At 35.8% G+C, this 72,089-nt stretch overlaps 1 protein-coding gene across 1 annotated transcript; it reads left to right on the forward strand.

The window, feature by feature from the left end:
* The first annotated feature begins 14,537 nt into the window (after nt 1–14,537).
* Nucleotides 14,538–18,942, forward strand: LOC131145816 (uncharacterized mitochondrial protein AtMg00300-like). Its single transcript, XM_058095001.1, has 2 exons — nt 14,538–14,889; nt 18,830–18,942. Exons 1-2 carry the CDS (start codon nt 14,538–14,540, stop codon nt 18,940–18,942), a joined length of 465 nt encoding a protein of 154 aa, XP_057950984.1.
* Nucleotides 18,943–72,089: the final 53,147 nt, after the last annotated feature.

Consider the following 72,089-nt stretch of genomic DNA (forward strand, 5'->3'; position numbering starts at 1 on the left):
AACTACAAACTAAGTACATATACAATTTAAAAAGAAATAATTTCTTTAATCTTCTTTTGCTTTTCTTGTTCTTTATGGAATCCGCCAGGTGAATGTGTTCTTTGTATTCTTCAGGATCCATTTCTTCTGTACGTCATGTGTGTGCTGTATTGTAAACCTGTTCACAAACTAGATGCACACATAAGATCCTTGTGTTTCGTCAGCATCAAAAACAGAGATTAGACTCAAAAAGTCAACAAAATCGTCAACTGTTTCCCTACTGCTCCTCAGCACATGTGATTTTTTACTATGTCTTCTTCCTTGTTTATGAAATCCATCAAGTATATGAGCCACAAAAGCACAATAGTATATGGATAACATGATCATGAAATCTAAGAGCGATGAAGAACACCTAAAAATATTATAAAAATCTATTCGAAAGGCTTTAGAAACACAAGTTAAGGCTAAATCTAGCTAAACGTACCTTCGGTGCCAAGTATAGGAAGTTGCTAGGATTCTATGTAAGCCAAAAAGGTATAGAAGTTGACCTAGAGAAACTTTCGACAATCAAATAGTTGGAACACCCTTCTACACAAAAGTAAGTATAGGGTTTTCTAGGGAGGTTGAACCATATAGCTTGATTTATATCTTAATCTATAGCTAGCTATGAATTGATCTTTAGGTTAAAGAAAAACAATCCCAAAGAATGGAATGATGAGTGTCAAACTATCTGAATTGGAAATAACTATTGAGAGGGGTATTTTAACACTATGCATAATTCAAGTGATATATAAACACCCAAAGTAGGTGAAAAACATGGACAAATGGAAGTATTATATGTGGCCACCTCGTCTGGAAGAGGCAATTCAATATTCGCCTCAACCCACTAGGAAGTGCATCATTTTCCAAAGAGAACACAACATTTAGAGATTGTGGCAAGATAAGCATCTTTTGCCTTAAGTGTGCAATATAATTCATTACTTAAAGACCTTCTGAGGAATTAACTGCCTTGCATGAAAGAAGGAAGTAAGTGAAAGTCAATTTCAAAAAAGAACCAATAATAAGAGAAATTCTATTTATGCTAGGAATATTTTTTAGCAAGTTGGCACATTAAAGATGGCACCATTTTAGGGCATACTTTTGGGGATATTTTGTTACTCCAAGTTTGATTTGGAGAAAGGGGAGTATAAATATATGTTTGATCCATATGGTAGAGAACGTTCAATCATTTTCACACATAATACAATTAGCACAATGTAAAGCGTGCCACAATGCCTTTTCTTAATCTCTCTCTCTCTCTCTCTCTCTCTCTCTCTCTCTATCTCTATCTCTCTATCTCTATCTCTCTTTCTCTCTCTCCCCTCCCCCTATATACCCTTTGGTTTTACATTGTTCTGTTCTATCCTCTAAATACCTCCTTTAATTTGAGTCTAATCACCTCCCTCTATTCTCTCTCTCTCTCTCCTCTCTCTCTCTCTCTCTCTCTCTCTCTCTCTCTCTCTCTCTCTCTCTCTTATAGAATGATTTTCTATGAATTCTACAATTCTTTCATACCTTTATGCCTAGTGTGATGGGCATTATCCCAAAAATATTTGGGGTGGGATGCTATAACGATCCTATTTCGTCCACATTCTATCACACATCCATAACTAATCAGAAACCTACACATCATCAAAAGTTGTTTGGACACCCATTTGAATTCCATTGGTGAACTCTTTGATGTTTAAGTTGATCAAAAGTGAAAAGTAAGGTGTAGTCCCAAGAGAGAGGGAAAGGTAAATTGGGTTTTAAAAGTTTCTTTTAACTCCTTTTATAGATTATCAACTTATTGTAAGTTTAGTACTCAAACAAGGATAATTTGAATTACAATATCAGCTAGAAATCAATATTCTCTTTGAAAACTTTAAGAATGAGTAAATCAACTTGATCTTGCAGTAATGTCAATTAACACCCAACCAATAAATTGATTCAATCAACACAAACCAATGATTCACAATGTAATGCTTTCAGCTTTTGAATAATTCAATCCTCTCAACAAGATAACCAAAACAAGATTCACACTAAAGAATGAATTCAACAAAACTTCCAAGATTCAGCGATTGAGTAACTCAAAGTAGAGTTTGATAAAAGCCCTGTTTTAATAAAACACAAGTGAAAATTCCAACACCTTTCCAAAACTCAGATTTCAAATAAAATTTTAATTAATGAGTCTTAGATGTTAATTAATCAATGTACTCCCTTATGGTTTCCGCAAAAATTATTGATTAACCAATGTACTCCCGTTTGGTGTTCGCAATCCCAAAGTCAAATTAATTTTTGGTTTATTTAATATCCAATCCACACAATTTATAGATTTGAAATTAACAACCACGCAGTTATATATGTGCAGAAAATTAAAGAGAGTTTAGGGAAAGAGAGTGAGACCGAGTTTTTTACGAGATTTGATTTATACCCAGCCTATGTCCTCACCTTATGCAAGACCACCTAAGCATTCCACTATAGCGTTCCTTTACGGGCGAAACAAACCGTTACAATCCCTGCTTTAGGGTGGAGCCCCCTCTCCAAGCGATACCCCACTCTAGGTACAACGATCCAACAATCCTGAACTGTAAAGAAATCTCCCTAGCAAGAATCCCCTCTTGCTAGTCCAATGATTCAATAACCTGAACCGTAAAAAACAACAAGAAACAACAAGAGCCTTGTGTACAAATAACACTCTCAAAAGAGCTGATTAGTACAATTTAAAAACAATATACTTCAATCAAATAACAATATGGAAATATGAAGCTCATGTATATATATCACCAGGGTTCTTTCTTAGGTTGAATAACTCAGTAAAAATGCAAAGACCAGTGAGCTTTTCTCTGCAAAATCGTAGCAAGTAATTCAACAAGAGTATAGGCAAGGTAGCTTTGAAGAGTAGAAAGAATTTGATTGATTTGCTGCTTGTAGGTTGTTGGTGTGTTTGATCCTTGGGTTTAATGATGTATTTATAGAGTTTAAAGAGTATCTTTCATGTTGCTCAAGTTGCTTGGAGTATTCCCTAAGTTTTCTCAAAGTTTGGAGCCAAGAAATCACTTTCGAAAACTTTTATTAGTTATTAAAAAATAGCCATTATGAAGTTTAGGTGCCTGAACTCACAGGTTAGTCACCCGAACTTGAAATTTAGTGTTTTTTTGAAGTCAGTATAGGGTCAGGTGCCTGAATATACAAGGGTCAGTCGCCTGAAGTGGTTCTGTCTGTTGTTTAGGCGCTTGATCAGTCACCTGAAGTGTTGTCAACTTCGACGACCCTTCAGTATTTTGGTCACAACGTTTTCTAAAAAACTCCAAATTAGAAGTTTTTAGTATCAACAAAAAGATAAGAGAAAATAACAAAACTTTCATGTTGAACACTTTTTAAGATAAGGAGTGGTTGATAGATAAAAATGCTCATCAATGCGGATATAGAAAAAATAACAGAATTTGGAAAATCCTGTTTTGATGCTTTTCATTTCAAAAATAATTTTAACCATTTTGAAATAACTTTTGACCTTATAAAAATATTTTCCAAGTATTTTAAAAAGTATCTAGATCTAAGTAATTAACCTAAGAGTTTCATGAATCTATATTGAAATTGCTTGAACTACTTACATGAAAACTTCTTAAGACTTTGACATTCTAAGCATTTAAGTCTTCATGCTTTTCCATCTCTTGAGTCTATCTTGACTTCCAACTTCAATTCCCTTTAAGTTTCATCAAATCATATTTGAATCCATGCTTTAATAGTATAAGTTTTATGAGATCTTCTTTCTTTTGGAGTATAAGCTTTTAATGGCACTTGTGATCGTGAACTCATAATTCTTTGAACTCTTGAACTTTATAGACTTGGTTTCCTAAAACATCATCACTAAAACCACATATGTTAAGTTTCTTTAGTTTGTTATCATCAAAATAAGATTTTAAGCCTTGTGAGACCAACAAAAAGGTCCCAAAAGAAAAGGTAGTGAGGTAAGGTTAGATATATGTGGAGATTTGTTTGCTTTGGAAGCCTTATTAAAGAGAAGCTAAACAATGCAAGGCATTTTTTCATAAGTCAACGAGTTGACAAAGGAGTTAGACATCTCAGGCCAATAAAATATATATGGTATTAGGTTGTAATTTGGATTTTAGATACTATCATTTAAGTTATTATTTTCTATTTTTATTGTTGAAGTACATTAAACAATAGATGATAATGATGCATTTGTTCTTTCATTTATTGTTGGTTTTAAGTTGTTTTGGCAATCTATTTGCTCCATACTTAATATCCAATAATTTTGTAAATTAAATAATCATTTGTTTATTTTTTAATGAAAAGTTTAAATAGAACGTCCTTTCTATTCTAAACAATTTAAAATGAAATATACCTAAAATTTTGAAAAAAATAATTTCACTAATTTTTAACTTGGAAAGTCATCAAGCTAACCAAATCTAATACTTGTGTAAGCCCTTTGGGGCACATAGTGCTCCTTTAGGGTAGTTCTAAGCTATTTAAGTAGATGAGGCTTTTAGCTTAGAATGTGTAGACTCTACTAGCTTAGAGCAACTTTTAGCACAAATGGAGCACAGTTATACAATGACTTAAGGTCCCCAGGTTTGAGAAAAGCTTTTAAGATGCCATGATGGCTTTGATTCATTGAAGCACCTTCCCAAATGCTAACTTGAAATGACGCCCTTGGTTTATGAATAGTATAAAGAGGAACTTTTGAGATTGGAGAAAGTAACTAGAAGAATTTACCAAAGCTAATGTGTGCCCCTCAGCTAGATCAAATGTTATTCACTTGCAAAGTCAAATCTTTCCCTAGGGATATTTACAACCTTAATAGAACTTTGTGGAGCATCAAATGTAAGAACGTGAAAGATTTTGTGACAATTGATGTGTTCCTAAAGTATACTACTTTAGGCCCCCATTTACCTATGCTATGTTCTTATTTATGCTGTAATTATCCCTTTGTATCATTGTTCGGAGTTACACATGGTGTACTACATGTTTCAGGGATTTGGAGCTTAAATCAAGGAGTTAAACAGTGCAAGGAGTCAAGGAAGCAACTTGGAAGCACAAGGCTCGACCAAGTGCATGACCAGGTCTCTAAGGCCTTGATTCAGCTAAAGCAGCATGACCCTGTTTGACCATATGGTGCCACCAGGTAATCACAAGGGGTGACTAGGTCCAGTTAGAAGACTCTAAAGTGCTGACTGACAAGAAAATTCACAGAATGCTTTGACCATGGCGAGGCCAAGAGACCTTGGACGTGCTACCAGGTCGATAAAACCATCAGTTGAATAAAGAAGAAATTGAAGATTTCCTAGAATGGCTCGACTAAGGTGCGATCAAGAGAACCTGGGTGCGACTAGGTCGACTGTTATCGATTTCAACGAGATTTTGGGCGAAACTTTCCTAATTTGAATTCGATCATGTGTAAACCTTGATGTGTATAAAATCTAACTTCGAATAGATGATTAGGGGCTCCCCTTTGGTTCTTCTTGGTCTAGTGACAAACCTTGAGTTCCGTTGGTTTGCCGTTAGATTAGATTTCAATTCAATTGTCAATTTACTTGTTTTCTTTAATTTCAAGTTGCAACTTCAATTGTATTTCAATTCTTGCTTTGTTTCAATTCTGAATTTCAATAAAAGTCATGCTTTCAATTATGTCTTTCAATACCTTTTCTTTGCTTTCAATTTCACACACCATGAGTAGCTAATTAGTTTGATTCTCTAGTTGTGATGAAACCCTAGGCAAGAACAACATAGCTAGGATTCAGTCAACTGTGCATAATAGGGTACGGTTGTGAAAAGGAGTTCGTGTTCGCTGGATAGGGTATACCCCGTTCTCCCTATCATGCTCCAGACGATTGGTGCGAACCTGGCTACCCTATGCCACTCGAGCGGATTACGCTAAAAAGGAATTCATGTTTTATGGATAGGGTATACCTCGTTCTCCCGATCATGCTCTGGACGATTGGTGTGAACTCGGCTACCTTATGCCACTCGAGTGAATTACTTATCTTTGAAACCCTAGTATGGAAAATTGACCGAACCTAGTTATTCCTCATTAAAGGCCTAGGGTGGATTCATAACTAGGGAATGACCTTTCCATAATTATTTCAATTCACTTTTAATTGTTTGCATATTTTAATAGAACAACCAAATCCAATATCTTCTTTTTGTTCAAGCATAGTAAACTAGATTAATTTGGTAAGTCACTATGCTATAGTCCCTGAGGATCGACATCTGACTTACTCATTGTTCTACTAAACTTGGGGTTAGTTAGGTTATAAATTTTATCTTTGGTAGTCAAGAACCCAAGCCTTGGCGAGCCTACCAAATTTTGGCATCGTTGCCAGGAACTTAGTTACGGTAGTGAGCCAAATCTTAGTGTAGTTTACTACATGATTTTTTTTCTTTTTCTGCTTATTTTTATTTTTTTGTTTGCTATTTGAAGGCTTGATTTTGTGCTAAATTATTATATGCTGGGTTTGCGATCCCTGGATCCCGAATTAGTGCCTATAGTTCCTGAGGTTGAGACATCCCGTAGGTCGGTTAGGAAATCTACTTCTAGTCCAGAGTTAGCTAGTCCTCTTGAAAAGTAAGGTGAACTCCCAAGATTGGGGGGGGGGGGGTGAATTGGGTTTTTAAAATTACTTTGTTTGATTTAAATTCCTTAGTTGAATTTTACTTTTAGCAGTGTTTACTTTTAGCAAGTAATCAACCTTTATTACGTATTTTATATACTATTAATCAAGTTAAATCAATATTTAATCTCAAGTTCAAATCTTTGATATTAAACTCAGCTGATTAAATTTCAAAAATCATATTAGGATAGTTTAAAAATAAAACTCAGATTTGAAATTCAAAACTCAGATTTTACTCCTTTACTCCAATTGATGGAATATAATTTTCAGATATTTGATTTTTTAAAACTTCTAAATTAAAATACCTTGCAGCTGTTTTAATATTCAAAATCAAAACTTTGATGGATTTATCAAACCAACCAACTAGCTAATGTATGTTGAATTTAAATATGCTTTAGAATCAAGACTCCAGTGCGTTGAATAGTATACCTATTCACAAGCTAAGTACACACATAAGAAACTTGTGCTTTGTCAGCATCAAAACAGGGATTGAACTCAAAAAGTCAACAAAGTATCATAACAAATAGAAGACCATGTAGGCTAGGTTCCAAGACAATTTGGGAAAGGAAATAAAAAGGAAAAAAGAGAATGAAAAGGGAATCTTATAACACCAGAGAGAGAGAGAGAGAGAGAGAGAGAGAGAGAGAGAGTCAAAGAGGTGGTTTGAGCATTTAACGCCTTTAGACACCTTTAAGTTAGATATTAATGTAGACAGAGAAGAGCTACAATTTGAACAGATAGAGCCCATGCCACTAGGTATTTAACAATGATCGATGCTGAATTTTGTCTAGGGTGTCAACGTGGGAAATCTTCCCCAAAATACATGGCGATTCTCAAATGAGACGAGGAAAAAGAAAGGTTGAGGATGTTAAAAAAGAAGGGAAATGATAACATGCTCACAAAATAGAAGAAAAATACAAAAAAAAAAAAAACGGAGTCAATATATTATTATTTGAAAGGGAAAATAAAGAAAAACCCTTAGTTCACAAAAATAAAAAATTGGGTCCGAGAGTAAATTTGTGCATCAAGAATGTGATTGGCTAACCATCTCAGCAATAGTTAACCAACTTGCACCACTAATTGACACTCGTTCATAGAACGGTCCTTCTAATTACTTGTGTGTGTGCCTTTTGAAAAGAAAGGTAGATGAGAAAAAATCATAATGAAAATATCCATTTAGGTCATCTAGTAATGTTGTTATTGTCTATGAGCACTCCAAAATGACTTAGGAAGTCCAAATTATTGCTTTAAATTAAATGGTTGGCCTCATAACCCTTAGTTTTGAAAATGATGATGGTGATGATGGAAGAAGTTGATTTGAAAACATTAGTGTTGTGAAAATTCGCAAGTGCACGAAATCGTAACAAGTAATATAGTGATAAAGAAGGATGTCGAACTCGCGAGGACTATTTACCTATGAACTATTGAAATTGTTCTAATTCCAAATTATTTGAAAATCAAGAAAAAGTGGTGGATTTTGAATCTTAAAAATAAAATAAAAACAAATAAAATTAAATCAAAAAAATTCTTAAAAAGAAGAAGATTTCACCCAATAAGAAAACACTAAGGAATCCGACTCACCTAACCAATCCAATCCTAAATCCTAATCAAGCAAACAATCAATTATGATCTTTTTTGATGGCAAAATATTCTAACTTATCTAAAAGCCTCTCTCGAGTAGAATTAAAATTAACCAACATACGATAACCCGTGATATGTATATGCGAATTTAAAAGCATTTGAGTACATTAAGATTAATAATATTTCACATAAAATCCGCACAAATCACGTTGGAACATTCCTATCTTTCGTTCAATTCATGGCGTACATCATACGAAACTAAACTATATGCATCATCTCTTGAATTAACATCCACAACAAATCACTCAACTATTTGCTAGATAATTGAAAGCATTAAACTCAATGATGTATACTCAAAAGGAATGATAAAATTATGATCACATAGAAATAAAATTCATAATTTTCATGGAGAGGTTAAATCGTAACTTTTTAGCAATAGTAATTAGCTTATAATAGAATCAAAACAAGCTGTTGTGATGTGTGGCTTATATATTGAATAGGATGCATGTACAAAGAGAGAACATGATGGAAAATCAAAGTGCTAGGGGTAGTAGGGGAAACCATCGAAGAATTCACTATAATCATCAATGGTTTGGCACCTAATTTAAGACAATTTACATTCTGTCTGAAATCGTCGGTATGGCACAAATCATCGACTATTTGGCTCGGGAACCCAGTGCAGATTTTTGAATTTTGAAAGAGGGATGTTAAGTTGGTTGGGGTTTGAAGGGAAAGCCTCCAGGAACTTTATTTATATGTCATTTTTGATGTATTTGTAACAATGTTAGTGTCTTTGACACTAGATAGTTAGAAAGTTTTTTCGATTGCTCTGTGGATCTAAGCATTGCAGAACCACGTAATCCTTTGCTTGTTATTGCTTTCATACATACTGTGTGGTTGTGTTGTTCTATAATTTTATCATTAATTGATGCATCTGCTTGATTCAATATTCTAGTGTGTAATTCAATTTATACAACAAATTGGTGTCAAAGCATTGTTGTATGACTTTGAGTAGTTCATCTGTGAAATTTGATGTTGTCAAGTTTGATGGAACCGAGAATTTCAGTCTGTGGTAGAGAAGGGTGAAGGATTTGCTAGTGCAACAAGGGATGGTGAAGGACTTATACAGAGTTCAACCGAAAGACATGGATGAGGCAAATTGGAAGGAATTGGAAGCAAAGGTAGTGGCAACTATCATATTGTGTTTGGCCAATGACGTGCTATATCACATCATGTATGAGGATTCTCCTGGGGCTATTTGGAAAAATCTTGAAAGCCGATACATATGTAAGTCTCTTACGAATAAAATTTTTCTTATGCAAAAGTTATATTGGCTTAAGATGGTGGAAGGTTTGGGTTTGAACCAACACATCTGATGTAATTGGTGTGATCCCAAAAAAGGGTGAATTGTAGATTTTAAAATTTTAGATCCACTATTAGAATAACTCAACCTGCGGTCTTGACTAAACAGTTCCAATTCAACAAATAAAATTTAGATAATCTAAATAGATAAAACAATTCCAGTATATTTCAGGCGATCATAAATAAGTATCTAGTCAATGCAATGAATCTGGCAGATAAAGATAAGCAACTTAGTACAATAAGTAATGATCAAGGTAAGAGTGACACGAGATATGTTATCGAGGTTCGTCAATAGTGCCTGTGTCCCTGCCTCAAGCTCACAAGCAAGAGGATTCCACTAATGCTCACTTAACGGGTGGGGTGACACCGATTACAATCTCCTCTCCTTACTGGGCGAGGAATACCCCAGCTGAGATTACAGGGTTGAGCCTAACCTATACAACTGATCCTTATAGGCTAGATCACCACCTCCTCAAGCCACGCTTGGAATACAACAGGAAGTATAAATTTTGTTTACAATACAAGTGCTTCTATACTAAGCAGATATGTACCACAGTATAACCAATGCACTCTTGTAGGACAAATATTTATGCTCAATAGAGTCTATGTAAATATATCTCTCAAAGGAAATATGTAAGAGATAATGATCTTCGAGTTACAAGAAATTTTATATTAAGAACTCTTCAAAGATCTAATGCTTGAAATAATATCTCCAAAAATTAATTTCAAAATGAAGTATGGGAGATGTTGGATATAGCTCACAAAAGTATTTTTTTACCACAAGCACAGGTTGAGCTCTTGAGTCTTGCAATGAAAATGCAAAAAGACTCACAAGCAAAGAGGAGATTTTCCCAACAATATTTATCAATAAGAAATAATATGGGAAAAATTCCAAAGCTAACTCTCAAGAAAGATTTTCAAAAGTAAAAGGATATTTGAGAGCATGATCTTTTAACAATATATGAGTAAGCCCACAACTATGAAAATCAAGCACACTCCAAGTTGCAATTGGTTTGTAAATGAAGAGTATGAAGATGATGCTTTCTTTTTAAAATAATTTTAACAAGAAAGAATGAAAGAGAGAGTATATAATATGCTTGAAAATTAAAGTATGTAAGCAATGAGAGCACAAAAGATTTCAGAGAGAATTTTTGCTAATCAAGTTGCTAATCTAGAATAATGATGGGGTATATATAGGATTCCCAAGAATTATGACCATCAGGGACATGAAGGGAATTTTAAAAAATGTTTAATTAAAAATTAACCCTGATTAGCACAGTAAAAACTTGGAAACTCGAGAGGGTCTGTCGACTGACATAAGGGTTAGTCGGCTGACCAAGAAGAAATTCAATACCAACCTGAGAAGGTCAGTTGGCTGAGTATAAAGGTCGGTCCTCTAATATTTTCAAAATAATGCATGGTCGGTTGGCAGAGCACCAAGCTAGTTGGCTGTGCCAATAGGCGATTTTCTGAACCTTCATAGGTTCAGTCGGCCAAGGTATGTTTAGGTTGTTAAGACCTTTCGACCGAGTACGCTAAAAGGGGTTGTGTTTAAGGGTTAGGCGACCATGGAAGATAAGTTCAAATTTTGGTCGGTCGGCCAAGGTTCTTTAAAAATAATGCCAGATAATAAAGCCGGTCAGCCGAGGCATTTCAAATATGCATGGGTCGGTCGACTGGGGCTCTTTAAAGTTGAAGATTTTGCCCTATTTAGTTCCTTAAACTTTTTTCAACCCTATGTGAATAAGATATACCATTTTAATTTGAAGGGTTTTGGAACCTAATGGTAAATCTATGACCTTTGAGCATTAAATCCTATCATGTATGCAATGCATTATTACAGACCCAAAAATGTAATGTAGTTATAATTGACAAATTCGGTCTTCATTCCTTTTGCTTTTCAAATGCCATCCTGTGGTGTGAGCATCAAGTTCCTTATGGCTTCCATTGTATCCTTATCATCTGCGCGTGCTAAGAGTAATCCTGTTCAAATGCTCAGTGCACAGGTAAGATACAAAGTGATTTGTCATTATCAAAATGGGATCGGACTCATAGAGTCAACAACATCAACACATTCAAGCAAATCATAAGTGATTTAATGTGAGTTGACGTGAAATTCGAGTGTTGGTCTTACAAGGCTTAATATCCTGTTTCGATGCTAACAAACAAGTAGAACTTAATATGCTCTGTTTAGTGATGTCTTTTCAGACTCAATGATGAATGCAAGGTAAAAGAATTCATGAAAGCTTATACTTCAAAGAAGGATGATTATATCAAGCTTAAGACATGGATTAAAACTTGAAGATCATGAGAGCATTGATATTAAAGAAAAAGCTTTAAGAATGAAAGCTCAAGTGATCAACATGGAAAGCTCAAAGATCAATGAAGCTCAAAATCTAAAGCAATGTTGAAAGATCAAGAGAGATAAATCTTGAAAGCTGACATCAAATTCAAGATCATTGAAGCTCAGCAATAAAGAGAACTCAAAGCAAAGAAGAGTCAAATAAGAAGAGAACTCAAAGTAAAGAAGAGTCAAATGAGTCTTTAGGACAAGTTTTGTAAGTACTTCAAGTATGAATTTTCATTTTGAAACTCATTAGGCAAATGAGACTTAGAGACCTTAGTTTTAGATCTTGGAACATATTTTTAAAAGAAAACAAATAGATATTCTAAGAAATAAGTAGGCAAAGAGAGAGAGAGAACAAAACTAAGTTTGAAGCCAAATTTTTTACTTGCCATACGATTGACTCCAGATGGACAGTCTACTGTCATATTAAAGATTTTAAAATGTACATACAAAAACATGTCAGTCAACTGTCTAGGATGATTGACTGAGTTTTGTTAGTCAACTGTCGCCCTTTTGTTTGTTTTTAAAAACTGAGTTATTTAGTGACAGACGCCCGACCCCATGTTGATAGGTGACTGCCATCCTATTGCTTGTGTATTTTATATAAGTAATGCATTGGCAGGCGACTGACAGAAACCTCACAGTCAACTGCCACGCAGCAAAATTTAAAATACATAACAGACATATTTTGAAAAATTCAATTACTTGAGGCTCAAACTTATTTAAAACTTGGACCCTACTCCAAGTTAACTTGGGGAACTAGCTAGATACTTTTCCACTTCTATATATACACCTAGGTTCAATTGATTTAACCACCAAGAATTAAATTCAGCATTCAATCTCTCTCAATTGTTTTCAAAATTCTCAAAGGCCCTTTCACTCTCAACTTGCATGAATTCTACTGAGGATTTGCTGATTCCAAATCATCAATCTTGTGCTACAAGTTTTAATTCCTTCATCCATTGAAAGAATCATTCAGTGATATACTTTTAAAGCTTCAATCTAAAATTTTGAATTACATTGAAGTATATAGTTTTTGAAATTGTACTAATCTGCTCTTTGTGAGAGTATACTTGTACGCAACTTGTATCTTGTGTTTCTTTTGGTTCTTTGACATTCCAAGGTGTTTGGATCATTGGCTAAGCGTGGGTTATCACTTAGAGAGGTTCTACTCTAGCCTATTGAAAGAGTGACCGAGTGAGGGGATATCACTTGGAGAGGCGGGCATTAGCCTACTGAAGGAGTGTGTAAATGGTGTTGTTCCGCCTGACAATGGAACTGGTTTAGTGAATCCTTTGGTGATTTGCCAAAGGCAAGGATGTAGGCTGGGGATAAGCCGAACCTCGTAAAAACTCAGTCTCATTCTCTCTTTCCCTTACTCTCTTTACATTCAGCATATATAAACTATGTGGATGATTTAATTTTCTTAATTATACAAACTAAGTAATTTGAAAATTAAATAAACTTAAAATTTAATTTTGATTTGGGATTGTGGAAACTGAAAGGGAGTACATTGGTTAATCAAAATGTTGCGGAAACCTCCAAAGGAAGTACGTTGTTTGGTTAACACCCAAAGACAAATTAACTAAAGAGTTTATTTAAATTCGGAGTTGTTTGGGAATTGAGTTGTGGTTTACATTGAGGGAACGATTTCATATATACAGAGTTTGGTTCAAATTCATATTCACTACAAGGCTTGAATATAAATCATATACACAGGGCTACATATAACAAAATTGAATCTATCAAAGTGCTACACCTTGATTGATTGAATATATTTTTGCTTGATTGAGTTTTGTGTGATTGTTAAATCAACAAGAGGTTAAGAATTCTTAAAAAATTTGAAATAAAAATTTTAAAATTTTAGGACTACACCTTTGTTTTCATCGAGGAAGATTACAAGGCGCTGATGCTACTGAATTCCTTCTAGCCTCTCACATGTATGAGAACTTGGTTATAACTGTGACATGGGGTAAAGAGACCCTAAATTTGGAAGAGGTAACAAGCGCATTGTTGGGGTTTCATCAAAGAAATAAAGGCAGCGATGAAATTTCTCATGTTGAAGGGCTTGAGGTGAAAAGTAACCATGAATGTGGGAGAGAAAAATTCAAAAATGGATCAATTCAAAATAAGTCCCGATCTCAGTCCAATGAGAAAAACGATATCCAATATTTTAAGTGTGATAAAAAAGGGCATATAAAACCAGAGTGTTCGGAATGGAAGAAAGGAAATGTTGAAAAGCAAGAAGGCGCTTCAAAATTAGCAAATGTAGTTGAAGAAAGAAATTCAGAATGTAGTTATGATGATATACTTCAATTTCGTCGGAGTCGAATCGCGTCACAGACTCTTGGATCCTAGGCTCGACGTGTGCTTACCACATGATTCCAAATAAGGAGTGGTTCAACACTTACAAGTTGATTAATTCTAGTTCCATCCTTATGGGTAATGATATTTCATGTAAAATCATTGGAATAGGAAATGTAAGAATTAAGATGTTTGATGGTGCTATAAGAACCTTATGTGATGTAAGGCATATACCGGACGTATGAAAAAGTCTAATTTCATTAGACACTTTGGACTGTAATGGATTTAGTTACAAGTCCAAAAGTGGAGTTATGAAGGTGTGTAAAGGTGCTCTAATGATGATGAATGGGCATAAATTAGATGGAAACATTTATGCATTGTTTGGCACTACAATTGTAGGTGGAGCTACAGCCATAGATTTTGAATTTGATGACACCATTTTGCGGCATATGCGGTTAGGGCATATTAATGAGCATGACATGAAAGAACTTCACAAAAGGAAACTTCTGAAGGGTATGAAAACATGCAAGCTAAACTTCTGCAAGTTTTGTGTTCTTGGGAAGCGGAACATGGTGCAGTTCAAAGAAGTTATGCACAAGATGGAAGATATTCTTGATTACATTCATTTTAATGTTTGGGGGCTGATGAGAGCAGCATCATGGGGTGGACATGTGTATTTTGTGAGTTTTATTGACGACTACTCATGGAAGGTTTGGGTGTACTTCATGCAGCACAAGTCAAATACGTTTGTCAGGTTTAAATTGTGGAAAACTGAGGGGGAAAACTAGACTAGGAGGAGAATTAAATGCCTCAGGTCAGAAAATGGGACCGAGTATGTTGATTCGAGGTTCATGGAGTTTTGTGAGCAACAGGGCATAAGGAGACAATTAACTGTTCGCCGGACACCACAAAAAAATGGTGTGGTTAAAAGGATGAAATGAACTCTTGTTAAGAAAGCTCAGTGACTCAGGTTGAATGCAGGGCTAGTAAAGAACTTCCAGGTTGAGACAGTTAGTATGATATGTTTCTTGGTAAATCGATTGCTAAGGGCATCACTAGAGGGGAAAGTGGCAGAGGAGGTATGGACGGGTAATGTGGTAGACTACTCCGGTTTGAGGGTATTCAGTTGTCTAGCCTATGTGCACATATCTAGTGAGAAGAGATCGAAGTTTGACGCAAATTCTAGACATTATGTTTTTTTTTTTTTGGGTATCAGAAAGGTGTGAAGGGGTTCAAATTATGGGATCCAATGGCAAACAAGGTGGTGATCAGTAGAGATGTAATTTTCAATGAGAAAGTTATAGTGAAGCATACTCAAGAAGATGAGGAAAAGAAATAGAAGCCAGAAAACTAGAGCAAAGATGAGCATGCTATGTAGGTAGAGTTAGAAACTTAGGGTAATGATCTTGGTCCCCCCATTGCAAAGAGTTCTAGCTTGGGAAACCAACGAGTTTATAGTATTTTTATATAGAGATCTAGACGCACTATCAGACCACCGCCCAGGTATGGATTTGATGATATGGTATCTTATGCTTTCATTACTAGTTGCAAGGATCCAACTACTTTTCAAAAGGCAGTGCACAACTAGGAGAAAAGTAGGTGGATGGGTGATATAATGGAGGAAATGGAGTCATTGCATAAGACTCAAACTTGGGATTTGGTGGAGCTTCTAGATGGGAAGAGGGCGATAGACTGAAAATGGGTATATAGGAAGAAGGAAACAATTTCGGAAAAGGAAGGAGAGAAGTGCAAGGCATGGTTAGTGGCAAAGGGGTACTCATAGAAGAAAGGAGTAGATTATGATGAAATATTCTCACCTATGGTCCGACACACTTCCATTAGGGTAGTGTTGAGATTAGTGACACATTATGATTTGCTTTTGGAATAAATGGACGTGAAGACAATATTTCTCCATGGTGACTTGGAGGAGCAGTTTTATATGGTACTACTAGATGGATTCAATCAACTCGGGCAGGAGCATTTAGTTTGCAAACTGAAGAAGTCTCTTTATGGGCTGAAACAGTCTCTGAGGCAATGGTACAAATGGTTTCATTCCTATATGATCTGGATAGGCTACAGGAGGTGTGAGTATGATTGCTGCGTGTATGTAAAATATCTTGATGATGATTCTCTCATTTTCTTATTGTTGTATGTTGATGACATGCTATTTGCTTTAAAGGACTTAACTGAGGTAAATTAGTTGAAGAATATGTTGAATAAAGAGTTTGACATGAAAGATCTTGGTGCAGCCAAGAAGATACTTGGGATAGAGATTTTCTAGGACAGAACTCCAGGGAGGTTGTGATTATCTCAGGGCGGTTATGTGGAGAAGGTGTTGGAGTGGTTTAGCATGGCTAATGCAAAACCGATATGTAAACCATTAGCGAATTACTTTAAATTGTCTACTATTTGATGTAATTGGTGTGATCCTAAGAAGGGGAGGGGGTGAATTTGAGATTTAAAAACTTCCTAGGTCAATTTAAGATCTCAGATAGTATTTCGCAACCTAGGGTCTTTCTAAGCAGTATCAATTCCCCAAATGATCATGTATGATAATATTTAAAATCAATAAGGCATTCATAACAAATTAAATATTAGCATACATATACCTCATCATATCCCATTTAAATATTAAAGCGTGTATATGAAATGATTTACCAATTAATGTGAACATACACTAGTGCAACATATCTCATTTAAATTAAATGTGTACATACAAATAATTGACAGTAAATAAACAAGCATATACATGTGGAAATTAAAGTGTAGAAAGTAAATGAGATTAGGAGAGAGAGACACCAAATTTGCTATCGAGGTTCGGCCAAACCAGCTTACGTCCCCGCCTTGGTATACCCCCCAAGGATTCCGCTATTTCAGCTCACTTAACCGGGCGGAGTAGAAGCTGTTTAAAACCTTTCCTTACGGGGCAAGGTAAACCCCAGCTACACTCGCTCGGCGGAGCTATAACCCAACAACTCTTTACGGGCGGTGCCAAGACCCAACTCAATTACCAGACTGAGCCCAACTGGTCTTCCTTACGGGGCGGAGACTTCCCAGTTCAATTTTTGAGCTGAACCGAACCAGAATTTCTTATGGGGCAGAGACTCCCCAGTTCAAATTACGGGCAACCGTTACATATAAAACATTTTTGTACATTAAAATGCTTCTAAATACAAAAAGAGATGTACATAGTAAAGCTTAAGAAAATGCACTCATTAATGATATGAAACATGCTCACAAAGTAAGGGTGTTATTTTCAAAATAATAAATAATGTATATAATAAGTGCTTCAAACATTTTACCCTAATAAGAAATATTCTCCAAAAATATTTTTCAATACGAAGTAGGAGAACCTAGGGTTTTGGTTTTTCAAATGATTTTTGCAACATAAAAATTTATCTATGAAAGCATGGATGCAAAAATAAATGCCCTAAAATAAAAATGTTCTCTTTCAAAAAGTTTTTCAAATGAACAAAAGGAAAGAGAGTAGGAGAGTAAAAATTTTGCCCCAAATAAGATTTTGCAATAAAAGTGTTTTTGGGGGAACTTTGAATAAGAAAAGTTTTGAGAGAATTTTAAAGCTAATCAAAGTTGCTAATTGAGCTAATGAAAGGCTTATTTGTAGATTTTCAAAGAATTATGACCGTTAGGGACACGCTCGATATTTTAGAATTTGTTTAATGAAGAATTAATTACGTTTTACCGCTGGTAATTATCAAAACCTGAGAGGTTCGGTTGACCGGACCAAGGCTTTGGTTCGCTGTCCTCTCATAGAGATATTTGAATTTCTAAAGGGTTCGATTGGCCGAGTAAGGTGTTGGTCAACCGGTCGAAGGCATTTCTAAACCCTTCGTAGGTTCGGTCTACCTAGGCTTAAGGCCGGTCTGCCAAGCTGCTCTTCAAGGCACTTTTTGCCAAGCTGTTTTTGCCGAGCAGCTCTTCGTGGGCATTTTCTGGCGAGCTACTCGTCGTGACATTTCTTGTCGAGTTGTTCATCATATCATTTCTTGCCGAGCTGATCTTCACGACACTTTTCGCTGAGTTGCTCTTTGTGGGCAACTTTTGTTGAGGTGCTCTTCAAGGAAATTCTCGCTTAGCTATTTTCGCCAAGCAGCTCTTCGTGGGCATTTTCTGTTGAGCTGCCCTTCAAGGTAAATCTTGCCGAGCTGTTTATGTCGAGCTGCTCATCGTTGGGTCTTTTTTGTTTAGTGAGTCGTGCTAACTTGTTGGTGGTTATATGGCCTGATGAGTTGTGCTCGTCAGTTGGGTATTCTTTGCCTAATAAGCTGTGCTCATTTGTTGGGAATTCTTTTGGCCTCATGGGCTTTGCTCGTCAGTTGGGCGGATTTTGCTTAATGAGCTATGCTAATTTTTTGGGTAGTCTTCTGGCCTCATGAGCTTTGCTCATCATTTGGGCTGATCTCGCCTAATGAGCTATGCTCATTTTTTGGGTAGTCTTCTGGCCTCACGAGCTTTGCTTGTCAATTGGGCCGATCTCGCCTAATGAGCTATGCTCATTTGTTGGGTAGTCTTCTAGCCTCACGAGCTTTGCTCGTCAGTTGGGCCGATCTTGCCTGATGAGTTATGCTCATTTGTTGGGCAGTCTTCTGGCCTCACAAGCTTTGCTTTTCAGTTGGGCCGATCTCGCCTAATGAGCTATGCTCATTTGATGGGCAGTTTTCTGGCCTCACGTTCTTTGCTCGTCAGTTAGGCTGATTTTTTTTTGCCTAATGAGCTATGCGCTCATTTTTTGGGCTGAAATCAAATAGTGTAAGAGAGAATTCAGTTATAGGTATGTATGTAAAATTTGATAATTTAATAAAGGCACACAAAATGTTCGAGTACATAACTGACAGAGATGCAATTTTATGGAACAATTTTCTTGGGCATGCTAGATTAGGTCAGAACCCCCTAGGGCATTGGTATGCGAGACATCTAGGGGAGTGTAGGACCAGAACTTACTTGTATGTCCTAACCCCCTAAGGCTTCTATGCAACTTGTTACTCTCTTGCCTTTTCCCTATTTTAGAGGCCTTCCCCGTATCCTTCGAACTCTTTCTCTTCAGATAGGTTCGCTCTTTTCTTGTGTCCATTACCTTTTCCAGATTAATATACTTGTGCGCTTTTGCCATCAGATCCCCCATGTCAGCTGGGGTTCTCTTTCCTAGAGAAGACATGAAGTTTCCTGACTGAAGGGTTGTGGTCACGGTTGGCAACACCACTCCAATGTCTATGTTACGAATTTCCACGGTCGCGGTGATGGAGCGGTGCATGAACTTTTTAAGTGTCTCCCTTTCTCCCTGAACCATGCTCATCAGATGAGCCGACGTTTTGAAGATTCTTTAGTTACTGAGGAAATGGCCGGTGAAACGCTGCTCCATCTCTGAGAAAGAACCGATTGATCGAGGACGTAGGGTTCGATACCAATCTCTGGCACTACCTTTAAGGGTTGCAACAAATGCCTGACACATAATGGTATCAGGTGCGCCCTGTAATTGCATCAACATCTTGAAGGTGTCCAGATGATCGACCGGGTCAGACAAACCCCTGTACCTTTCAAAGGTTATCATTGTGAATTTGCTGGGCAGCGGGACCTCCATCACTTCTTTAGTGAATGGCAGCTCCGAGGATCTCAAAGAGGCTTCCTTGTAGAAGGGGTTGGTTCGGCCTTCTTTCATCATCTTCTCAATTTGGTCTATCTTTTTAATCCTTTCCTCCAACTTGGTCGATCTTTACTCGTTGACTCCTATTGTAACGACCTACCTAATTTACCAATTTAAATTTTTTTATAATAATATTCAATATAATAATCCTATACAACTGAATAACATAATCAACCTGGACCTATGAGTACCAGGGATATACCCAAAATACTACTCAGATACCTAAGCAGCTGGAAATATAAATTACAACATACCATGCAATCAACCACAATACCAGAGTCCCACTAAAACTATTATATATATATATATATATATATATATATATATATATATATATATACAATCATCCACAAAATACCACAAGTAGCCTAGGGTCGCTTCCCAAAAATAAATCTAACCCTAACTCATCAACTCGCCCTTTGACAGGGTAGCTTAGTCGAACTCTATTGTCGCAGAGCTCTATCTACTCCTCTACCTAGATTTCCTAAAATGTTTATATAGTTGGGGTGAGACACCTCTCAATAAGGGAAATAAACTTATATCAGTGTGTGGTAACATGAGTATTTTCGTGTTATACGTATAACAGTACATAAATTGTTTTTGATAAAACTACCTGTATCATATCTAGGAAAAACATAATTTATCATATCATGGTATAACATACTGAATTTCTATACATGAAAATCATCTTATATAACTGTACATGAAATAACCCCCTGGATGGATAGTTGGCTAGTGTCATGTCTTACCCCAACATTACTAGGTTGTGTGGCTCGAAGGTGGGACCTAGCAATGGTTGGCCGACCATGCTAGATCAATATAAGTCTGTAAGTACGATGGGTCTGCCTCTTCTAGTCCAGATGCCTGAGGGACACCTGCACTACCATAAACCACATCGAATACTAATCTCCCACTGTCCGTTACGACATGTGATAGCACTAACATATACATGATCGTGATCATACTACTGTGGTATCGTGCTTCCTGAAAGCCTAAACCAAGCCATCGGGTTTTGATAACATATAGTAAATCTCAAATAACGATACATAGCTGTTTCACAATAACATTTGTCAAAATAATATTTTCATGTATTTTTACATATCATAATATATAAACCACGACCCTTACGCCGACATAATAAAATATGGAAAATATGGCTCTTACGCTAGCATATCATATCATGTAAAATCACGGCCCTTATGCTGGCATATATTTAACATACATAGTTTAAAATATCCGTACTGTTTCAATACCATACTTTAAACATAGTTTCCGTATCGTTTTTTATATTTTCCTGAAAATAGTAATAACGTGCTAATTTTGAAAACATAATATTCCGATAATTCATAAAATCATATAATTTCCTACTCATGCGACACAAAAGAGAATATTATTCTATTCATAAAATCTGCACAAAATCATATTCCCTGTTGAATAGTATTAAAATCATTTTCCTGAAAATAGCAGTATTTCCAAACTTCGTTCTATAACAGACATAATTTCCTTGAAAATAAAAGTTGAATATTAATAAATAATTTCATGGAAATACTGACTTAGTTTATCCCCTTACCTAACTTACTAAGAAGCCCACAAAAACACCCAATCCTACACCCGTAGTGTTCCCAGCACAACACCCTGAAATTAATATTTTTCCCCCAACAAAACTTAAATATTATCCTACCTAACATATCCTCCTCAGTCCAAAAACACCAAATACCTAATAAAACTGAAATTAACCAACTTACCCAAATTTTAGGATGGTTTCCAAGTTAGCCTAACCAACGATCCAATTCGGCAGAAATGAAGAGAAACTTCCCAGGAGTAACGTGGCGGCTTCGGATCATCAATTCAACAAAAATTGGAGCTAGAAATCTAGAGAGAAGGGGTGGAGGACGAAGTAGAGAGAGAAATGAGGAGTTGCATGCAAGATTTCATGTTGGAAATCCGAGTTTGAACTATTTATACACTTGCCTTTATCGACGAGACACGTCACTTTGTCGATGAGGCCAACTAGAGAGTTCGTCGACGAACACTTATTCATCGTCAATAAACTTCAGATCCTACAAAGCAGCCTCCCGGTAATTTTTCATCGACGAGACATGTGTCCCCATCAACGATCCCAATAAGCTGATTCGTCGACGAACGCTTTGCATTTGTCAAAGAGATCCTGTTGTGATCCCCTTTAAAATTTCCTTTTCTCCCTCTTTTATTATTTAAATATTATAATTCTTCAAGTCTCGACATTCGCCCTCCCTTATAAAATTTTGTCCTCAAAATTTACTATTTGTATTGACACCATCCTTTAAAGAAAATGGGCTACTTATTTTATTACTTACCCTTACTTATGGCGGAGGAATGCCATGGTTACATTCAGGGTTCTGGGAGATTACAATACACATAAAATAAAATTCTCCACAACCAAAATACTATCTACTACCGAAAATTATTACATCTAACTAACCTGTACAAAGGAAACTTTACATATTTACCAATAACTTTTCCTGATTACTACTGATTCCCACAAAAGAGGTACGGGTACTTCTGTCGTATCTGCTCCTCGAGTTCCCATAAAGCTTCCTCTATTTCGTGATTTCTTCATAAGACTTTTACTAAAGGAATCTTCTTATTGCACAATTCTTGTTCTTTCCTATCCAAAATCTGCACTGGTACCTCTTCATTCGCCAGAGTATCCCCGAGCTCTATTTCACCATAACTGATCACATGGGAGGGGTCTAAGACGTATTTCCTCAATATGGAAACATGGAATACGTCGTGTATTCTAGAAAAAATGGGTGGTAAGGCTAGCCTGTAGGCAACTGACCTCACTCTCTCAAGGATCTCAAATGAGCCAATAGACCTAGGGTTAAGCTTACCCTTCCTTCCAAATCTCATAAGTCCTTTTAATGACGCTATCTTCAGAAACACGTGATCTCCCATATCAAATTCCAATTTCCTATGATGAGTATCAGTGTAACTCTTCTACCAGCCTTGAGCTGCACTGATTCTATATCTGATGAGTCAAACTTTATCATATGCCTACTGCGCTAGCTCTAGCCCCATAACTCGCCGCTCACCTAACTCATCCCAGAATAGAGGAGAATGACATATCCTACCATAGAGCACCTCATAAGGTGTCAATCCAATGTTGGTCTGATAGCTATTATTGTATGCGAACTCTACCAGCGGCATATAGTAAGTCCAACTACCCCTAAAATCTAGCACGCACACCCACAACATATCTTCTAATATCTGAATCACCTTCTCAATTTGGTCGTTTGTCTGAGGATGAACGTCATGCTGAAAGATAACTGAGACCCCAGACCCTCCTGAAAGCTCCTCCAAAATCGTGACGTGAAACGTGGGTCTCGGTCTGATACTATAGATATTGGCACACCATGTGAACGTACTATCTCCTGGATGTATAATTCTGTCAGTCTGTCCATGGAGTAGTTGACTTTAATAGGAATAAAATGAGTGTTCTTCGTCAATCTATCAACTACCACCCAAATAGCATTTTGACCATGCGGTGCTAGTGGCAAACCCTTCACAAAGTCCATAGATACATGACCCCACTTCCACTCTGAGATGTAAAGCGGCTGCAACTGGCCCGTCGGCCTCTAGTACTCAGCCTTTACCTGCTGGCACGTCAGACACTGCTGTACGAGCTCGGTAATTTACCTCTTCATGCCACTCTACCTGTAAGACTCTCGTAGATTTCTATACATTTTAGTACTACCTGGATCAACTTTGTACAAGGATCTGTGAGCCTTCTCTAAGATCATCCTCCTGATGTCCGTATCTGCCAGCACGCACAACTTGGAATGAAACCTCAAGGCCCCATCATCAGAAATATTGAATTCATCTCCCTATCTGTCCCGCACCTTAGCTATCAGCTCTGGTAATTCTGCGTCATTTCTTTGATCTGTTTTAATCCTTTCCTATAGAGTAGGTTGCACTACCAGGCTGGCAATAAATGCTTGAGGATCACTCTCTACCAACTCTACATCGAGTCTCGCCAGATCCATCTAGATTGGATGCTGAACCTCTATAGCTGTTAGTGCTGGTCCCACTGATACTTGCTCAGAGCATCAGCTACCCCGTTTGCTTTCCCTAGGTGGTAACTAATGGTGTAGTCATAATCTTTAATAAGTTCCAACCACCTTCTCTGTCTCATGTTTTGCTCTTTTTGAGTGAATAAATACTTCAAACTTTTGTGATTAGAGAATGTCTCACATCTCTCACTATACAAGTAATGCCTCCAAATTTTTAACACGTGCACCACTGCAGCTAATTTCATATCATGGGTAGGGTAGTTCTTTTCATACTCTTTCAATTGTCGGGAGGCATAAGTTACAACCCTACTATTCTACATCAATACATAGCCGAGCCCTTTCAAAGATGCGTCACTGTAAATGACATAACTATCACCCCCTAATGGAATAATTAGCACTGGTGCAGTGATAAGCCTCTGTTTCAGTTCCTGGAAACTCTGCTCACAATCATCATCCCATTCAAACCTGACATTCTTCATAGTCAGACGCGTGAAAGGTCCTTATAAAGTTGAAAACCCCTCTACAAATCGACGGTAATAACCTGCTAATCTCAAGAAACTCCTAATTTCCTAAACATTCTTCGGCCTTTCCCAATTCAACACTGTCTCAATCTTTCTCTGATCCACTAAAAAACCATCCCCTAAAATAACATGCCCTAGAAATGACACTTTCTCTAGCCAAAATTCATATTTACTTAACTTGGCATACAATTTCTTTTCCCTGAGCATCTGAAGTACCAGCCGTAAATGCATCCTATGATCCTCAAAACTCCTCGAGTAAACCAGTATATCATTAATGAAAACTACAATGGATTGGTCCAAATACTAGTGAAAGAATCTATTTATCAAGTCCATGAACATAGCAGGAGCATTCGTCAGACTGAATGACATAACTAGAAATTCATAATGTCCATACCTGGTCTTGAAAACTATTTTTGAGACATCTTCTTCTTTTACTTTTACCTCATGGTAGCTTGATCTGAGGTCAATCTTGGAATAGACCCGCGTACCCTGAAACTGGTCTATGAGGATGTGTATTGACAAAAATGATGTGCTTGATCACCTAAGGATAATAACAAGAGGAATGCATCCATGATTTTTAGTTAAATCATTTTGAAATTGAATAACATAAGAATGTCTTTCAGTCTCATCTCATCCTATCCTCCTTGGATCATCACCCTATGCCAAATTTTGCCTATTTTTGTTTGCATTTTGTGTAAAGTGATATAGGAAATAGTTTTTCCAGTACAAAGGACTTGGAGCCATTAGTTGGTTTTGGAAGTTTATTCAATGGGGCAAAAAAAAAAAAAAAAAAAAAATGATGATGAAGGAAAAGCCTCTGCACTAGAAGACCCCCACTTCAAGATGTTGTCAAGAGCCTGGTTGGGATGTGGATTTCAAAATGATGAAGAATTATACAGAAATGGCTTATCAAGCTTTGTCATACATTCGTTTGATAAAATCGATGAAAAAGTCTCATCTTTGTTATCAAAGTTATGATTGGTGTCTTAAAGGTATAATGATTATATTCTGATCAAATGAGGAGTGACCATCTTTGATCGACCAGTATTCTTAAAAAGAACCAAGTATTGATTTATCATTTGCTAACCCATTTTGAGTCTGAATGTCAAACCAGTTTTTTTTTCTTAAAAGTAAGTACACTAGAAACTTAACTTGGGTTTTGGTCTCCTAGTGTTTGACAAGTCATTTGAGGCAATGGTCACTACCAAAATGATGGCAGACCATTTTTCTGCTACCTAAAAGAATGTCAAGGAAGAAATCCCTAACAATCCCTTTTTGAGCCTAAAAAATTTATTTCTTAATGAACCCGTCAAAGGATCACACCCCATACTGGGACATTTATAAAAAGATTAGTCACAAATGGAATTCAAATGAAAATGAAGTTAAGATTCCTTCATAAAAATGAAAAGCAAAAGTTGTGATAAAAGAAGAAGAAGAAGATGAAAAAAATGAAAAAAAAAAGAAAGAGAAAGAAGAAGAAAAGGAAGGAAAAAATAAAAATATGGGACATACTACATATGTGATCTTTGACCTAACTACCCTTGATAAAATCGATGATTTTGAGCCTTATTTAACTATTTTCTTCTTTAACCCATACCTTTAGCCTACATTATGGTCCAAATGAAAGTCCTGACTAGATTGGTATACAATGTTGTCTCAAATGATTTGTCAAACTCCATGTTGAGTATGAATTACGTAACGACCTGATTCTGAAAAGGTACGTAGGCAACTTGTTCAAATAACAAATTCGGTCAATACTTTGCGAATACGACATCACAAACTAGGGCATAAATTTTTATTATGGGAAGGGATTTTTGAACCTTAGTTTCCTTGTTCTTGGTGAAACCTAAATCCTAAGCCTACATTTTGTCTCGTGTCTTAAAGTCCACCTTGAGATTGAAATTTTGATCAGACTACTTAATGAGACACTAGTTATAATTTAAGACAAAGAGTTTGAAATAAGCTTGAAATGAGTAAGAAAGAATCTCTAAGTGGTGATACAGTGGACGAGTTATGGTTATGAGGTTAAAAAAAAAAATGGGGAGGAAAAGGTTTGCCCATTGATATGATTCTCTAAGCTAGCAAAGTTACGTTAGTGTCAAAGTACTGGTAAAATTTGTCTTATATTTAACAATCACAGAAAATCAAGCAAAGACAAGCAAGTTTGTGCATTCCATCCATATTCCCATTGAGATTGAGTTATTTGATTGCACGCTTATTTATTTAAATTTAGAAGAGATTTTACAACATTAAGGATGCAATCCAAAGAAGATCCCTATGGAGAAAGAGCAGTCTAACTGGGGCAAATGTCATGTCAGGTTTCAAAGATCTGCTTATTAAAGAATAATCTAACAAGAGGGTCAAGATTAGTGGCAGATACATTCAACTGGGGCAATTTCGAGTCGAGTTTCAATGGGACCCATTCAAGCCCCTTCTTGTCAGATTGGAATATGAAAACAAGGTCAAGAGCAGCTATAGGTCCATTCAACTGGGCCAGATTTTGTGATTTTCATTTGAGCCAAGTCAATCACCTCCATGATCGGATGAATCAAGAATATTGAGCCAAGATCAGTTACAGATCCATTCAAATGCGGCAAGTTTCATGTAGAAATTCAAAAACATGGCCAAGATAAAAATGAGGTTATTGATCACAAGCGCGTTGGGAGAAAAGATTCATGCATTGCCATGCATTTCATATATTACCCTACATTTCATGCATTGCCCTACATTTCACACATTACCCTACATTTCATGCATTATCATGCATTTCATGTGTTACCCTACATATCACGCATTACCATACATTTCACACATTACCTTACATTTCACACATTACCATACATTTCATGCATCATCATGCATTTCATGTATTGCACAAAAAATAAAAAAATAAAAAATGAAAAAAAATGCATACATATAATCACAAGTTAGCAACGTGCATACAAATAGCAACATATTACTGCATTCTAGCATCACAAGTTAGCAATATGCATACAAATAGTAGCATATCACTGCATTCTAGCATCACAAGTTAGCAACATGCATACATGTAGCAGCATATCACTGCATTCTAGCATTATGAGTTAGTAACATGCATACATATAGCAGCATATCATTGCATCCTAGCATCACAAGCAGCAATAGAGCACTCTTCACACTTCTTTTATTGAATAAGCTTTCAAATGATCAATTGACATCCTTGACTGAGAGATTCCCGCTGTGCTAATATTTGAACTGGGGTAGTTGACCCCAAGTGCACATTGATTTACCTAGAAACTGGGGCAGCTAACCCTAGAAACACATTGATTTATTTTAAAACTGGGGCAACAGATCCCAAAGACTAGGGGATTCATTCAGTGACATCAGGACCTAACACCAAGTGCATTTTCCAAATACAGTAACCATTTTCCAAACTTTGATTTCATACCTTATTACTACTTGAGGTGGCTCGGAACATCGTATTCACTATGGCTTGGATTCTGACATTCGAAGTAAGGCATCATTGTGTCTAATGGCTTGGATCATCGTATCCGTTACGGCTCAGATTCTTACATTCCCAGGAAGCCATCATTGTGTCCTATGGCTTGGATCATCGTATCCGCTACGGCTCGGATTCTTACATTAGAAGCAAGCCATCATTGTGTCTAATGGCTCAGATCATCGTATCTGCTATGGCACAAATTCTTACATTTGCAGTAAGCCATCATTGTATCCCATGGCTCAGATCATCGTATCCTCTACGGCTCGTATTCTTACATTCGCAGCAAGCCATCATTGCGTCTCATGGTGCGGATCATCGTATCCGCTATGGCTCGAATTCTTACATTCGAAGCAAGCATTCATTGTGTCTAATGGCTCAGATCATCATATCCGCTATGGCTTGGATTCTTACATTCGCAGCAAGCTATCATTGTGTTCCATGGCTTAGATCATTGTATCCGCTACGTTTCAAATTCTTATATTCGAAGCAAGCCATCATTGTGTCCCATGGTTCGGATCATCGTATCCGCTATGGCTCGGATTCTTACATTCGAAGCAAATCATCATTGTGTCTAATGGCTCGGATCATCGTTTCCTCTACGGCTTGGATTCTTACATTCACAGAAAGCCATCATTGTGTCCCATGACTCGGATCATCATATCCGCTATGGCTCGGATTCTTACATTCGAAGCAAGCCATTATTGTGTCCTATAGCTTGGATCATCGTATCCGCCACAGCTCAGATTCTTACATTCGAAGTAAGCCATCATTGTGTCCCATGGCTCGAATCATCGTATCCGCTACGACTCAGATTCTTACATTCGCAGCAAGCCATCATTGTGTACCATGGCTCGGATCATTGTATCCACTACGGCTCGGATTCTTACATTCGAAGCAAGCCATCATTGTGTCTAATGGCTCGGATCATCGCATCCGCTACGACTCAGATTCTTATATTCGCAGCAAGCCATCATTGTGTACCTTAACCTAGATTCTTACATTCAGTACAATTCAATGCCGCATACTTCCGCTTGGATTCTTACATTCAGTGCAAATCATCTTGGGTTGGCAGAAACAAACAACACTTGATTAATTTGAAAGCCATAGGGAGTTGTATGGTCTCGCTAAAATAGGTGTCTTTTATCTTTGCAGACTTATTGCTACAAAAATGTAGGAGAGTTCCTGCCGTTACATTGAAATAACAAAGCCTACAAAGAGGGACAGTTGTAGACACCTTATTTTTGCCCAAGCCAAATATAACAAAGGCGCCGTTTTACTAATATTATTAGCATTATTTGGATATTTTTACTATATTTATTATCATTATTATTATCATTTTATTATTACTATTATTTTAAGCATTTTTATTATCATTATTATTATTATTATTTTTATTATTATTGTCATTTTATTATTATTATTATTATTATTATTATTATTATTATTGTTTTACTATGTTATTACTATTATTATTATTATTATTATTATTATTATTATTATTATTATTATTATTTCATTATTTTTATTATTAGTATTTATTATTATTATTATTATTATTAGTATTACTATTATTATTATTATTATTATTATTTTTTTTTTACTATTATTATTATTATTATTATTATTATTATTATTATTATTATTATTATTATTATTATTATTCTTTTACTATTACTATTGTTATAATTATTATAAAAAGATAAAAACAAAAAACAAAAAAGGATGGATTTTTAGGGTTTTGAAATTTTTTTTTATATAAGAGTGATAGGCACAAGCAAGGGGGGTGGGGGGGGGGGGGGGGTGTGGGGTGGTGGTGCGGGCTGCCGAGCCAAACCAAGAGAAAAAAAAACCTAACTTTCTACTGCCTCCCTTATCTCTCCCTCAGCTCTTCTCTTCTCTCCGGCAAAGTTTCCTTCTCCTCTCTCTCTCGTTCCGCAACCCAGCTCGCTCTCTCTCCCAGTTACTCTCCCCTCTCTCCCTCGGACTCCCTATGCTTCAGCCGCCCATCCGACCATCTCCACCGTCGCCAACACCCCTCAGTCCGGCTGCCACCCCAGCCATCATCTCCCTGAGCCTCACACAACCCATCTCCCTCTCTCCCGTCTCACCTCATCTCTTCCCTTTTGCTGCACATTCGACCACCACCTGACACCCTTGTCTTCTTCTCAGCAGGCCTCCCCGAGCAGCCACAACATCCTCCCACTCCGGCGGTGCCTCGTCCGTTCTTTGGCAACGCAGCCATTACCACAGCAGCCCCCAACCATTGCCACGACCGCCCCCAGCCATAGCCGGTGTACCAACATCATAACCCAGCCTAGATAGCCACTAGCAACCCAGTTTCTGCAGAACTAGACGAAGCATCCTGCAATATCCGTCAAGTCCTCCAGGCACTGCTGCGTCTTTAGTCACCGTGAACCAGTCTGCCACCCGAGATGTTGCTTCACGCTGCTGCCTGCTCTCCTACTTCAAAGCCCCAGCAATCATCCCTGTAAACACCTTATTTTTTCCCAAGCCAAATATAACAAAGGGATTACTATATTATTATTATTTTTTTAGTATTTATTATTATTATTATTATTATTATTATTATTATTATTTTTAGTATTTTTATTATCGTTATTATTATTACTATTATTATTATTATTATTATTTTTTTATTATTATTAGTAGTAGTAGTATTTTTATTATCATTATTACTATTATTTTTATGGTTATTATAGTATCATTCTTTTTATTATTTTTATCATTCTTATTATTTCTATTTTACTATTACTTTACTATAATTTCTATTTATTATTATTATTAGTATTTTCATTATTTTTTAAGTATTATTATTATTATTATTATTATTATTATTATTATTATTATTATCTATTTTATTAGGGTTTTTTTTTTTGGGGGGGAGGGGGGGCGGGGCACAAAGCCAAAAAGAAGACAAAAAAAGAAAACTTTTCCTTGCTCACTGTCTCAGCCTCTCCTACTTGGGGGGTTCGCCTCTCTCTCGTCTCCCCCAGCCTTCACCCTTTTCTCCCATCTCTCTCTCAGGCCCCCTCTCGCTTACTTCCTCATCTCTTCATCAACCGATCACCTTCCTGCAACACAGCAACCTCCAGTTGCTGCAAGCCGCCGCCATCCTCCAGCCGAGAACCACCAGGCCGAGCCCCTGCAGCGGCCATTCTCCTCCAGCTCTAGAACACCAGCCGTCCTCTACTCCTCTGCAACAACCAAAGACCACCACGCCCGACACCTAACTCCGCCGCCGCTACCAGTCACCACTGCCCACTTGCCGACGCTCTTCACGGCCAACCTGCAGCCAACCGAGGACCTCCTCCTCGATGCAGAACCGAGACCCTCTGCAACACCAGAATACCCAGACACCCACCGCTGGCTAGAACCCAGGCAACCTCCATGGCCAGCCATAGCAGCCAGCCTCCCTACTACTCCATACTAGCAAACACGCACACACCCGCTGTAACACCCACTCGCACACACACTTTTACACACATTAAAACACACACCTAAACACACACATTAAACACACACTTTTACACACATTAAAGCACACACCTTTACAAGCACTTTTAACACACACTAAACAACACACAAATCAGGTATATACACATGCGCACACATTTTTTGTAAAGTTTAAATTTTGTTTGTTATTAACATTTACTTATATTTATTGTTTCAAGATTTTTAATAATTAATGTCCATATTTATAAATATTAATTTTTTTGTTCTCATTTTTGTAGGAATTTTCTTTTTATTGCAGAAGTAAGATTTCTATTGTAATATTTTCATTTTTATTGTCGTATTTTTTTTAGTGTGTAATATTCAAGTCATACGTGTAGTATTCAAGGTTTAGGCTTATCATTACGTAGGTTTCTCATTATTAATATGGTAAGTTATTATTAAAGTATTATCATTATTTATTATGGTAAGTTACTATTAGGGTATTATTGTTATGTACGAAGGAAGTTTATTATTATGGTATAATTCTTATTATGGTAAAATATATGATATTAAGGCATATATATATATATATATTTTTTTTCTTGTGTATATTTTCTAATTAGACTCATGATTCGAATTGTTTCCATAACTTCATTTTTTATTGTTTCCATACTAGGATATATTATTAAGTTTGGATTGATTGCTAATGCTTAGATTGTATAATTGAGGTTTGAATATATGATATTTATGTATTATGATATTAAGTATTAGTATTATATTGTTTCCTTAATTAGCCACTTGAAATTTCAGCAAAATACAGAAAAATCAAAAAAATTGAAAATTAGGAGAAAATTCTAGAAATATTTTTGATTTGACTTTGACTAATTGTCTTTTTGTTATTTCAAAATTCAGTGCAAATGTGGAAAAAATATAAAAATCAGAAAAATAGAAAAAGTTAAGAAAAATATTTTGAAACTTGTAAATCATTTTTTTGACACCATTTGAATTCCAAAAAACCACCCAAACTAGTATTTTAATACTTAGAAAAACCCGAGAAGATTTTCAAAATTTGGGAGTGTATTTTATAAATTATTTTCGATTTTATCCCTATGATTTCAAAAAGGGGTATGAGCTTTCGGGCTTCACGTACCTTTAGTTCCGAGGGAATATATATATATATAACGTGTATTTATTTATTTATTTATTTTGTATGTGTATTTGTAAATTCACAAAAAGGAGTAACCTAAAAGACTTTTTAAATTGATTTAGGGACAATTTCATAATTAATTAGGTACCGTTCGTAAGAACGGGCGCGTAGGGGGTGTTCATACATTCCCTTTGCATAACCGAACTCCCGATCTTAGTTTTGGTAATACAGACCCATTCTACCTTTAACTGGGTAGTAATTAAGTGTTCTAACTACACTAAAAGGTTAGTGGTGACTCCAATATTCCTATTTTTCCTGAAAGTATGAAATGAATTTTATTTCGACGACTCCAGGGCACACGCGCCGGGGACGTCGCGACAGCTTGGTGACTCCGCTGAGGACTCTGAAAGTCGAGTCAGTAATTAATTAGAAATTATCCCAAATTCAAATTTAATAAATCTTTTAGTTGCTCCTCATTTTGTGAATATTAATGGTAAATATTTTCTTTCCACATTTTTAATATTAATTGTAAATATTTTCTTTCCAAATTTTTAGATAAGAGTATTAATTGCACATATTTTCTTTCCAAATTTTTAGATAATAATATTAATTGTAAATATTTTCTTTCAAAATGGTCAGATAAGAATATTAATGGTAAATATTTTCTTTCCAAATTTTTAATATTGATTGTAAATATCTTCTTTCCAAATTTTTTTTTGTTTCCAAATTTTTTTGAATAAACATATTAATTGTAGATATTGTGTTTCCATATATTTTGAATAAATATATTAATTGTGGATGTCTTGTTTCCATATTTTTAATAGCATGTGAATAAATGTGGGGGTAGAGGGATTATGCTAAGCTTATAAATTCACACACTTTCATGCTCTATACCCGGGCTTTACCTGCTAAGATTAGAATGGAGTGTAATACCATTAGTCCCCACGTGGCAGGGCTTGTGGGGACTCGCGAACCACTCCACTCAGTTTAAACTTTGCCTAAACCCCTTTTGGGTAAGGATAAAGATTAGATTGAGAACCTTTTTATCAATAGGGATTAGAGCCTACCCACATGTACTTGTCTATATTTTTCACCTAACTAGGATAGAGCCATGAAGAAACCCTATAAAATAGATGTATCTACCTTGGGTTGGGATTAGATCCTTATCCTTCTCCATGTGACTTAATCCGTGTCTTTTGTATATATGTTTTGTGTTGTGTTATGCATATTGCATCCATTTTAGACATACATACTACTTAACCATTATTCTAGAAAAACCCAATAATGAGACCATGACCCATCCTTTCAAAAAATAAAGTACTTGGCCTAAGCATTTAAAAATATGGGTCGGCCCAACCCTTTTTCAAATAACTCACGCCCAATTTTTTTAAAACAAACCTAGGCCCGACCTTTTTCTAACCAAAAACTCGGCCTAGGCTTGATTTCCAAAAAGGACCGAATATAGATTTCAAAAGTGGGCCTCGGCCCTATTACCTAAAAATCCAAGCCAACATTTTTCAGGCAATCCAAGCCCAACTCCTTTTAAACTAGAGCTCGATCCTATCATAAAATAGCTCAAAACCCATATTTTAAAATACTTAAGGTCCAAGTGCACATTAAAGTCCATAAGCCTGCATTGAACAAATCCAATGGGTTGACTCGCCTAGGTCAACCCCAAACCCAGATAGTGACCTAATCCTTTGCAGAATCTAGGGTACATGGACCATTACCAGGGAAATGAATTGAATTGAAATGGTGGTCGATCAATGGTCGTCTTAATCTTGAAATCTTTCATTAGTGGATTTTTTTCCATAATTCTGGCAAAGCAGTTATTTAGGTTGCAGTGCACTCATGCATTCATGCATAATTTCACGCATAGCCATCCACGATAGGCTGCATGCATGTTCATATTCCTGTTTATATAAATGTTTGCACTAGTTACACTCATACATAAACACCGATTGCACAACATAATCATGCATCACATGCTCAATTTCATAAACCATGCACGCATAGTCATCTCCAATAAGTCGGTAAGCACATCCTAACTTTCTATAAAACTGGTGTACCAAGGTGGCAAAGTTAAAGATTCGGGGTTCCATCATTGAGTAGAACAAAAACGATCTCTCTATTCTAGGCGAAAGGTTAAAGTCATGGGAACTCGTTATCAGATCACGGTTGAAATGTCACAAATGCCATCAGGTTGGAAGATTGATTGATATTTAACTTCAGAAGTGAGCTCACATGATAGAGAAATGATGTGCTTGATCACCTAAGGATAATAACAAGAGGAATGCATCCATGTTTTTTATTTAAATCATTTTGAAATTGAATGAAATAAGAATGTCTTTCAGTCTTATCTCATCTCACCCTTCTCGAATCATTACCCTGTATATACCAAATCTTGTCTATTTTTGCTTGCATTTTGTGTAAGTGACGTAGGAAATAATTTTGCCAGTACAAAGGACTTGGAGCTAGTAGTTAATTGTGAGAATCTATTCAACAAGGCAAAAAAAAAAAAAAAAAAAAAAGCCTCCAAGATGGAAGACCCCCCACTTTAAGACGTTGTCAAGGAGTTTCGTTGGGATGCAGTTTCAAAATGATGAAGAGTTGTAGGAGAAATATATAGAAATGACTTATCAAGTTTTGTCCTACATTCGTTTGATAAAATCGATCAAAAAGTCTCTTGTCTTTGTTATCTAAGTTATGCTTGGTGTCTTAAAGGTATAATGATTATATTCTGATCAAATGAGGGGTGGCCATCTTTGGTCGACTAGTATTCCTAAAAAGAACCAAATATTGATTTATCATTTGCTAACGCATTTCGAGCCTGAATGCCAAACCAGTTTTTTTCAAAAGAAAGTTAAAGAAGAAATCCCTAGCAACCTATTATTTGTGGCCTGAAAAATTCAATTCTTAATGAACCTGTCAAAGGATCACACCCCACACTGGGGTAGTTGTGAAAAAGGTCAGTCCCAAATGGAATTCAAATAAAAATGAAGTTAAGATTCCTCCATAAAAGGAAAAGAAAAAGTTGCCGTAAAAGAAGAAGAAGAAGATGAAAAAATGAAAAAAAAAAAAAAAAGAAAAGAAAGAAAGAGAAAGAAGAAGAAAAGGAAGAAAAAAAGAAAATATGGGACATACTACTTATGTGATCTTTGACCAAATTACCCTTGATAAAATCGACGAATTTGAGCCTTATTTAACTCTTTTCTTCTTTAACCCATACCCTTAGCCTACATTACATTCCAAATGAAAGTCCTGACCAGATTGGTATACATTGTTGTCTCAAATGATTTGTCAGACGTAATGTTGAGTCTGAACTACGTAATGACCTAATCCTGTAAAGGTACATAGCCAACTTGTTCAAATGACAAGTTCAGTCAATACTTTGCGAATGCTGCACCACAAACTGAGGCATAAATTTTTATTATAGGATGAGATTCTTGAGCCTTAGTTTCCTTGTTCTTGGTGAAACCTAAATCCTAAGCCTACATTTCGACCCGTGTCTTAAAGTCCACCCTGAGATTGGAATATTGATCAGATTACTTAATGAGATGCTAGTTATAATTCAAGACAAGGAGTTTGAAATAAGCTTGAAATAAGTAAGAAAGAATCTCTAAGTGACAATACTGTGGAGGAGTTATGGTTATGAGGCTAAAAAAAAATCATAAAAAAAGGGGTTTGCCCATTGATATGATTCTCTAAGCTAGCAAAGGTGCATTTGTGTCAAAGTACTGGTAAAATTTGTCCCCTATATAACAAGCACAGAAAGTCAAGCAAAGGTAAGTAAGTTTGTGCATTCCATCCATATGTTGAGTTATCTGATTGCATGCTTATTTATTTAAATTTCAAAGAGATTTTAAAACATTAATGATGCAATCCAAAGAATGTCCTTGTGGAGAAAATGTAATATGGACATGATCAGCTACAAATGCATCGACTAGGGCAAATTCCGAGTCGAATTTCAATGGGAACCCTTCAAGCACCTTCTTATTAGATTGAAATATGACAACGGGGTCAAGATCAGCTATAAATCCATTCAATTGGGACATATTTTGTGATTTTCATTTGAGCCAAGTCAATCACCCCCATGATCGGACGAATCAAGAAAATTGAGCCAAGATCAGTTATAAATCCATTCAAATGTGGCAAATTTCATGTAGAAATTCAAAAACATGGCCAAGATCAATTATAGATCCATTCAATTGGGGCAAATTTTGTGGTTGAGTTTTATTTGAGTCAAGTTGGCCACCTCCATTAAGAAAATCGGGCCAAGATCAGTCATAGATCCATTTAGTTGGGGCAAGTTTGGGGTTGAGTTTCAAGGGAACCAACTCAAAGACAAAATAGCCAAGATCAAAGATTGAGTTGTTGATTACAGGCGCATTGGAAATAGAAAGTTCATGCATAATCATGCATTTCATGCATTGTCCAAAAAATAAAAATGAAAAAAAAATAAAAAAATAAAAAAATGCATACATGTCAATCATGCAACATGCATACATATCCCCATTTTCTAGTATCATATCAAACAACATGCATACATCTTTTCATTTATGCATCATTATGCACACATACACAAATAGAAACATATCACTGCATTCTAGCATCTTAAGTTAGTAATATGCATACAAATAGTCACATATCACTGCATTCTAGCATCAGAAGTTAGCAATATGCATACATATAGCAACATATTACTGCATTCTAGCATCATAAGTTAGCAACATGCATACATATAGCAACATATCACTGCATTCTTGTATCACGAGCTAGCAACATGCATACATATAGCAACATATCACTACATTCTACTACATTCTAGTATCACAAGCTAGCAACATGCATACATATAGAAACATATCACTGCATTCTAGTATCACAAGCTAGCAACATGCATGCATATAGCAATGCACCCTTGCATTCTAGTATCACCGATAACAACATTCACGCATCATATAACATCATTCAGTCATGCTCACCTAGTCATACATCTCTTTTCATCATTGTTTCACTAATGTTTGAATACTGGGGCAAATGACCCAAGTCTAAGTCAAGTCATTGTTGCGTGCTTCAGCGCTCGGGTTCTCAAACCTAGCACAAGTAATTATTGTGTGCTTCGGCACTTGGGTTCCCAAACCTAGTGCAAGTCATCATCACATACTTCAGCACTCAGGTTCCCAAACCTGGTGCAAGTCATTATCACATACTTCGGCACTCGGGTTCCCAAACCCAGTGCAAGTCATCATCACATACTTCGGCACTCGGGTTCCCAAACCCAGTGCAAGTCATCATCACATACTTTGGAACTCGGATTCCCAAACCCGGTGCAAGTCATCATCACATACTTTGGCACTCAGGTTCCCAAACCCGGTACAAGTCCTTATCACATACTTCGGGACTCGGGTTCCCAAACCCAGTGCAAGTCATCATCACATACTTTGGCACTCGGGTTCCCAAACCCGGTGCAAGTCATCATCACATACTTCGGCACTCGGGTTCCCAAACCCGGTGCAAGTCCTTATTATATACTTTGGCACATGGGTTTCCAAACCTAGTGGAAGTCATTATCACATACTTCGGCACTCGGGTTCCCAAACCCTGGGCAAGTCATTATCACATACTTCGGCACTCAGGTTCCCAAACCCAGTGCAAGTCATCATCATATACTTTGGCACTTGGGTTCCCAAACCCAATGCAAGTCATCATCACATACTTCGGCACTCGAGTTCCCAAACCCTGTACAAGTCATTATCACATACTTCAGTACTCGGGTTCCCAAACCTAATGCAAGTCATCATCATATACTTTGGCACTTAGGTTCCCAAACCCAGTGCAAGTCATCATCACATATTTCGGCACTTGGGTTCCCAAACCCGATGCAAGTCATTATCACATACTTCGGCACTCGGGTTCCCAAACCCAGTGCAAGTCATTATCACATACTTCGGCACTCGATGCAAGTCATCATCACATACTTCGGCACTCGAGATCCCAAACCCGGTGCAAGTCATCATCATATACTTTGGCATTCGGTTCTCAAACCCGGTACAAGTCATCATCATATACCTCGGCCTTTGAATTTCCCAAATTCGGTGCAAGTCATCATCATATACTTTGGATCCTCAAACCTGATGCAAGTCATACTCTTCAATTCCTATTGACCCTTTCAAAAATATCAATTGGATTACCTCGTTCATTTAAGAAGTCATTTCCCAGAGAGTTATGCTAAAACATTCCAAGATTGCCATAGTCACTCTTCTTATCCCTGATTGGTAGAAGCGAACAATACCTGCTTGAAAAGCCCTAGGCAGTTGTGTGGTTTGGCTAAAATAGGTGTCTTTTATCTTTATATGCTTGTTACTAAAGGTAACGTAGAAGAGCTCCTACTGTTACCATGAAGCAACGAAGCTTATAAAGAGGGGCAGCTGTAGACACCATATTTTTGCCCAAGCCAAATATAACAAAGGGATTACTATATTATTATTATTTTTTTAGTATTTTTATTATCGTTATTATTATTATTATTATTATTATTTATTATTATTAGTATTTTTATTATATTATTATTATTTTTATGGTTATTGTACTATCATTATTTTTATTATTTTTATCATTCTTATTATTTCTATTTTACTATTACTTTACTATAATTATTGTTATTATTTTTACTATTTCTATTTATTATTATTATTATTATTATTATTATTATTATTATTAGTAGTATTTTCATTATTTTTTAAGTATTATTATCATTACATTACTATTATTATTATTAATATATTATTATTGTTATTATTTTGTTGTTGTTATTATTATTATTATTATTATTATTATTATTATTATTATTGTGCTTATTATTTAGTATTGTTATTGTTATTATTATAATTATTATTATTTTCACTATTATTATTATTATTATCGGTTTATTATTATTATTATTATTATTATTATTATTATTATTATTATTATTATTATTATTATTATTATTATTATTATTAGGGTTTTGGTTGGGGGGGGGGGGTGGGGGGTGCACACAAAGCCAAAAAGAAGAAAACTTTTCCTTGCTCACAGTCTCAGCCTCTCCTACTTGGGGGGCTCGCCTCTCTCTCGTCTCCCCCAGCCTTTACCCTTTTCTCCCATCTCTCTCTCAGACCCCCTCTCGCTTACTTCCTCATCTCTTCATCACCCGATCACCTTCCTGCAACACAGCAACCTCTAGTTGCTGCAAGCCGCCACCAGCCTCCAGCCGAGAACCACCAGGCCGAGCCCCTGCAGCGGTCATTCTCCTCCAACTCCAGAACACCAGCCATCCTCTACTCCTCTGCAACAACCGAAGACCACCACGCCCGACACCCAACTCCGCCGCCGCTATCAGTCACCACTGCCCATTTGCCGACGCTCTTCATGGCCAACCTGCAGCCAGCCGAGGACCTCCTCCCCGCTGCAGAACCGAGACCCTCTGCAACACCAGAATACCCAGACACCCAACACTGGCTAGAGCCCAGGCAACCTCCACGGCCAACCATAGCAGCCAGCCTCCCTGCTACTCCATACTAGCAAACACGCACACACCCACTGTAACACCCACCCGCACACACACTTTTACACACATTAAAACACACATCTAAGCACACGCATTAAACACACACTTTTACACACATTAAAGCACACACGTTTACAGGAACTTTTAACACACTCTTAACACACACTAAACAGCACACACAACAGGTATATACACATACACACATTTTTTGTAAAGTTTAAATTTTGTTTGTTATTAATATTTACTTATATTTATTGTTTCAAGATTTTTAATAGTTAATGTCCATATTTATAAATACTAATTTGTTTGTTCTCATTTTTGTAGGATTTTTCTTTTTATTGCAGAGGTAAGATTTCTATTGTAATATTTTCACTTTTATTGTCGTATTTTTTTTAGTGCGCAATATTCAAGTCATATGTGTAGTATTCATGGTTTAGGCTTATCTTTAAGTAGGTTTCTCATTATTAATGTGGTAAGTTATTATTAAAGTATAGGCTTTTCCCATTCTCTCTTAAGGATAAGGTCAAATATTGGCTAACGTCCTTAGAGCTGAACTCAGCGACAAGTTGGGCTACCATGCAACACGAGTTCTTGAAAAAGTACTTCCTAACTGGGAAGACTAACCAGCTTAGAAGAGCCATCACTAGTTTCTCATAGATGGGCGGGGAACTATTTTTTGAGACTTGGGAGCGCTTTGGGGACCTGCTACGTCAATGCCCACACCATCAGGACCCTAAGTTGAAATTGGTTCTGACCTTCTATGAAGGGTTAGCTGAACGTGATAGGTTGATGGTAGATGCATCATGTGGAGGTACTCTCCTCGGTAAACACGAGAATGAGGCCTAGGTTCTTTTCAAGAATCTCGCCAAGAATTCTTAGCAGCATAATGTTGCTACTTATAAACCCTCCAAACCATCCACTTCCAAATCTAGAGGAGTCTATGAGTTGGTCACAGGCCATGACCTAGCACCCACCCTGCACACTATAGTTCAAAAGTTAGATTGAGTCTTGTCCTTAAGACAACAACCTCAACCTGTGGCATGTGCAAAGGTGTGTTTCATGTGCTCAGACCCCTCACATACATGCTACAATAGCCCACATGCGTCTTCCCAGCCTGAGCTTGTGTAGGAAGAAGTTAACTCTATCCATAATTGGTATGATAGGCCATCAAATGAGCTACTCAAATACGTACAATTCTGGGTGGTGGAAAATCCCAACTTCTCATGGAGGCCAAAAGCTTCGGGTTTCCAAGGCCAAAGACCTCAAATATCACCTAATACTCCACCTCTCTGCCTGTATCAAAACTTTCAAAATCCTCCCATTAGTGCCCTGAAACCATCATCTTTTCAGCGACCATCTCCTCCTCAACCCATGTATGATCCCTTCTAGGAGATAGTGTTGAAAACCCTTAAGGGCATAGAGACTAATTTCCATGTAAACTAGAAACTACTCCACTCTCATTCCAAATCTATTGCCAAGTTAGAAGCCACTATAGGGTAACTAGCTACTTCTTTGAGTAGAAGAGATGAGAATAAGTTACCGAGCTAGCCTCTCGTGAACCCTATAGGTCAATATGAGGTGGAATGTGCATCGAAAACTGGACCTGCGTCACATCATGAGCAGACCCAGGCGGTGACTACTCTTTAGAGTGGTAGGATGGTACCCAGTAAAGCCAAAAATAAGTTGAGCATGGGTAAGGGTAAGGAGAAAATGAGGGTAGAATCCAATGTTGAACCTTGTATCACCTCCCCCTCTAGATCAGTGAGCAACGCCGAGATTTTCACTCCCAGTGTTGAAGGAATACTATCCCATTATGTCCCTCTAATGCCATACCCTATAGCCCTTTAGGCATTTTTAAATCTAAGAAGAAATCCAATACTGAATCCATCATGGACATATTAAGGCAAGTAAATATCAACCTTCCTCTTTTAGATATCATCAAGCAGGTGTCTACTTATGCTAAGTTCCTCAAAGACCTGTGCACCCAAAAGCGTAAATCTAAGGTGCACTTGAACAAAAGAGTCAAATTGATCGAGAATGTGAGCTCAATCCTTTCAGGTTCTACTCTCCCCAAACCTACAGATCCTGATGTTGCCACCACCTCATGTGTAATTGGCAATTACACAATCGATTGGGCCCTTTTATATTTGGGAGCGAGTGTGAACCTACTTCCTTACTCGGTCTACAAATAATTCGATTTGAGAGAGCTGAAACCCACCTCGGTTACCTTGAGGTTAGATGACCGATATGTAAGAAAACCCCGGGTGTTGTCGAGGATGTCCTAGTAAAGGTCAATAGGTTCTTTTACCCTGTTAATTTCATTGTTTTAAACATGGAGCCTATCGACCCAACCAAGAAATAGATTTCGGTCTTTCTGGGTCTCCCATTCTTAGCCACAGTTAATGCATGCATCCAGTGTAGGATCGGTGTAATGGATATATCCTTTGGTGACATGCAGCTCCAGTTGAATGTGTTCCATGCCCCCCAGCACCCATCATATGATGCCTCATGTGAAGATGTAGACATTATTGACGAGGGTGTTGGGAAGGATGCCCCTTTGTATCTTGAAAACAAAGATGTAGTCCCAAAAGGGGGGGGGGGGGGTGAATTGGATTTAAAAAATTTTTCTCTTAATTCCTTTTAAGACTTCTTTTTATTTCTTTTAACCAATTCTTGACTTGTTTGTTTAATTTACCAATCACACAAAAACTTAGTTCTTTTAATCCAAAACACTATTGTTTAAACAAAAAAGTAATCAATCAATCAACCAAACCAAATATCCAATCAAACATAACATTCAAACCAAGATATATAAGATATAAGATTTCAGCTTTTGTTTGTTTGTAGCCCTATTGTTAATGCAATCCCTTTGATAAAGAATTAACTTTATCAAAATGATTTTCAACAAAACATTCACACTCTTCCCAAAGTTCAGAATTCAAATAAACTCTTAGTTAATTTATCTTTGAGTGTTAACCAAGTAACGTACTCCCTTATGGTTTCCACAAAATATAGTTTAACCAATGTACTCCCTTTTAGTTTCCACAACCCAAATCAAAATTAGACTTTAAGTTTACTTAATTTCCAAATATACATAGTATATATGATTTCCAATTAAACCATCCACACAATTTATATGTGCTGAAAATAAAGAGTAAGGGAAAAAGAGAGTGAGATCGGGATTTTTACGAGGTTCGGCTTATACCTAGCCTACGTCCTCGCCTTTGGAAAACCATCAAAGGATTCACTAAAACCAATTCCTTTTCTGGGCATAACAACACCGTATACACACTCCTTCAGTAGGCTAGAGCTCGCCTCTCCAAGTGATATCCCCTCACTCGGCCACTCCTTCAATTAAGCTAGAGCCCGCCTCTCTAAGCGATATCCCCTCGCTTAGCCAGCGATCCAAATACCTTGAACTCATCACAATATACAAGCGATACAAAAAATATATGTGTACAAAGAGTGTTCTCACAAAGAGCTGATTAGTACAAGTTAAATTTATATAGTTCAATCAAATTCACAATATGGAAATATGAAGCTCAAGAAGATATCATCGTAAGCCTTCTTTCTAGGTTGAAATAATTAAGAGTAGGCTCAGAATTTTCTTGATAAATTCACAGCAAATCTCAATAGTGAAACTCAGAAATTTGATTGCACAAGAGAGCTTTGAGAGAATTGGGAGATTTGAGAGCAAGAAAGCTTGTTTTCTGTATTTTCTTGGTGTCTTTAATCCTTAGCCTTGGAGGGTTATTTATAGATGATTAATCATGTATATTTCATGTTCCCCAAGTGTTGTGAAGTGTCCCTCATGTTTTCTCAAAGTTTAGAGCCCAAGAAATATGAATTTGAATTTCAAAATTTTTTAAAAAATGATTGTTAATAGTGTTCAGACGTTTGAACTTTTGGGTTCAGTCGTTTGAGGTGGTTCTTCCTCTTTAGGAAACTTTCAGCAAAATCTTCAGAATTCTAAACTTAATCTTCAGTCTTTTTAAGAAATTCTTCAGACGTCTGAAGTGCTTATGTCTACTGTTCAGTCTTTAGAAGTTCTGCCGTGAATAGTGTTCAGTTTGTTGACAGCTCCGACCCCACTTCAGTATTTTAATCATAACTTTTTTATTTACAACTCTAAATTAGGTTTTCTTGGTGTAAAAATAATGGTAAGATAAAATACTACAACTTTTATGTTGAACATTATTTAAAATAAGGAGTGTTTGATAGATAAAAATATACCTCAATGCCGATGTAGAAGAAATGACAGCATTTGGAAAAACCTCTTTTTGGTGCTTTTCATTGCAAAAATGATTCTAACCTTTTTGAAATAATTTTTGACCTTATAAAAATATTTTCCAAGTAAGTTAAAAGGTATCTAACTCCAAGAAATTAACCTAAGGGCTTCATGAATCCATATTTAAATTATTTGAAGTACTTACATGAAATTTCCTATAAACTCTTTCGAATTTTCAATTCTTGAATTCCTTGAGGTCTTTATAATTGCTTTATTTTCTTTGAGCTTTCATCAAGTTCTATTTAATCCTCATGCTCACATGATCTTCAAGATTTATCTTTGAATCCATTTTTGTATCCATGCTTTAAGCTTCATATTGATCATTCTTCTTCGAAATATAAGCTTTCATGAATCCTTTGGAACACTTGACCTTGCATTCAGCATTGAATCCTGAAATGACATCACTTAACCAAATATGTTAAGTTCCACTTGTTTGTTAGCATCAAAACAGGATGTTAAGCCTTGTAAGTCCAACAACTCTTTTGAAAAATCCCTTGAGGATAAGCCTCTAGTTGAGAAGTCTTCTACTTCAGGTTTAAAGGACCTATGTTTATGTGTCTCTTCTATTGGTGAGTTGGCCTCTAACCTCTAAAAAAGGCCCTATAAAGCTAGGTTCAAATATCTTCCTACTCTCTCTAGCGTTCCAACATGCTCTCCAATCAAGACCCCACCATCACTTGAGTTGAAGCCCCTGCCTGCTTCCCAACATCCACTGGATAATGTCCAAGTTGTGGAAGTTGACATGATTGATAAATGAGTTGAGGAAGTAGATCCCTCAATTCTATGGCAGAATCCTCTAGAGAATATACTTTAGTTTGATAGCCTCTCCATTTCTGGCTTAGAGGACCCATAAGAGCAAATATTTGCTATTAATGCCATGGTCTCCAGTTTAAAAGGAAGAGTATGGGTAAGAAAATAGTGATTTAAGGAGGTAATGGTGGAAGATACCCTTCCTTCCAAACCTGGTTGAGTTCGACCTGAGCATTCATTGTTTATGGCTGAAGATGGTAAACTTAGCGCTCTTGGGAGGCAACCCAATTGTACTTCTTATTATTCTTTCTCCTTTGAGTCCGTAGGATGTACATTGTAGAGTATATAGTGTTTAGGGTCCTTAGAGTGGGTCATAGGTAAGTTGGGGGCTGCTATTGACTCATATTAGGCCAGGGCTAGTTCTTGGGATTTTCTTTTGATGTGCTCTCTATGTATATATTGTCTTCTTTCTTTTTATTTCATTTCTTTTCTCTTATTTATATTTTCTTTTGTCTTGTGCATCACCATGCTTTCGGAAGGGTTGTACATATTCTCTTGATGATCTATATACATTGTACTGCCTATAAATATAAATGAAATTACATGGTGTTTTTGGTATCTCCATGTGTTTGGTGCTTCAGTGTATTATTGCATGCGATGTCTGGATTTTATGTTTCTTACTTACGCAGGTGCTCTAATTGATTTTTATCACACCATGTCGTGTTTCCTCTCCCATGCTTCCCAGGTTCTTGTTTTCCACACTTCAGTGAGGACACTGAAGTTTTAAGTTGGGGGGTAGGGGATAGGAAACCACTACATGGAACATTTCAAAGCACAAAAATGACAACTTTCCTAGGTATTTTATACCATGTTAACATCTATTATACTCTTTACATGCTCTTATATTACCTAGATGTTACATGTATAGGCTTATCAGTTATATGACCTTATTATGCTCACTAACGAAGTAGTGAGTTATTTGTGTGTAGTTTTATATAACATAGCCTATGTATGAATATAACACTCTATGTGGGTTTATTAGTGATGCATTTGTGTTAATGTGGTTATGTAAACTCTTGTATTCATATGGTACGTCACGAGGCTAAAAACGTATTTACACGTGATTTGTAGCACTTAGGGTTCCTTGAGAGCATTGAGAGAACAACCACGGAGATTATGACACCTTGTGAGGTACTGTTGAGTCATACATTCGTTTCTTGAGTTGTTGACGTCAAACTCTGAGTTTATAGAACTCAATTTTCCCTTTCTTTCTGGATTTTCTTTACCCGCTAGTCTCGGTTCTTGCATTTGCTAGCCTAGAGGTGATGTCTAGTGGGAAGATATAAACCTAAGTCTTGTAGCCTACTTAAGACGTGAAAATTGAGCTATCCATAGAAACAGACTTAGTTCATGGACCTCTTTTCAAGCTTAAAGTCCCATTGGTGATATAAAGACATAAAAAGTTATGAAAAATGTCCTAGCTTACGATGAAAGAAAAATGATAAAATGAATGAGCAGAAGAAACAGAAAAAGAAATGAAAAATATGTAGAATACCTGGTCTATATATGAAGAGGTCAAGCTAATGACACAACACATGATTCTACAAGACTCTTCAATTGTCTGAGGCATGAGTTGTATTCATGCCTGGTCTATGAATAGGTCAATCTAGGGTGTTCTTGATTGGATGTGGAGAGTAAATGAGAAAATGCTAGGGTGAAGGATCTGAAACCTCATGATAAGCTGGATCCCATTCTGATGAGACTAGTTTACTCCATGCTTGACGTCAGTTCTTCAAAATATGTGGGATGTTTAATCATGACATTCTTCCCCATATATGAGGGTAAACCTATCTTTATTGAGTGTTTTTTAGGATATAATAGTGAGGCTAAGTAAATAAAACCGTTCTGTAGGTGTCTAAGGGTATCCTGAGTATGGCAGATCATGCACTTTACACATGGCTTGTGATGTAACCTATCTATGCTTGAATTTACATGATAATATTAGTTCTGCATTGCAATTGCTGGGTGATTCTTTATGAGTGTATTGTTTTTTATGGCTATGTATTGTAGAGACTTGCATGAGTGAATTTTTGTGGGGTTTGTGTATAATAGAGTCATGTATGAAAGGGCTTGTACATAACTAGGTTATATTCTTATATGTAAAATGGTATGACTGTGTTGTATGCAATATTATCTTATGTTCCTAAGTTGTTGTTTGTGGGTATCGCCTTGGAAACCTTGAAACCCTCATGAGAATACAATGCGTCCATTAAGATAAACCTATGGGTTTAAAGCCTTGTTGTATACGGTAAATGCAACTGTGTTGCCCGTGAAAAAAGGGGGTAGATAGGATTTTCTTGGTTTTCTTATTTTTTTGCTTTGCTCGAGAACTAGCAAAGTGTAAGTTGGGGTTTGTGATGAGTCCCTAAAATGCACTATTTTAGGCCCTCATTTACCTTTGTTTTTTCTCCTTATATCTTGTATATGCCCTTGGTTAACATAGTTCGGAGTTATACAAGGTTTGTTCATGTTGTTGGAAAAAAAGGTTAAAACCAAGGAATTAAGCAATATGAGAAGCCAAGGGAGTATTTGGGAAACTTAAAGCTTAAATTAGATGTTTGACCAACTTCCAAGGGCCTCAAAGCATTAAAAGGAGAAGAAGACTAGGCTCGACTATGTGGTGTGACCAACCAACACAAGGGGCGACCAAGTTATCCACTACAGACTCCAAGGTTCAGATTGAGATCGAAATGTCGTAAGGTTCGACCAAGTGTTTGACCAGCATGACCTATAGGGGCGACTAGGTCTAGATCTTGACCAGCAGCTCTACCAAGGAACAATAGGGTGCGACCTGGTCGAAACTGACGATTTCTGTGCGTTATTTTTGTGCTGAACTTTCCTATTTTGAAATTCAAACCTTGTAAACCCTCTTGGGTATAAATATTAGCTTCGAATATGTTCTTAGGGTTCCTCTTTGGCTAATTTTGGGATAGTGACAAACCTAGAACACCATTGAGAGCCAATGTACATTAGTTATATTAGATTTCAATTCTGGATTGTGCAAGAGGTGTTCGACGGCCTATGACAACCAGCGGTGCTCTCGTATTTTCCGAGTAGATTAGATGGTAATTCCGTTGTAAGGACAGTTGTTTGTGAGAGACAACTCGAATACCAAGGGATGATTTTTACATGCTTTCAATTTACTACTTTCATTTATTGTTTGGATGATGATAATGTTTAGTGACAAAATTAGCACCTCTATTGCTTCAGTTAGGTACACGTATTAGGCTACAGTATCCCATAGAGGTTCTCGTGATCATTTGTGATAGAGTATACTCTGGTTCCCGACTGTGCTCCAGACGGCTGATGCACCCTTGTTACTTTATGCCATCGAACGGCTCCTTGGATTATTTAGCCAGGTTCTGATTAGTTTAGTATGGTAAACTCACTGAACTTAGATTACACAAAACAACATCCTAAACTATACTCATGTCTAAACATTGCTTTGTAGGAGTAGGGTACTTTAGATTTCATATGTTTTCCATTAGTTGTTAGAAACACCACAAAAATCACACCGTTACACTTCTTTTTATACAAAGCTTTAATAAACTGATCTAGAAAAAGGTTGATAATTATACCCGATTTACCCACTTTCTACTGAACTTGGGAATAGTTAAGTTTTATAAATATTATTTTTGGTAGTTAAGGACCCAAGCCTTGGCGAGCCTACCAACCATTCCATAATTCATAAGGAGTCTTATTTAGAGATGGTCTAATCAGAACTCTATTTAGTACATAGCAGGCTGTGTTCACTACCTCAGCCCAGAAGTACTTAGGTAGCTTATGTTCATCAAGCATAGTTCTAACCATTTCCTATAAGGATCTATTCTTTCTCTCAACTACTCTTTTTGTTGTGGAGTCATAGGTGCTGAGAAGTTATGAGATATTCCTAGTGAGTCACAGTATTCTTCTATACCTTTGTTTTGAAATTATCTATCCCTATCACTTCAGATTTTTGTAATTGTATATCCTTTTTCATTTTTAATTTTCTTGCACATTTTAATAAATTGTTCACATGCTTCATCTTTGAGACCTAAAAATAGTACCCATGTGAATCTAAAATAATCATCAATGATAACAAAAGTGTATGATTTTCCTCCTAAACTCTGAATTAGGTTTGGACCAAATAAATCTAAGTGTAGCATTTGAAGTGGCCTAGTAGTAGAGATTACATTTTTCTTCTTAAAACTAGATCTTGCTTGTTTTCCTAGTTGACATGCATCACAGATTTTGTCTTTCATAAATTTTGTCTTAGGTAATCCCTTAACTAACTCTCCCTTAACTAGTTTAGATATTAAATCCATGTTTGTGTGTCCTAGTCTCCTATGCCAAATCCAACTAGCCTCATTCATAGTAGAGAAATGCATTACACATTGAGAAGTTAAGTTATCAAAGCTGATGGTATATACATTTTCATGTTAATCAGCAGTAAATAGAATTTTGTTATCAGTTTTATACTCAACAATGCATTTGTCATGTTCAAAGGATGCTCTATAACCTTTATCACACAATTGACTTATACTTAGTAAGTTATGTTTTAAACCATCAACCAGTAAAACATAATCTATAATAAGTGATGGATCTTTACCAACTTTACCTACTCCTATGATCGTCCCTTTTGCATTGTCCCCAAAAGTGACAAATCCTCCGTCCTTTGGTGTGATGGACGTGAATTTAGCTTTATCCCCAGTTATATGTCATGAACATCCACTGTCCATATACCATTTATCCTTTAAGCAGGATGATCTCAAGCATACCTACAATGACATTTAAGTAACTATTTTTGGTACCCATTTTTTCATGGGTCCATAGGGGTAAGTGCTTGAATCTCCTTTAACTTTCCATGCCTTTTTAATTTTAACATCTTTGTTCTTAAAAGGGCAATCGAATTTTATGTGACCTATCCTTTTACACTTAAAGCATGTAGTATATTTATAGGAGTCTTTTGATGGAATATAAGCTTTTGATTCTCTTACAAAATAACCCATGTCTTTATGTTTTTGTTTCAAATTTTCTTTTCTATTGAAACCAGGTCCTTCTTTATCTAGGGAATTTCTTTGTGCCCCAAGAAGTATTTCAAAATTACTTTGGTCTTCTGTGAACTTACGGATAATTTTATAGTTGTCTTTTAAATTTTTTTTCCAATTCTATAATTTTTAAATCCTTTGCTTTTATCACAGATGCATGAGATTCATTCTGTTTTTCAATAAGCTTTGAGAGTTCTTTTACTTTACATTTCAAATCAAAAATTTTCTTAATTTTCTTCTCAAGCATTTTAAGAGTGTACAAATATTCCTATTGCAATTCATTATAAGAAAGCATGCTATTTTCATTTTTAGACTCACTAGAATAATAAGATGATGCTAAGAAATATGATTGTACCTCAAGATCATCATGTGCCATTAGACACAGATTGGCTATCTGATCATCGCTGAAGTCGGTGTCTGAACTGCTGGTGTTATGCGTGTCCCAACCAACTTTTAGATCCTTTTTCTTTTTCTTGGAGGCTTTCTTTAGTTTAGGGTAGTCAGGCTTGATATGTCTAACCTCTCTACAATTGCAGCAAGTTTGTGGATCATCCTTCTATTTCCTCTTGCTTGACTCTCCCTTTTCTGATTTCGAGTTTCGAAATTTTCTGTCAAACTTCTTATTCTTCTTTAGGAACTTTTCGAACTTCTTTGTTAATAAGGTCATGTCATCTTCCGATTTTGAGTCACTTCCTTCACTAGAACTACTAGACGATGCATTAAGAGCTTTAACTCACTTTTCTTTATTCTACTCATTTTTCCTTTTATTTATGGCTAGCTCATAAGTGATGATCGATCCGATCAGTTCATCTACTGACATTTCTTTCAGATTCCTTCAATTGGCTATGATAGTAGCTTTAGTTTCCCAAACTGGCAATAGTCCCCTAAGGATTTTCCTAATCAACTCATAAGTAGGGTAAGATTTACCAAGAGCATTTAATGAATTCATGATGTGGGTGAATCTAGTGTACATGGATTGAATAGATTCATCAGCAGTCATTTTAAATGCCTCATATTCACTAGTAAGCATATCTATCCTACTGTCTTTTACTTCCTTAGTACCTTCATGTGTTACTTCTAATTTTTCCCATATCTCCTTAGCAGTTTTACAGGTCATCGCCCTATTAAACTCATTAATGTCTAGTGCACGGTATAGAAGGTTTATTGCAATAGCATTTATTTGAACAGATTTCTAGTCATCCTTTGTATACTCATCTTTAGTTGTAGGTACATTTACTTTATCAACTACTTTCATAGGAACATGATTTCCTTTAGAGACTATTCTCCACACTTTCCAATCAGCATTTAAAAGATATATGTACATTCGTTGTCCCTCACCAAATAGGGTTGCACCGATTTGTGCCATTGTGATTTTTTACAAAAATAATGGTTAATTCTATGTAACCTCACTCTAATACCAAATGTGAAATCTGGTGTTATCCCTAGAGGGGGGTGAATTGGGTATTTTAAAAATTATGTCCTAAGGTTCTAATTTTGGAAACAAACAATTATCCAATTACAAGCTGCTTGACAATTTGCTCAGTGTTTCACAAATAATTAATTTAGTGTGTCACTTTATCATGCAATCAATAATGTCGGTTACTCACAAACGAAATAGCCTTTTAACTTATACACAATAAACAAGTAATTTAAGTGCTGGCGAAAGTTTAAAAGAGTTAGGGTAAGAGAGATGCAAACAGAGATTTTTATGAGAACATAGCCTACATCATTGCCTTGAGCAACCCACTCAAGGATTCCACTAATCCCTGCTCCTTTACAATCCACTGCTTACATGAGGCGTAACTTCTTCCTTAACCCCAATTAATAACCCGACTATGAATACAAACTCAAAATACTTCTAACCAAGCTAGTGAGTACAATAGAAATCCTAGTACATACTCATATAATAAAACATGAAGCTCAATGAGTGTGTATGATATAGCAACAAATATATGATTGTTTTATAACTTATCTATATGATGTGTACTCCAAAAATTTAGAATGCATATATGATCTTTATATATATATATATAGATTAGCTTCAAAGATCTGAACACAAATCAGTATTTTTCAAAAACAATTTCTCAAGGCTATCTATTTTAAAATCCTTAGGATTTTCTTATCAAAGGTTTTTGCACTAATATCATAAGATGAAATCTTTAAGTAAATATAAATTTGAATATTTGCAAAGACTCAAACTTTAGCAAAACCCTTTCTCAAATAGCCTTTTCAAGTAATACAATAATGATTTTTCTTCTCAATAAAGATATTAGAAATAATAGTATAAGAGACGAAAAACCTTTAATATGTATATTGAATCCACAAACAAATACTTATCGATCAAACCTAAATCATCAAAGATTGCTTGCAAGATGTGTAGATGAATTACCTTTGAAAAACTGAGATGATTTGCCCAAAGAATATGAAAGCAGTAGAGTCTTGGCACAGTCTTTGGAATGGAGGCACACTTAGCACAAGATGTGATAATAGGTCTCTAAAACTTTCTTCTTATGTTTTTAGTGTTTTGGGTATGTTTAAATAGTTTTCTCGTCGTCAGATTATGTTCTAGTCGTTGGATCATGAGATTAAATGTTAATCTGTCCGTATTTTCGCTAAACCTCCATTCTGCGCCACGAGCTTCATCGACGAGTGGACACATTGATCGACGAGTGTACAACACTCGTCTGTCGACGTGAACATGAGTTCGTTGACAAGAGACTTGTATGAAAATTTTGGGCTCTCGATATTTTCTCGTCGATGAGAACAAAATCATTCATCGCCGAGTGGCCTTTATGCGTTCGTCAACGAGGCCATGGGATTTGTCAACGAGGCCTCTATATTTTAGAAAAATTTGCCTCTAAAAATTACATCCAACCTAGAACTAATGTAAATGAATTTTTCATGAAATACATGAGTTCTAAGGTCAGTCTAGGGTATATTTGAGCTTCGAATTATATCGTATGAAATATGTAAATACAATCAATTCTATATACCCATTACAATTGATGATCTTGAAGCTTGCTTCTTCATCCTTTTACTTTTCTAGTTCCATGGAATGTGCCAGGTTGTATATGCTTTAGGTTTCTTATGGCTTCCATGACTTTCTCACCTTCTGCATATCTTAAGTTATAATCCTATTCAAAATCTCAATGCACAGGTTAAATACCAAGTGATTTGTCATTATCAAAATAGGATTGGACTCATAGAGTCAACAATTAGCTTCATCAAAGGTTATATGTATTGATTCTATAATTGTGAGTGTTTTCTTATCATAGATTCTAAATGCTTTACTATTCAATGCATACCCTAGAAAGATTCCTTCATCTGATTTTGCATCAAATTTCCCTAAGTCATCTTTATCATTTAGCACAAAGCATTTGCATCAAATTACATGAAAGTAAGCTGTGTTAGGCCTTCTTCCTTTCCATAGTTCATAAGGGGTCTTATTTAAGCTTGATCTTATGGAAACTCTATTCGTTACATAGCATGCAGTATTAACCACTTCTGCCCAAAAGTACTTAGGTAGCTTATGTTCATTTAACATGGTCCTAGCCATTTCTTGAAGGGATCTATTCTTTCTTTCAACAACTCCATTTTGTTGTGGATTTCTAGGTGCTGACAAGTTGTGTTTCATTCTATGTTCATTGTAGAATTTGTCAACATCTTTATTATTGAATTCTCTTTCTTGATCACTTCTAATATTTAAAACACCATAGCCTTTTTCATTTTGAATTACAGACTCGAATTAAAATTTATAAAATTACAACTTAAAACAAATAAAGGCTTCATGATCAGCTCCTCGGAAACTATGGAATGAGCCGAATGATGGGCTTATATAAGTGCTTCTCGGCTTCCAAATTGCATCATCATCTATGCTAACTAAAGCATAACCTACTCAAATACTCAAAGCACACAGATGAGATACTTTGGTTTGTCATAATCAAAACAGGGATCTGACCAAAAAGTCAACAAGCTGGACTTAGTTTGCTTTCCTAGCTAACAAGCATCACATATTTAATCCTTTACAAACTTGGTGCTCAGTAGTCCTCTAACTAAGTTCTTTTTAACTAATTTTGATAGTAAGTCCATACTAGCTTGCCTGTTGGAATTGGTTTGATCCCAAGAGGGGAGTGAATTAGGTTTTAAAAATATTTAGGCTAATTTAAACATTTACACTGATTCAGCACAGTTCATATCTCATTTATAACACAAATGTGTATGTAAATTAATAAAGCGATAAATGCAGACATACACGTAGAACATATCTCATTTGAAATAGAGGTGTGCATGAAAATAAGTATAACTTTAAATGAAAGCATACATATGCGGAAATTTAAGTGTAGAAATATAAGTGAGATAGAGAGAGAGCGACATAGGATTTGTCATCGAGATTCAGCCAAACCAGCCTACGTCCCCACCTTGGTCATATCCCCTAACGATTACACTACCCCTGCTCACTTAAATGGGTGGAGTAGAAGCCATTACAAACTCTCCTTATGAGGCAAGGTAAACCTTAGCTTAATTACAAGGCTGAGCCCAACTTGTCTCACTTACAGGGCTGAGATTCTCCAGTTCAATTTTCGAGCTAAACCCAATTAATCTCACTTATGGGGCTGAGACTCCCCAATTAAATTAATGAGATGAACCCAAATGATACAATAAAAATATTTTTGTACATAATAAAATGCTTCAAAATTCAAGCAGAGATGTACAGAGTTTAAGCTCTAAAATGTATGCACTCTCTTATGATATGCTCAGTAAAGAACGGGTGTTTTCTCAAAAACAATATTTTCAATCTTTGAAATAATGTATATGATAAGCACTCAAAGATTTAAGCCCTAAAAAGCATTTTCTCAAAAAATATCTTTCAATAAAGATCAGGAGAACCTAGGGTTTGCTTTTAAAGAAATTTTTGCACAATAGAATATGTATGATCTTTAGTTTGAAAAATAGTGTGCAAAATTATTGGCAAGCTAAAACTGAGTTTCTCCAAAAAAAAATAAAAAATTCATGAAGATGAAACAAGTGGAGAAACACCAAGCAAACTCTCTCAAGAATGATTTTCAAGAATAAATGATATGATGAGAGTGTGTGCTTATCAAAGCAAATAAAATCCCAAATAAAATACTCTCTTGTAAAATGTATTTTCAAAAATGAATGAAAGAGAGTTGGAGAGTATAAAACATATAACTCCAAAATGATTTTGCAGTAAAAGTGTAAGTGGGGGAACTTTGATCAAGTAAAAATTTGAGAGAAAAAAGTCATTAATCAAAGTAACTAATCTGGAGTAATGAAGGGGTATTTATAATTTTTATAAAAATTATAACCATTAGGGATATGCTAGGAATTTTGGAAAAATTTAATTAAAAAATTAATGATGTTTTAGCCCTTAAAAAATTTCCAACCCGAGAAGTTTGGTCGACCCAAGTCAAGGTTCGGTTGACCATTTTTGTAAGTTCAGTCGACCAGGGTAAATTTGAACTAAGGAAATGGTTGATCATCTCAGGGCGATTCTAAACCATTCGTGGGTTTGGTCGACCAAGGTAAAAGGTCGGTTGACCATCTTTGAGGTTCGGTCGACCAAGGCTATCTTGAACTATGAGTTTAGTCGACGAAGTTGGTGGGGTGTCAGAGGTCAATGGTTTGGTTGACCGAGAACGATGCGTTCAAAATAGAATGGTCGATCGAGCAGAGTCAACATGTTGACTTCTGACCTGTTTGGTCAATCAAGGCATTTATAGTGCCAAGGGTTCAATCGACCGGGCAAGTCAAACTTTTGACTCCGGGGCAAACTGTTGTTCAGTCGACGGAGCTAATTGAAGCTCGAATTGGTCGGTTAACCGAGGGCATTAACAATGAATATTTTACCTTAAAAATTTGGCGTCAGCCTACCAAATTTGTTTTTGCCTCGATTTTGACCCTAAAGCTATTCCAAAAGCTTTTTGTGATTTTAGTATTTTTAGAAAAAGGTTTTTGGTGAAATGTGCTGGTCCCTAGGGTCTATCTACGGTCATTCTAAGGATTTATCCATATCATGCAAATGCATGTATTATTATAGACCAAAGATAAAAAATTAAATGCAATACAAACACAATTAAATGTCTTCTTTATCTTCTTTGCTTCGTTTCATGGAAAATTCCAGATGTATGAGCTTTATGCGTTTTTATGGCTTCCATTTCCCTCTTTTTTGTGTGCAAACCAAATTATGAACCTGTTCAAAATACTAGGCACACACATGAGACACTTGTGTTTGTCAACATCAAAATAAAGATCGGACTCAAAAAGTCAATAGTGTCCTAGTCTTCTATGCCATAGCTAACTTGCTTCGTTCATGACTGCTAAGCATGTGATATCTTGAGATTTTAGATTTTCAAAATTTGTACAATACACGTTATCAACTCTTTTAGCAGTGAATAGAACATTATGTTTTTCTCTATTTTCAACATTGCATTTGTCTTGTTTGAAGATTATGTCAAATCCTTTATCACTTAATTGGCTTATACTTAAAAGAGTACGTTTCAATCCATTTACTAACAAAACATCATCAACGGTAAGGGAAGGCTCTTTACCTATTTTTCCAATCCCAATGATTTTACCCTTTAGCATTGTCTCTGAACTTGACGTATCCACCATATTTTAGCATTAGTGTGGTGAATTTGGATTTGTCTCTAGTCATGTGCCTTGAACACCCGCTGTCCAAGTACCATTTGTCTTTTGATGGGGTTGTCCTAAAGCAAGCCTACAAGAAGGGTTCAATGTGTTACTCTTAGGTACCCAAACCTTTTTAGGTCCTTTTATTTCATATTTATTTTCTTTGACTTTCCATACTTTCTTGACTTTAACATTTTTTCTTTTAAATGGACATTCAAATTTTATGTCCCTTTTTCTTACATAAGAAGCACGTGGTGTGTTCATAGATATTTGTGGAAGATGTGCTTGCATAATACTTTGATTCCTTTACAAAGTATCCCATATAAAGATTCTTTTTCTTTTTGTTCTCAATTCTGTTATATCCAATTCCTTCTTTGTCTAATGACATTCTTTGGGTTCCAATCAACTTTTCAAAGTTCACTTTTCCTTTTGTAAATTTGTAGATGATTTTATACTTATCCTCAATTTTACTTTTAAGGTCTTTTATTTCTAACTCTTTCTTACTTTCACCATTTACTTGAAGTTTTACCAAGTCTTGAGACATCTTGTTTATTTTCTTCATGAGTTCATTAATGTGTGATTCTTTTTCCTTTTCAATTGATTTTAAATTTTCTAGTTGATTTTTGAGTGTTTCATTTTGTTCTTTTAAAGCTATGTGTTGACTCTATGAGTCCAATCCTATTTTGATAATGACAAATCACTTAGTATTTGACCTGTGCAATTGAGTTTGTGAACAGGATCATGATTTAGAATGGACGAATGGTAAGCTTGATATGGAAGCCACAAGGAATCTAAAGTACATATTACTTGACTCAATCCATGGAACTAAAAGAATAGAATGATGAAGAAGCAAGCAAGTTCAAGATCTTTAATGGGAATGGGTATTTAGAATTGAATGTATTTACATATGTCATATGATATAATTTGAAACTCAAATATACCTAAGACAGACCTTAGGACTCATGCATTCCATGAAAAATACATTAACATTAGTTTTAGGTTGAATGAATTTTTAGAGGAAAATTTTAGAGGCCTTGTTGACGAACCCAATGGCCTCGTCGACGAATGCATGAAGGCCACTCGGAAATGAACAGTGTTGTCTCATCGACAAAAAAATACCGAGAGCCCAAAAATTTTAGACACTTCTCTGATCGATGAACTCATGGCCTCATCGACGAATGAGTGTTGTACACTCATCGACAAACATACCCATTCATCGATGAAGGTCAGGGCGCTGATTCACGTTTCAGCATGGACACAGACAAAAACTCTTATTTTTAAATGATCCAACAGCCAAGATTCAATTTGATAGTGAGAACACTATTTAAACATGCCCAAAACCCTAGAGACACAAGAAGAGACACTTTAGAGAGGCTAATCTTGTTATCTTGTGCAAAGTGTGCCTCCACTCCAAAGATTTTGTCAATACTCAACTACATTTATACTCTTTGGGCAAATCATCTCAGTTTTTCAAATGGGATTTCATCTACACATTTGCACGCAATCTGTGGTGATTGAGGTTTAATCAATACGTGATCTATTCAAAGGTTTTTCATCTCTCATACTATTACATATAATATTTTTATTGAGAAGAAAAATCCTTGTTTTATTATTTGAAAGGTTTATGTTAGCTTTGGTGTATTCCCAAGAGGCGGGGTGAATTGGAATTTTAAAACTTATTCCTAGGTTAAACCAGATGTTAGCAGTATTTCACAACCTAAGGTCTTTTTATGCAATTCCAAATGCGCAGATAAATATAATATACGGAAATTTAAATCATGCACAACATTCACCAACAATTGAAGAATAACATACACGTGTAGTAAATAAATTGTGGTAAAATAAAATGCACACACGATATGCTATCGGGGTTCAGCCAACTGTGCCTACATCCCCACCTCAGCTAGCAACTCAGAGGATTACCACTAATGCTCATTTAATAGGTGGAGCGGCACCGGTTACAACCAGGTCAATTAGCGGGGCTGACCTCAACCTACACCTTACCAGGATGGTGCACCTAACTTTCCTAACTGGGTCCAAGCCAATCTGGGACTATTCCACAGGGTTAGTCTCCCTCTTTAGGCCCACGCCTGGAATACAACTAATGATATGAAACTTTTCATACAAATAAATGCTTCTTACATAAGCAAATGTGTACCACTACGCACAATATAATTAATACACCTCAATGATGTAAGAACTATAAGCTTGATGCTCTACGTGTGCAATCAACACTCAAAGTTATCTCTATAAACAATCAAGCACAAGAGTGTTCTAACGAGCTATTTCTTTGAAACTAGATATAACAAATCTCAATACTTGATTAAGGTTTCAAAGATGTTGATCAAATATTCAAACTAACTCAAAATATTTTCCTTCAATGAAATAAGCACAATAGTAGTTTGAAGAATATAGCTTGTAAAAAATATTTTGCACACAAAATATTATTGCTATAGGAATCTTTGCAATGACAATGCAAAGATCCTTAAGCTAATGAGTTATTCCCTACACTAGATTTATCAAATCAAAATCTGTGGGAAAACTTTTGCTTGACTCCCAAAAATAATAACAATCAATTAAGAAAAACAATGGGAGTATAAGCAATTTATAACAAGCAATAGCACAATAAGAAACTCTCACAAAGTTAGGATTAATCAAGGAAATTGATGTATGAGAGTATTTGAAGTAAAATAGGCAAGATAAGCTTTTAGAAATTGAGAGGATTTTTGACTAATTATCTTGCTAATCTCTACTTAACTTGCACAAATGAGGCCCTATATATAGACAAAGGCCAAATTATAACTATTGGGGACATAGGGGTCATTATTAGGAATGTTTTAAAATCAATCACGAAAATTAACCCCATTTAATTAAATTTAACCCTAGTAAAAAACTAAGCAACCCGAGAGGTTTTGGGTGGCTAAACCTTAGTTCGGTCGCCCGAATAGACTCAGCTCTAAAACGCATTTTAAAAAGTTTGGTCGACCGAGTCTAGGTTTGGTTGGCTGAACAAAAGTCAGAAACATTATGTCCGTGGTTTGGGTGCCCAAACCTAAGTTCAATTGACCAAACTAACAAGTTCGGTCACCCAAGGCCTTTTTGAACACAGAGGTTTGGTCGCCTGGGTTGGTTAAAAGTGTTCTGACACTAGTTCAGTCACTCGGACATGATACGCTCATTTCTGGTTCGGTCACCCGAAACTAGGTCAACCCGCTGACTTCCTAGTGGTTCAAGCACCCGAGGTGTTTTGAACACTTGGGGTTTGGTCTCCCAACCTCTCACATATTTTGCTCCTTTAAGTCCAATTATTAACCAATTGATTCCCTTAATTATGTAAGTGATATGGGGACTTTTTGAGCATTTGTTTAGGGACCTAAGGTCTTTTCTAAGGCCTTTTTAAGTACACCAAAAAACCTTACAAAGGGTGATCCCTACGGTCTCTCTAAGGTCTTGAGCTTATAGATCCTACATGCATGATATGCAGATTATTACAAACCTTTTCTTAATTAAAATTACAAACCCAAATAGAAAATACAATGAATAAATATATCGGGTCTTCGCTTCTCTTCAGGTCACCGCATGCCATCAATATTATCCAATTAGTATGATCCTGCACACAAACTTGAAAGCCATCAAATGGAAAGAGTATTTGTCATTATCAAAACCGGGAATGACCTATAAGGTCAACAATCTCCCCCTTTTTGATGATGACAAATACCTGCCTACTTCGCCCCCTTTTGGCAACAACAAAAGTGACCTAAATAAACATTTAAGTATATAGGCAAATAAGAGGAAAATATCATTCATATACAAGATATGGTTTGGAAAAATTTTAAGAAAATTCGGCAGTATGCCGTTTGAAAATAGAGCATTTTCCCAAAAATACCTGTATAGAAATGACCTGATTAAGTTCAACAAATGATTTACAATAATTGACTCAACTCAAATAGCCCAATATGATCAATATAATAAGCAGAGGTATAACACTCAATCATCCAATAGATATGAATAGCCATTCAATATGAAATGAATGACAGAGATAACCTCATAAAGTATGAAATATAGCAATTAAGCACACAAACTGTATAACTGGTCATTTAAAAAGTTCAAAGGACATAACAAACATAATTAGACCAGAATTATCCACAAACCATAGAAATTTAAATCATATTACAAGACCCATAAAAGATTTGAATTAAAAGCACACGACATATGATACCAAATAGAAGGTTTGAGCATAAAAGCGATCTAACTAATTCACATGCATTTCATGTATTATCAATGAACCAGTTATGCAACGCAACACCCTTAGCAAATTTTTTTAAACAAACAAAAAAAGTGTAACTTCATGATTTAAAATTTTAATACAGAGAAAGCACAAGTCATGAAGGCATTTAAGCACACAAGAAGGGCATAAAATATATTTTATATAAGTTCAATTCTTGCTTTCATAAATGTATATATATATACACACACATATACACATATATGTATAAAAATATATCCCCTTAAAATTTTCAATAAATAATGGGGGCATATGCTTGCTGAAAAAGAAACTTTAATTGAAAACAAGCAAGCATAAATTTTCTAGTTTGTTAATGAAACCCATACCACAATATAACTAGAAAACCACAACCATAATAATCCTAAAAAAAAGTTGACAATCACATGCAAGATCATATAGCAAGTCAAATGACTGTGGCAAAGAAATGTATATATCAACTTAAGATTTCCACAAAGATCATTTCATTTAAGCACATGCCATAATGAATTCAAAATAGATCTAAGCTAAAAATATTTGTGAGCATAACAGGATGGTTATTTAAATTTATATGTTCTCCCTATCAATTTGAATTTTAGCTTAGATGCAACAAACTGCTCATACTAGATAGATAATTATTTCATTATGCCTAGTAGCATAAGCCATTTCCAAAAAGACAACTATATTGGATATTGATTAATTCATTGTAGAAAATTGCAACCAGTATAGCTATCCCTATAATTCACACATGCTTCATAAAAGTGATATTAAGGCATGAAATAAAGCACATAACCAAGAACACTCCATATCAAAACATAGAGCTTTAAAAATGGGATATGATGTTCAGGGTTCTTGAAAGAGCCTTAATATTTCAGCGGACGAAAGTGATGCATATGGGTCATTTATGCGCTTCATATAGGGATGGATCTGAGCATTTCTAAATGTTTGATGATTATGCTAAGATGAAGTTTAATATTATTAGTTTTCACTCATCCTTTCAAAAATATTTTAACATTAATTTTATCATAATCATCTATGTACAAGGTTTTACTTTTGAGAAAAAATCTTGTTGAAATTTCAGTAGTATGTCGTCTGTAAATTGAACATTTTTCCATAAAACCTATACTCGATAGGTTCAAATAAGCAATTTATAATTCAGTTCAAGGCACACGAGAACCTATATCCACTACCAGCATGCAATACACATCACTGCATCCGCCATGGAGGAGGCTTTCAACACAAGTATGCAATCCAGTAGTATAATCAACTCGAGATATTCAATATAGCTCAATAAAAGTTCATGCTAGAAAAATACATAAACTATCCATCAAAGAAATTTTAACCATTTATTAAATCATGGATAGTGCTGCAATGCTATACACATATAGGCAAAAAGACATAAATGATATAAGAATATGAGAGCATTTTAATATATATAGATATGTAATGCTCCCCATGAGTTATGCACTTAATCATTTTATGCCTTTTCTTAATTATCTAATTTCTTTAGCCAAGAGTTATAAGATTTTCAATGGTTTAAACTTGGCGATGGATGCATTAGGCTTATCGGACCTAAAAGTCACAATGCGTATTCATTTAGGTAATAAGCCTATGTCTGCCTCTTTTCTTATGAATCTCAATGCGTGTGAGAGGCACAAGGTCAATTGGCTTTGAGTTTTAAATGCATGAGCATAGGTCTACTTGAATTTTATGCATTCATCTGGATAGAGACCTAGTGTAATCATATTAGCCATTTAACTTATCTCTAAGGATATGAAACTCTAATGGATTTGATTTAATGTTTGAAAGCTTATGAACTGAATTTGAATAAATACTCTTATCAATTTAAATTTCTGTTAGGTTCAAAAGAGTATTCATTATGAGTGGACAAGATATGCTTAATTTAATATGTTTATATTTAAGCTTGGATTAAGCATTTTGAATTATATACTAGGCACAATTGCCTTGCCCATTTGGAAGCGAATATGTATACTAAGTTTCTACATTTTAAACCTAAGCCACTTCCTAAGCCTATTGGCATTACTAACCCCTAAACCAAGGAACTAAGGATGGATTAGATGATTATATAATATTAATTTAGATCCATTTTTCCAATGGTCCTACGGGGTTTGCTTTCATGATTATCCATTTCATTTCTTTTTCTAAGCCTCTGACACTTATGAGTAAACAGTTAAACCATACGTGCCATATAGTTTTGCAAAATAAGCAAGTATTGAATATACATGAGAGATTATGCTTATTTATTCTATTTTTGCTCAATGAGACATGGCAATAAGATTTGTAAGATAAACCCTTTTTGAAAATGTTTTTTTTTTTTAACTCTTAAGGGTTGATTATACTTCCCATCTTTGGATTTGAAAATTATTTTAGAATTATCTTCAATATTTCTTTCTAAATAGATGATTTTCAATACCTTCACAATATTTTTTTTAAAAGGTCCAATTGCATAGCCAACCTTTTATTTTCCTTTTTCAAGGTCATTTTTTGTTTAGACACTCTAACTAGAAATTTATTCATTTTCAATAAAGGATTTTCCAGTTTTTCACACAAAGACATGCTTTCATTTATCAATTCAACACATGATTCATCAAAAGAATTAACACAATAATTTTCACATTAATTATTGCATGCAACAACAACAGTATTTTCACAAGGACTACCAGATGATTCATCATACAATATATTGCAATATTTTTCATAAGAATCATCACACGCATTATCAATAGAACTGTCATTATATTTAATAGATGATTCAACATATGATATATCACAGAATTCAGCAACAGAATCATCAATCGAGCTAGAGAGAGAATCTTATACCTAATCCCTGATTACTAGCTCATGACTTACCTCCTTTTCCTGGGTCTCTCCATATCTTTTTTCCAGCTCAACCCAGATTTCCTTTGCAATCCAACATGCCACAAACTCAACAAAAATATCAGAATCTAATGCAAGATATAACATGTCCATGGCATATGAATTTGCATGCATCAAGTTAATATCACTTTCCACAGGCATACAAATTCCCTTATCAATCACCTATCAGGCCCTCCAATTCATATATTTTACAAATATGCACATTCTAATTTTCTAGCTGGTGTAATAAACTCCACAAAATAATGGAGGACTGGAAGGTGATCGTCCCTCTTTGAATGGGGATACACCAAATTAAGTCATCTAGATCTTTTAGCAAAAACGTTTAAGTCAATGTTACGAAGGTCTGATACCAACTGTTAGCTTTGGTGTATTCCCAAGAGGGGGGTGAATTGAAATTTTAAAACTTATTCCTAGGTTAAACCAGATGTTAGCAGTATTTCACAACCTAGGGTCGTTCTATGCAATTCCAAATGCGCAGATAAATATAATATGCAGAAATTTAAATCATGCACAGCATTCACCAACAATTGAAGAATAACATACATGTGCAGTAAATAAATTGTGGTAAAATAAAGTGCACACACGATATGTTATCGGGGTTCGGCTAATTGTGCCTACATCCCTACCTAGGCTTGCAAGCTAGAGGATTACCACTAATGCTCATTTAACGGATGGAGCGGCACTGGTTACAACTAGGTCAATTAGCGGGGCTGACCTCAACCTACACCTTACCAAGATGGTGCACCTAACCTTCCTAACCGGGTCTAAGCCAATCCGGGACTATTCCATAGGGCTAGTCTCCCTCTTCAGGCCCACTCCTGAAATACAACCAATGATATGAAACTTTTCATACAAATAAATGCTTCTTACATAAGCAAATATGTACCACTATGCACAATATAATTAATGCACCTCAATGATGTAAGAACTATAAACTCGATGCTCTACGTGTGCAATCAACACTCAAAGTTATGTCTATAAACAATCAAGCACAAGAGTGTTCTAACGAGCTATTTCTTTGAAACTAGATATAACAAATCTCAATACTTGATTAGGGTTTCAAAGATGTTGATCAAATATTGAAACTAACTCAAAATATTTTCCTTCAATGAAATAAGCACAAGAGTAGTTTGAAGTATATAACTTGTAAAAAATATTTTGCACACAAAATCTGTGGAAAGACTCTTGCTTGACTCCCCAAAAACAATAACAATCAAACAAGAAAAACAATGGGAGTATAAGCAATTTATAACAAGCAATAGCACAATAAGAAACTCTCACAAAGCTAGGATTAATCAAGGAAATGGATGTATGAGAGTATTTGAAGTAAAATAGGCAAGATAAGCTTTTAGAAATTGAGAGGATTTTTGACTAATTATCTTGGTAATCACTGCTTAACTTGCACAAATGAGGCCCTATATATAAACAAAGGCCAAATTATAATTGTTGGGGACATAAGGGTCATTATTAAGAATGTTTTAAAACCAATCGGGAAAATTAACCCCATTTAATGAAATTTAACCCCAGTAAAAAAATAAGCAACCCAAGAGTTTTCGGGTGGCTAAACCTTAGTTCGGTCACTCGAATAGACTCAGCTCTAAAACGCATTTTAAAAAGTTTAGTCACCCGAGTCTAGGTTCGGTTGGTTGAACAAAAGTCAGAAACATTATGTCCATAGTTCAGGAGCCCAAAGCTAAGTTCGGTTGACCTAACTAACAAGTTCGGTCGCCCGAGGCCTTTTTGAATGCGAAGGTTCAGTCATCTGGGTTGGTGAAAAGTGCTTTGACACTAGTTCGGTCGCCCGGAGACGATACTCTCATTTCTGGTTCGGCCACCCGAAATTTGGTCAACCGACTGACTTCCCAGCGGTTTGGGCACCTGAGATGTTTTAAACACCTAGGGTTCGGTCGCTCAACCTCTCACTTATTTTGCTCCTTTAGGTTCAATTTTAAACCAATTGATTCCCCTGATTATGTAAGTGATATGCGGACTTTTTGTGCATTTATTTAAGGACCTAAGGTCTTTTCTAAAGCCTTTTTAAGTATGCCAAAACACCTTACGAAGGGTTATCCCTAAGGTCTCTCTAAGGTTTTGAGCTTATAGATCCTACATGCATGATATGCAGATTATTACAGACATTTTCTTAATCAAAATTACAGACCCAAATAGAAAATACAATGAATAAATATGTTGGGTCTTCGCTTCTCTTCAAGTCACCGCATGCCATCAATATGATATAGTTAGTATGATCCTACACAAAAACTTGAAAGCCATCAAATACAAAGAGTATTTGTCATTATCAAAATCGAGAATGACCTATAAGGTCAACAATTTATTTGAGAAAGGTTTTTGCTAATGTATGAATCTTTGCAGATATTCAAGCTTATAGTTTACTCAAAGATTTCATCTTACAATATAGTCGCAAAAAATCTTGACAAGCAAATCCTAAGGATTTTAAAATATATAGGCTTAAGAAATCGTTTTGAAAAATACTGACTTGTATTCAGATCTTTGAAGAAATTCTATCATATATATATATATATATATATATATATATATCTATGTACAAAGATCATATATTTGTTGATATACAAATATCATTGAAAACATCTTACACACTCATTAAGCTTTATGTTTTATCATATGAGTATGTACTAGAATTTCTATTATACTCACTAGTTTGGTTAGAAGCATTTTGAGTTTTGCAAAAAATTGTAATCTTTATGTTATATTCACAGTTTGGGTTGTGAACTGGGGTTGAGGAGGAAGCTACGCCTCTTGTAAGCAGCAGATTGTAAGGTAATCTCCATCCCAGTTAAAGGAGCAGATTTTTAGCGGAATCCTTGAGTAGGTAGCTTAAGGCGAGTACGTAGACTTGGGTAGGCTGAACCTCGTGAAAATTGAGTTTGCATCTCTCTTACCCTTACCTCTATTTAATTTCCGCGTAATCTTAATGTGTATGTGTTGAACATTTGGTGCGCGTGTGAGTAATTGGGTAACATTATATGCTTGATAAAGACACACATAAAATTAATTAATTGTGAAACATTGAGGTAGTTGTAAGTAGCTTGCAAGTTTGAAATTGATAGTTTTCAAAATTAGAACCTAAGGGACCTTTTTAAAAAAAAAAAAATACCCAATTCACCCCCCCTCTTGGGATAACACCAGAATTCACACTATGTTTCTTTTTGTTACTTTTATAAACCTATTATGTAATATAAAAAAATCATCCTGAATTTCTCTATATGATGGCATACTTTCACATGAGTCACTACATGATTCATCACTAGACCCTTCGGATGAGCTAGAATAGTAATTTACCTCAGCATCTTTTGCAATGAAGCAGATGTTTGCCACTTCTTGTTCACTTGATTCGTTCTCTGATTCACTTGAGCTTGTATCATCCCATGAAGTAGCTATCATTGCTTTCTTCTTCTTCTTTTTTTCTTTCTTGAGTTGTGGACAATCAGGTTTAATATGTCCAACCTTTTTGCAATTGTAACATATAGGGGGTCATTATTATTTTTATTTTTTCCTGTTTATCCTTTATCAAATTTTGAGCCTCTAAATTTTCTATTAAATTTCTTATTTTTCTTAAAGAATTTTCCAAGTCTCCTATTGAGCAAAACTATTTCATCATCGTCTAATTCGTTTTCATCTTCTTCTTCACCAAAGCTTTCTTTTACAGTTTTAAGGGCTATTGATTTCTTATGTTTGTTATTTTTAGAATTTCTTTCATTTATAGCCATCTCATAGGTGAGAAGCGATCCAATTAATTCATCTAGGGAGGTATTCTTGAGATTTCTTCCTTCCGTAATTGTCATGGCTTTGGGTTCCCAAATTGGAGGAAGTCCTCTAAGAATTTTTCGGATCATTTTATATGTAGAATAGTTTTTCCCTAGGGCATTGAGAGAGTTTATTATGTGGGTGAACTTAGTGTACATACTAGTCATGGTCTCATTAGGGTTCACCCTAAATGCTTCATACTCACTAGTGAGCATATCGATTCTATAGTCTCTGAAAACTAAGGTGTCGTCCCAAGAGGGGGGGGGGTGAATTGGGTTTTTAAAATTTTCTTTTAAATCTTTTCAAATCACAACCTTTTGTTAATTTAGTAAACACACAAGATTGATTTAATTTTTAATACTTAATTAAACCAACCACAATCTACACTCAATATCAACACAAGCCAAATACTTTCAACAATGACAATCAATCATTCAATCAACCAATCAATCCCAAGCTACTTAACCAATATATGAGTTGGAGCACTTCCAAGATTCAGTGTTTGTATAACTTAGCATAGATTTTGATAAAAGCCTTGTATTTATGAATTTTGTGCACTTCCTTTTAACCAAGGTTTTCACAAATGATTAATCAACGTACTCTCTTTAAGGTTTCCGCAAAAGATCAATCAACGTACTCCCTTAAATTAAAATTTTTCTCAATCTCTAACTTTTAGCTTCCTGCACTTAGATACACAATCACGTAATTTATATATATAGAAAAATTAAAGAGTAAGGATAGAGAGCCTATGTCCTCGCCTTAGGAAATACCACCTAAGGATTCCACTATAGCGTTCCTTTACAAGAGGAACAAACCATTACAATCCCTCCTTCAATTAGGGTGGAGCCCCCTTTCCAAGTGATACCCCACACTCGGTACAACGATCCAATAACCCTAAACCGTCAAGAAAACAAAGAAACAAGAAGAAATTCTTGTTTACAAGAAGTGTTCTCAGATAGAGCTGGTTAGTACAAGTTTAAACACAGCTAATACTTCAAAGTAAATATAAAATAAAATGGCATTTGAAGCTTAAAGAATGTGTAACTGATATGCTTCTTTTGATTTGAATCAAGACTTAGAAGATTGCTTTCAGATCAATGATCAGAGACTTATTTTATCTCATAAATTTCTCAGCAAAAAGGATGTGAGTAAGAGAGCTTTGAGAGAGAGTAGGCAATATAGCTTGAAAACTAATTTTCAATTCTTGGTCATTAATTTGATTTGAGAAACCACGTATTTATAGGCTCAAAAAGCAATAAATCCGTATTGCCCAAGTTACTTGGAGTGTTTCTCAAGTTTTTAGAAAGTTTGGGGCACAAGCAACTTGAATTTGAATTTAAAAGCTATTTAAAAAAACTAGCCGTTTACGAGGGTTAGTTGCCTGAACCCATCATGGTCAGTCGCCTGACCTTTGAACACAGTGTAATATTTCAGTTCAAAATAGGGTTAGTCGCCTGACATGGCAAGGGTCAGTTTCCTGATCCTTCACTGCCTGTTCAAAATTAATTTAGGTAAAATGTCAGTTACCTGACCAAGCACAGGTTAGTTGCTTGAACAATTATAAATACTGTTTTTCGGGTTAGTTTCCAAAACTCTTGGCCATCTTGCTTTGGTATATTTAAAGTGTATTTTCTGGGGTTTTCAAAGTAAGGTCTCTAAGTCCATATTAACCCCTAATGAACTTCAAAGCATTCAAAATGATATTTAAAGTGAAGTACTTACATAAGACTTTCTAAAAACTTTAAAACTCTCTTAAACTTAAAGTCTTCATGTCTATCTTTGCTTTGAGTCATCTTTGCCTTAAGGTTTGAGTATTCTTTAATCTTCATATGTCTTGACCATCTTGAACCTCTTTAAGCTTTCATTTGATCACTTTGTGAATGAAGTAGAGCTTTATGGTACTTGTGATCTTTGACTTTCAATTCTTGAATCATTTGAACTTTGTCATACTCGGTTTCCTAAAAATATCATCACTTAAACAATACTTTGTTGAATTAACCTTTATTTGTTATCATCAAAACAAGATTTGAAAGCCATGTTAGGCCAATAGTCTCTTACATCAACCGTTCCTTCATATGTTACCTCTAATTTATCCCACATTGTTTTGGTTGATTTGCATGCCATGACCCTATTGAATTCATTTATGCCAAGGGCACAATACAATGCATTTATAGCACTTGACTTTATTTGCAACATCTTAAGATCGTGTTTGTTCATCTCTTTTTCTTCTTTAGGTATTTCTTTACCATCCACATTTTTAGTAGGGATAAGGTCACCATGTGTGACAACTCTCCATGCTTTCCAATCCATGGTTTGTAAATAGATTCTCATTCTTTGTTTCCAAAAGGTGTAGTTAACACCACAAAAGATAGGAGGTCTAGTTGAGGATTGACCCTTGGCAAAGGGAGATACGCCTAGGTGTGCCATAAGGACCTTTGTGTAGCTTCTAGGTTAAGATTTACTACAACATGTCTCTGATACCAATTGAAAAGTAAGGTGTACTCCAAAGAGGAGGTTTGTTGACCTTATAGGTCACGCCCAGTTTTGATTATGACAAATACTCGTTATATCTAATGAGTGTTTGAGACTTTGTGCAGTAATCCTAAAATAGCCAAGATCGAGATGTGCACAAAGAGGAACTAAAGCTGAAGACCCATTTTACGATTATATTGTATTTAATTCATATGCAAAAGGATCTGTAATAGTAAATAGGGTTTGGTTTGTAATAAGCTCACACACAACACATGCATGATAATACATAAACTCAAACAAACTATAAACTAAAAGTGACCTTAGAATGACCATAGGGTTTACTGGTCGACCGAGACCAGACTTTTTCGGTGTCTTTAATTGGACATAAATGACCCTAGGACTCACACCATTGCACCTATGATTGTTAGGCACTTGAATAGGATTTGTGTGTTTCAAGACAGGACCGAAATGCACACATTGTGCATTTTCGGTCGACCGAAACAGGCATGGGTTAATAGTTGACCAAAGCCATGGTCGACCAAACCAGTGCAATTCAAAACCTCTGGTCGACCGAAACCCCCTGAGGTCAACAAATTGACCATCTGGTCGACCGAGCCAAATTTGTATTGCAACTACCTGGTGGATCGAGGGTCCTCGGGAGAAATCCCAACTGTCTGGTCGACCGAACCATTCAGTTCAAAATGGCCTGGTCGACTGAACTTCGGTAAAATGGAAAATCGCCCACTTTCGGTCGACCGAGTCTTTAATTAAAAAATGTCCTGGTCGACCGAAATGGTTCTAGTCGACCAGACCTCTCGGGTTGCCCTGATTTTTACCGCGGTTAAACATTTTTTAAACAGGGTTAAAATATTTGAAATGTCATTAAACTTTCCTAATATTTCCTAATAGGTCCCCAACGGTCATAATTTATGGGGTGTCTATATATACCCCTTCATTTGGGAAAATTAGGGAATTGATTAGCAAACTGAAATCCAAAATTTTCTCTCAAACAAAATATATCCTACTGCTCATACTCTCTCAAAAACCACTCAAACTTACCTTCTTCACTTCTCTATATCCTATGTAAGTGTATTGAGTGTTGGTATTTAGAGGTTTGCTCTCTCATTTGTTGAGTGTTTGAATCAATTTTAACGAGAGCATAACCTAAGTATTCTTAGGAGGCTTTGCTTATAAGCTTACCCTTAGAAAACTTGTGTTGAACTTCCGAGTATTGCATTCTCATTGCAATAACTTAGGAAGTTTGTATTTTTTTTTAGCTTGCAAAAATATTTTCAAACTTACTCAAATATCTTGTGGTATTCATATTGACATATTTGTGTTTGTTATATTAATCTTTGTGGCAATATTTATTCAAGTGTATATCTTTTTCTGAAATACAAAGATTGCATATCTTTTGCAAACCAAGCATATACACTATTTGCGTGATTGACATATTTTGCTATTTGGAATATTTGAAGCTTGAATGATCTCTTTGTTTAAGCACCTTGATTGAGAACATCTTGAAATACAAAGATTGCTTGTTGACACTCTCAGGTACTCACTACACTGATAGAAAATATATTTGAGAGTTGAACTCTTTAGACCACACTGAGCTTACATATTAAATCATCTGTGGTGTATGTGATTGAACGCATTCGGGTACAAATATGCTTTACATGAAAACACTTTCATATTGTACCATTTGATTGTAATCTGAGTGATTTTAGGTGTGGCCTAAGGGGGTGGTAATCCAGCCCGTAAAGGTTGAGGTAAGCCCTGTGCTAATTGACCTGGTTGTTATAAGT

Source organism: Malania oleifera, chromosome 13 (genome assembly GCF_029873635.1).
Source record: "Malania oleifera isolate guangnan ecotype guangnan chromosome 13, ASM2987363v1, whole genome shotgun sequence".
Classification (NCBI taxonomy): Eukaryota; Viridiplantae; Streptophyta; class Magnoliopsida; order Santalales; family Ximeniaceae; genus Malania; species Malania oleifera.

Excerpts from the sequence above, each read along its gene's own strand:
- LOC131145816 (XM_058095001.1), top strand. The coding sequence starts at position 14,538 with ATGAAGGTGTGTAAAGGTGCTCTAATGATGATGAATGGGCATAAATTA. Across the intron at positions 14,890-18,829 it reads GATGAGAGCAGCATCATGGG|TCTTCTGGCCTCACAAGCTT; the intron begins GTGGACATGTGT and ends TTTGTTGGGCAG.